The 72,089-nt window shown below is 38.2% G+C and overlaps 1 long non-coding RNA gene across 1 annotated transcript; it reads left to right on the plus strand.

Moving 5' to 3' along the window:
• Positions 1 to 12,407: 12,407 nt before the first annotated feature.
• LOC141602730 (uncharacterized) lies at positions 12,408 to 13,580 on the plus strand. The gene is made up of 3 exons (XR_012524642.1): positions 12,408 to 12,923; positions 13,009 to 13,063; positions 13,146 to 13,580. It is a non-coding gene; the product is annotated as an uncharacterized LOC141602730 (long non-coding RNA).
• The last annotated feature ends 58,509 nt before the right edge of the window (positions 13,581 to 72,089 follow it).

Consider the following 72,089-nt stretch of genomic DNA (forward strand, 5'->3'; position numbering starts at 1 on the left):
GGGTTGTATCCTGTGAAGGATTGCCTACGTATTCATTTAAAAAATGAAATCAAACCCTTGCGCATAGTTCAAGTAAATGTAAAAGAATAATTCTTCTAAGCAAGAGCTTGTAATGAACTTAGAAAATAAGCATGAGCTTTTATTTACTCCTAAAGCACAATTCAGTTTATTTGATGATATGAGGATGACGAAATGTCAAAATGCAAGAGCAAGGTGACGTAAGCTTTATTTCAGCTGGCCAGGGGCCGTTTTTTATTCCGTGCCACAGGAGCGACACGTGGTGTTACGCGAGGCGCGTTTTTGTTCCTATTCTAGCCATAGTAACGTTTCAGTTGGTCGAGGTTAGTTGGGTTGGCGAATTCATTCCTATCGAGGTCTGTGATTCTAACCGCACCCCCCCGGGAGTATGGACTTGACTAGAAATGGTCCGGCCCAGTTGGGTTTGAACTTTCCTCGTGGATCGACAGGTAAAAGAGCTCTAACTGATTTGAGAACTAAGTCTCCTTCTTTGATGTTTCTTGGGTTAAACCTTTTGTTGAAGGCTCGTTTGATACGTGCCTGATATGTTTGCACATTATGTAATGCGCGCAATCTTCGTTCATCCAGGAGGATGAGTTCTTCATATTTATCCCTCTTCCAATCGGCTTCTGGGATTTGACTTTCGAGTAGAATATGCAAGGATGGTATTTCGAGCTCGACTGGTTGTAGGGCTTCCATACCGTAGGTCAAATAGAAAGGAGTGGCCCCAGTGGGTGTCCTAACAGATGTGTGATATCCCCATAAGGCAAATGGTATCTTACTTGGCCAATCTCGATAATTGTCAATCATTTTCTTGAGGATTGTGACAACATTTTTGTTTGCTGCCTCTACTGCACCGTTAGTTTGTGGTCTATACGTCAAGGAATGGTGATGTTTGATTTTGTAGTTGGCTAGCAATTGTTCAGTCACAGCCTGGAAATGCGACCCATTGTCACTGATGATCTCATGTGGGCAACCCTATCGACAGATGATATTGGTTTGTATGAATTTTGCCACGTTCTTGGCTGTGAGACTAGTATAAGAAGTCGCTTCTACCCATTTGGTAAAATAGTCGATATTCACCAGAATGAAACAGTGACCTCCTATTCCGGCTGGCGTGATCTTTCCGATGATGTCGATTCCCCAAGCAGAAAATGGCCAAGGAGATGTCATGGTGTAGAGTAGTGAAAGAGGGACGTGTTGCACATTCCCGAAGATTTGGCAGTTATGACAATGCCTGACATATTTGATGCAATCGGATTCCATTGTGGTCCAATAATACCCCAAACACGTGATTTTCTTTGCCATCATTGGTCCACTCATGTGAGGGCCACATTCTCCATCATGGACTTCTTCCATTACTTTCCGTGCCTGTGAATGATCAAGGCAACACAGGACTACACCAAGAGGTGTTCTTTTATATAATTCTCCTTGCATGAGGACGTATTGGGAGGCTAGTAAGCATACAGCACGTTGTCCCCTTTTGTCCATGTCTGGTGGATAGGTGTCGTTGAGTTTGAAGTTCAGAATTGCTTGGAACCAAGGTTCCTCTGGGTTTTCTTCTTCATCTTTAATTTGGTGCACATAAGCTGGTTCTGACCGTCGTTCGATTCATAAAGGCATTTCTACCATATTATCCGGCATATTAATCAAATATGCGAGTTTTGAAAGAGCATCTGCAAATTGATTCTCTTCTCGAGGTAGGTGTAGGTATGTTACTTGATCGAAGAATTGAGCAACTTGGTCTATCCTGGCTTGATAGGGTGCTAGGCTTTCACTCCGAATTTTCCAAGATCCCGTAATTTGGTTGTTGATCAAAAATGAATCTTCATGTACCCGAAGATTCTTGATGCCTGAACCTACCACTGCTTGTAGCCCAATGAGGCAAGCCTCATATTCTGCCGCATTATTTGTCACCTCAAAGTCGAGTTTGACAGAGAGTGGTGTATGCTCGCCTTCAGGAGAAATGAGCAACACTTCTATTCCAAATCCTCTTAAGTTCGACGCTCCATCAAAATAAAGGTCCCAGGAGTCTACATCGGTTTGTAGTATGTCCTCATCTGGAAACGACCAGGTGTCTATTGCTTGTGCATCGTTGATGGGATTTTCCGCGAAGAACTCGGCAACGGCGCGTCCTTTTATAACTTTCAGAGGTACATACTTGAGATCGAACTCTGAGAGCATCAAAGTCTATCTCGCTAGGCATCCATTGAGAACATGTTTTTCGAAGAGGTATTTGACAGGATCCATTTTGGAGTATATTTTGACGGAGTAGCTAAGCATGTAATGGCGTAGCTTCTTCGTTGCCCACACAAGAGCGAGGCATGTCTTCTCGAGTGGTGTGTACTTGCACTCATACTCCAAGAACTTCTTACTAAGGTAGTAGATAACTCTTTCTTCTTTTCCCGCAGTTTGGGCCAGCATGGCACCCATGGCTGTTTCAGTTACTGTGAGATATAAACCAAGAGGTTGATCTCGTTGGGGTGGCATGAGCACTGGTGGTTTTGTTGGAAAATGTGTCCTCAACAATAGTGCGATCACATGATTTAATATCATAATTAAATCTCATATAAAGAATACGTAAGGGATGATTCAATTATATAGTCAACTGATCAACATTAATCGGTAAAGATTGGCTTGCTAGAGTTTGACATTACTGTCGTAGGACGGTGATGGTCAGTTGATCCCTTAAGGTTACACCTAAAAGATGATGCCCTTATCTGTAAAGTTGATTAATTGTATAACGATACAAGTTGATCAATTCCTTGAAATTGAACAATTCAATTGTGAGAGAGAATGTTTATATCTTATTGTAATGAGATTAAATAAGATTTATTTTAGTAATTGTAATACTTTATTACTAAAATTGTTTATTATTTGTGAAACAATAGAGATAAGAATGAATGATTAATTATAATTACAAGATGTTGTGAATTATTATTATATGACCCATTTTATTTATGTGATCAAGTATCACTAGTCAATTTGTTGTATATAATTTAATTAATTTATAAATTGATATTTATGTGATAAATATGCATTAAATTAATTAATAACATGTAACATTCTACATGTGACATATTGTGTGACAAATTGACAAAATAAAATGGTAGTCCATTTTATGTTAAATGGACCGAAAAATTGGATGGTGTAGGATATGAGTATGATGTTATTTTATTAAGTAAAATAGATGTCATCATAGCTAGTGCATACTAGCTTACACACCTATTGTGTTGTGAAGAGAAAAAGTGAAAAGTAAGATGCCAATTTTGGCTCTTTTCCCTTGTTCCCACCGGTTGCTCTACTCTCTAATAAGAGAGTTTTTGTTCTCTTATTACACACACTACATACTCATTCATTCTTCAGATGCAAAAGGCTTATGCATTATTCTCTCGACTCCTTAATATTTCTCTAAAATATGAGAATATTCAATCTAAATTGTTCTTAAAGATTACTAATATTATTAGTGTAATATATGAGTATTAGTAATCAATTTTAAGGTAGACTACTAAACAAATATCTAGCACATATTATTTAGTAGTGATAAGGGATAATCTTGGGTGCAATCAAGAGGAGTGGCTTCTATACTTGGAGTCTTTGGAGGATAATCCTAATACTCATCATAGCTCAAGAACAAGTGAAGGTAGGACCCCTTACTTGTGCCCACAAAACCGAAATTAACAAAGTAAGGGACATTGTTTTCTTATAAATCTCTTATTTTGTTATGCATGCACTAGATCTAAAGAACAAATAATTAAGAAGTTAATTAATTCATTATTAGAGGAGTATAATAATAGGTAAACAAACCTAATAAGTGGTATCAGAGCATAAGGATGTTGCATGCAAAATCGGTTATTATCTTTCCGAGTTAAAAGGTTAACATATAAAAATAAAAAATTGTGATTTATAAGTATAAGCCACGAAATCATCATGCATGTTATATATTCTGGTCCTAAAATGTTGTTAGGTCATTTTAATGATTTATGGAAATTTATTGCTCATTTTAATGATTTTTAGTGATTTTATTACATTTTTATGAGTAAAATGAACTTTTGTTCACTAAAATGAGTTAGCCTTACTACTGGCCGTGGTATTTTAGTATGACCTTACATGAATATTTTATGTATTGCATGTAAAATATCATATTAATGTGATTAATATTTCATGATTTATAAATTTTTATTGTAAAAATGGCATAAATAGAGGTTAAAATGACTAAAAATGGCTAAAATTACTCTCTTACCTTGAAAATTTTATATGTCCTCAAATGCATATTTTACAAGTTGTGCGTAAAATCTCGTATTAATTGGATTAATATTGCATGATTTATGATTTTTATGAGGTAAAAATGGATTAAAAGAGGTAAAATGGTTAAAAATAGTTAAATTTCGAATTAGGCCATGAAACATTAATATGTTGTCACATGAATGATTTACAGAGTGTATGTAAATTTTGAGATGAAATAATCTCATTTAGCATGATTTATGAATTTTTAGTGTAAAAATGGCATAAATAGTGACTATTTTAGCATAAATGGCTAAAACGAATTGCATGGCATGAGAAAATTATTTTAGGTTGTATAAATATCCCAATAATCATATCTAAAGTTGTAAAATTGATTGAATTAATTTTTGGATACTTTAGATATTTTATGAGATAAAACCGATAAATTGCAACTATATTTTCTCAAAATTAATTCAAAAATTTTAACCATGATTTTTGACATTATGAGTGTCATGGAATTAATTCAGAATGTTCAATAATTTAAAATTCAAATTTTGAAATTATTATAATTTAATTTGGATTTATTTCATAAATATTATGATTTTAAGGTAAAAAATGAGCATAAAACTTAAATCAGTTGAATTATTGTCAAAAATTGAGTGATGACTAATTTTTGAGTCCTAAGAGTGTTAGGATAATTAACTTGAGCTTAAATGCGATTTAAGTGTTAATTTGTGATTTTAAGAAGTTATTATCACGCATTTCCATAAAATCGGGTTATATATACGATATAAGTTAAATAGGGCGATTTGGCACATAATTTGGCATGATAGATACATATTATAATGCTGCATATTTCAATTGTTGAATGTCTTTTATTTATATAATTTTGAATTATGTAATTTTATCTTAGAATGGCCTTAGTTTTAATCGATATTACCCGTAATGAAAGGGAATATTGATTCGGTTGTAATTTAATGTGATCTCGTATCACTTTTATTTTTACTAGTTTTTACATTTTACAAATGTATAATAGGAATAGCTTTGTATTTTTATTATTATTTGTAATCATGGAGTATCTTCAAAGACAGTGCCATTCGGAAAGGTGATCTGACGAAGACGGAGTTCTTGGGAGGCGTGCCACTTGAAGATTCAAGGGACCAAAAGAGTTGGTTTCCGATTATGTAATAGATTATTTGATTTTCTATTTTTAGGAAGGCCATACTAGGAATTTTATTATTGCTTTGCATTTTTTTTAATATGTTACATGCATTGCCAAATCGCCATAACAACACAAGCATATCATATCGAGTCATCGACCGTGTCAATTACAATTATCGTAGTTCACGCTTTAGTTCACTTAAAACGTGATAGATAATAAATTGACAAGACCTCTCACATATAATAATTGAGAATTAGCCTTACCAAATAGTAGAAACCATGAATCCCGATTTCATAAGGAAGTAGATTCGGCTCACCGGGGTACTAAACTTATTACGTTGGGTAAGTGGGTAATAAAATGTTATTACATCGAAATTTGGATTGAGCTCAACGGAAGTATTCGTGACCGTAGTCGCATGTGTTCCGGGCTAAAGATGAAAATTAGAGTAATTTTTATCGACCGAGAGTTCTAGAAGTAGAATCGATTAAGAGGTTAATCCACCGAGTTATATTAATAAGGGATGACTCAGCTCACCGTACCCGTATTAATATGAATTTGGATCTCGGAATCATTTATAATAGTTGGGTAGAGGTCACTATATAAATGCAATACTTGTTTACAAGTAATTTTTAAAACGATAGATATTAATTATTTCCTTCATTTCCGTTTTTGTAGTTAATTATATGCAATTAATTCATCTAATACTCCTACACCAATCACCATTGATTCATGGCTCCAATCATTCGATGAAAAATGCTCCGAGTATGACAATGATACGATTAGAGAATTACGCGTTGGCATTGGTCAGGATGGAAATTTTTGCTTATTTACCACCTCCACACCACCCACTCCAATATTAATGCCCACCACTTTGGTAAGAAAATCCTGTGAAGAAAATCTCAGTAAACCAAGGGCATCCTTGTTTGAAGAAATAAGGAGAAATATTAAATTCAGTGGGAGTTCTAGCAAGAGTGTCCTTGCAAATGAAAGGAGTATTGACATTGTTAAAGGGAATGCAAAGATGGGTGAGAAACCCAAACCTGATAATGAATTGGAAATGGATAGTGGGACTACCAAAACCAAGACCAAGAAGGGTGCCCAATCCTATGAGGAATGTCATTATTGTAATGTCATGGGCCATTGGAAGCGAAATTGCCCCAAGTATTTGAGAGATATCAAAGTTGGACTTGTTACTCCAAGTGGGACTTGGAAATGTGAAAAAGCTAAACAAGAGTGATGTAAATCTCCGACAAGGAAATGGAGCTAGGGTAGCCGCCACTTCAAGAGGGAGTTGTGTACTTGTTTTAGCTAATAACTTTGAGTTGTAATCAAGATAATGGTGATTATGTACCCATTTTGTCTAAAACATAATTTCCATTTATATGTTAGACATGAAAGGATTTGTATTTGGTTGAAAACAGACATGGCTGTGAGCCATGTCACTTATCTTTATGATATACAAGTTTTAGACACTTCCAACTCGAGAAAAGATATCTTCATAATACAATCCAAAAGACTCAAACTATTAATCCAAATGATTTGTACATTTGGCTTTTTCGATTAGGTCACATAAATGAGAAACGTATTAAAGGCTAGTGTCGACTAGATTTAATGAACCATTTGATTTTCAATCATATGGAATATGCGAATCTTGTCTCCTTTGCAATATGATTTGTACTCCCTTTAGTGGTAAAGTGACACGAGCAAGTGATTTGTTGTTACTAATACATGCCGATGTATGTAATGAGCATCACCGCAAGGGAAATTTATGACTACTTCATCACTTTTACCAATGATTTAAGTAGATATGGGTATATTTACTTAATCAAATATAAAGTGAAGCATTTGAGAAATTTGAGAAATTTCTAAATGACGTAGAGAACCGATTGAATAAAGTACTAAAGCATTACGATCCGATCTAGTGGCAAAGATCTTAGTGATAAATTTGATTTATTAAAATATGGATTATGACCAAGTGTCACTATCCATAAGATCAAACTTATATGAGTCAGTTTGAGTTATTGAACTCAATTTTGGGAATTTGCAATCCAAAACGGACAAGTAATTCAAAACAGATGGTCAACCAGGAGATACCTAAAATAGAGAGTCTATTCAACAAATGACATGGATAAGACTCGCATATCACATGAATCAAGCTGCCATGATAGGGATGCCTTTTGAAAGCTAATGTATATTCTAAATAAACTTCTAATACTCCACCATATATATGTTTGTAACTCACAAAGCTATCTCTCAAGAAAATAGATGTATTTCTGAGAGATAGAGTGGGAGTAGATTGGATCGTTACAAACATGTATTATAGTTGAAGTGTTATATTGCGAAAGTAATGAAACTATAATCTATAAAGATAGAGTGGGAGTATAGCTCAGTGGGAGTTTAGCACACATGTCTTGTTGTTAATATATTGCTTTGCGAAAGTAATGGTATTATGACCTTATTCCAAATCGACCTTGTGACATACAAGCCATAGCATTACAATCTGAAACTTGTTACTCAAGAGTAGATTTACTTTAAGGCGAGGGTCTCCTTAAAGGTAAATAGAGCTTTAGAGTACCTAAATGCATAGATTGACATGAAAATGTGGATCAAGATTAATTATGTTAGGAATTGCCGCATTTCATTTTAATGAAGAATGGCAAATGATATTAAAAATACGCTTTTCTAAAATATGAATTTAGAGAAGGGAGTGTTTGGAAAAAAAAACCTTAGATGAAGATCTAAGAATCCTAACATATTATGCGTTGCTTTCTTAAGTGATCCTAGAATGGTCTTAAGCAAGCATTAAAGGATTATACTTTTCGTTCATGTGATAATAGTGAATGGTTTCATTCACATGATTGAAGAATCATGATTATACATGAAGTTAAGTTGTAGCTACAATTATTTCTCCATGTCTTATATGTTGAAAACATATTACTTATTGAGAATAATGTACCAATGCTCTCTTCTGTGAAAGAGTGATTGGAGACTTGGAAAAGGGTGAAAAGTATTCTAGATTTTTGAATCTATGGGAGAGAATACTGGCATAAAGTTGAGAATCTTATGAGGATAAGATCTTTCTTATCTGTTGTACATCAACAAGGTTAAATAGGCTATTCATGTTGATGAAAGTGGAATTACTATGATGGAGTCATAGTCGTTCACTGAACCTATTAAGTTGTTGATTACATGAAATCGATTTCTACTGTTTCCGCCATTGGAATGATCATGTATGCCAACAGACGCACATGCCATGATGTATCATATGCCTAGAGCATGATAAGTCAATAACAATATAATTCCCATGATATGGCTTATGAAGGCCTTAAAGAACATCCTTGATATTCTTGAGAAGAATTAAGGATTCGTTCATATGTTTGGATGATAAACTAAGTTAGGTGTTGAAGGGTTGCACAAACTTTAGTTTCCAAACCAAAAGGGATTTGTTGAAATCCTAGGATGTCTTATTGACTTAGGAGTAAGATACTAGAAAAGTGTTTTAGTTTCGCGCATTGCAAATTTTATAAAAGGAATCTAAGTAAATTGTGATAAAATGGTCAACGTAGGGATTAAGGGTGAATCCCTATACAAATGACTTTATCACAAGTTATGCGATAACACTGGGAGCATCTTTCAAGATAAAGAGCCCAAGTCTAGTAAGAAGTCTAGACATATATTTAGATAAATTCATGTCATTAGAGATGACATTGAATGGAAGGAAATAGCAATTAATACAGTTGGAATATATGGATACGGAGTATATCCACTTGCCGAGATTTTATTGCATTTCAACAAGTGTAAAAGGTACACTATAGATTATAATATATGAAGTAGTAATAGAGTATTGACTATTCATATATGATAATCGCATTTATCGCTAAGTTTCAAATCGATAATAGAGTGTGATATTCTGCCATTAGAGACGATTAACGAAGCTTGGTTGATTTCGAGGTAATTATCAACTCTTTGTTTTAAAATAAGTTAATGTTGTGAATAACTCATTTGAGTGGGAGTAGTAATATTGATAGAATGATAGAGATGATTGATAAATATGATAATTTGGCATGAATTAAATGATGAATTAGATTTAGTTTATGATAGGTGATTGTGATTTATTGATAACTTGGGAACTAATAAGTAGTTTGTTAGCTTAATTAATGGATGAAGAAATAGAAAAAAAATAGAGAAATAATGAAAAAGTTGCAGGCTTACAACATTGAAAAAGTTGTAAAAAATGAAGTAGAACGAGGGTAAGGGTGAGGATAGTTTAATTAATCAATATGAGAACCTCCTAAGACATTCTCAAAATTATGTCTTACATGATCAAAGATGTCTTAATCTATTGGTTAAAATGGATTATTATAGACAATAGGTCCCAAGTTCAAACCTTCTTCCCTTCTTTTCGCTACCCCACATTTAAAATTCTGGGTTCGCCCCTGGCTCCAGTATATTTTTTTAGTAGTAAGATTCTCAGTTTCATACTATGAGCTATGACCTACATAATATTTTATAGTTTTGACATTGTTAAACTGCATCCGCATTGAAACTTAGCGGTGTCATTTGTTCAAAAATGACTAAAACAGTAGACAAAAAACTTTTGATGTAGGCTTTACTCTTACTTTTTTTTCTTGGTTGGATTTTTCAAAAAAATACTCACTAAATTGTTTAGCACATATTTATGACTTCTAATAAACTTAGTAAAATTATTTATCTCTTACTTTTATTTTTATAAATTGTGTACTTGTGTACATCTATTCTCTCCATCCCAATCACTCTGTCCTCTGTAAGGAGTATTTTATTAAAGGTAAACAAACGATTTGGACAAAGGGAGTAGTGTTTTTTCTTTCTTAATTTTACTTATTTAACTCCTTTAGTTATGGATACGGATATACTGGAAAAAAGGGTTGAATGAATGCAATGCAATAATAAAACGGACGAGTTGTATATAAATGGAGTCAAAGAGTTTATTGATTTCGCGTTTACTAATGCATCTTCAAATCATGACACCAATGATGAGAATGAGGAGGTTACCGTCCCTTGTCCTTGTTATACATGCAACAACAAGCGGCATAAGAAAAGAGATGATATATTTGAAGATTTAATGGTAAATGATATTATTCGTGGATATATTCGTTGGGTTTATCATGGCGAATCTAAACCCTCTCTTAAAAGGCCTGGGACTGAATTAGGTGGAAATAATGATGATATAATCTCCATGATTCGTGAGTCTGATGATCCTATAATGTTGGTTGATGCACTAGATAAGGAATGCGAATATACAAATGATGATTGTCATGAAGAAGAGCCTCATAAAAAGCATGTCAATGAAGCGATTATAGATAAATTAATAAATGATGCACAACTTTCCTTGTATCCAGGCTGTGAAGAATTATCAAAATTGTGCTTTATTTTGAAACTATTCCAAATAAAATGCATAGATGGGATGACAAATAAGGCATTTTCTAGTATTCTTAAAATGTTTAAAAATACGTTGCCGAAAGGGGCTGATGTTCCGTCCTCATATTATGAAGCAAGAAAAATGATTACTGATTTAGGCTTCAATTATATAAAAATAGAGGGATGTGAAAATGACTGTATGCTCTTTTGGAAAGAACATGTTAATCTTGAAAAATGTAGAATATGTGAGAAAAAGCGTGATAGGAGCTCTCCAAAGGTGTTACATTATTTTCCAATAATATTCCTAGGCTACAAAGGTTATTCATGTCATCTAAAACGTCTGTTGACATGAGATGGCATTTAGAAAGGAGAAAGGATGATGGAGTCCTTAGACATCCCGCTGATAGTGAAGCATGGAAACATTTTGATAAGTTGTATCCATCATTTGCGGAAAAATCTTGAAATTTAAGGTTAGGCTTAGCAAGTGATGGGTTTAACCCATTTGACGGATTAAGAAGTGATAATAGCATCTGGCCAATAGTGATAGTTGTGTATAATCTACCGCTATGGATGTGTATGAAACAACCTTATTCCATTCTATCTTTATTAATTCCTGGAAAAAGTGCACCTGGAAATAATATTGATGTATATTTAGCACCTTTAATTGAGGAATTACAACAATTATGGGAAGTTGGATCTACAACTTTTGACGTTGTTACGGGCGAATATTTTAACATGCGAGCCGCTCTTATGTGGACTATTAATGATTTTCCTGCATATGCTAACTTATCCGGATGGTCTACTAAAGGTTATAAGGCATGTCTTTGTTGTATGAGTGACACTAACTCTATGCGTTTGCCTAATTGCTTAAAAATTTGCTTCATGGACCGTCGTTGTTTTTTGCCTATTGATCATACATGGCGATATAGTAAAACTTTTAACGGAAAGGAAGAGACAAGAGCATCTCCATCACAGTTATCAGGGCATGAGATTCTTTCACACGTTCATGAGTTTGATGGTATGAAGTATGGGAAAACTATTAGTCATCCAAAGAGAGATGATAACTGGAAAAAGAAAAGTATTTTTTTTCAATTGCCCTATTGGAGTAGCTTGTTGATACGTCACAACCTTGATGTTATGCACATCGAGAAAAATGTCTGTGACAATATTTTAGGCACTTTGTTGGACACCCCAGGAAAAACTAAAGATAGCATAAAAGCTAGACATGATTTGAAACTTCTGAAAATTAGAAAACATTTAGCTCCTAAACTTGTAAATGGGAAATGGCATATGCCACCAGCTCCTTATATATTGTCCAGGGATCAAAAAAGAAAAGGTTTGTAAATTTTTGGAAGGCATAAAGGTTCCTGATGGATACTCGTCTAACTTTTCCAAATGTATAAATTTAGACAAGCGTAAGATATGGGGACTCAAATCTCATTATTGTCATGTAATTTTGGAGCAACTACTGCCATTTGCTATCCGTGGAGTATCTCAGCCTAAGGTATATGAGGTAGTTTCTAAATTGAGCATATTTTTCAAGGAGCTATGTTGAAAGACATTGAAATTAGAAGTGTTAGATCGCATGCAAGAACACATCATTTTTACATTGTGCGAGATGGAGAAAATATTTCTACCTTCTTTTTTCGATATTATGGTGCACTTGTGTGTTCACCTAGCCGTGGAAGCAAAGATAGCGGGACCTGTGCAATATCGTTGGATGTACCCAATAGAAAGATATAAACTTTTGATAACTATTAAATACATTTTTTTCGTCACTTTAAAATAAACTAACGCTCTAAATATTATTTTTTAGGCTTTTGCGCAGGTTTAAGTGTTAAGTTCGCAATAAGAATAGACCAGAAGGTTCCATTGCAGAAGGATATATTATTGAAGAATGCATGCTTTTTTGTTCAAAGTACTTGTGTGAAATTAAGACAAAATATAACCAAACTGAAAGAAATGCGGATATCGAAATTGATGGTTATAAGGGGTTAGCGATATTCAAACCATCAGGCATCCCTTTAGGTAAAGCTAAAACACGACATCTTACGGATATAGAGTTAATGCAGGCTCAAGATTACATTCTTAAAAATTGCGAGGAAGCCGAATTGTATATAAGGTCTGAAAATATTTTTAATTAATGAAACACTTGAAATATTATATATGTAAGTTTTTTTTTGATAATGATGCTTTTTTTTTTCTAGTGAATACAACGAAGGTGTGTTTGATGGAGATTTATTTGAATGGTTTCGTGATAAGGTATAGTTATTTAAATTACTTAGTCTTATTATCATATTTTCCAATAATAAGCATATTAGTTAACAAACATTTTTCTAATTAGGTGTCAAGTCTATCCAATGACGGGGGTGACCAAGTGCTTACGGATCTACAAATATTGTCTTCAGGTCCTTTCAAGGGAGTTCAATGTTATAGTGGTTTCTTAGCAAATGGTTTCCGGTTTCATACAAAGGACGTTGAAAAAAAAAGGAGAAACCAGAATAGTGGCATTATGGTAAAGGGGTCTGGATGTGACTACTTTGGGATTCTAACAGAGATTATTTGTCTACAATATTTGGATGAAAAACGTGTTAATTTATTTCGTTGTGATTGGTGGGATGTTCATAATCAAGGTAGAGGTGTAAAGGTTAACAAATTTAGCTTTGTTAGTGTCAATGCTAAAAAGAGATTGCACACAAATGAGCCTTTTGTGCTGATGTCTCAAGCTGAACAAGTTTTTTATGTTAAAGATGGGATTGATCCAAATTGGCTCATAGTCATCAAGACTCATGCACGACATCATTACGATGTTCCAGAAACCGAATGTGTTTATGATGATGGAGATGCATTGCAACAAAGTCATCCAGAATCTACACTCGATGAGTTTTCATTTTCAATAGGGAAGGATGATATCCATAATATATCAGATCTTAGAGATGACATAGGAGACATAATAGTTGATTCAAATGATCAAAATCAACCTAAAGTGGCTAATGGCACTGAGACAGGATATGATGACGTCGATGATAACTGTAACGATGAAGATGATTATAGTGATTCGAATGGTGATGAAGAGAGTGACGAAGATACAGATATAGCATAATAGTTCTTTTTATAAGTATTTTGATATCGTATTGATATATTTTCATGTTAATTGGATTTTAAGTACTCTTTGCTTATGTTAAAAACTTTGTTTGATTAAGCCGGAATACTTAACGTTTGTTTCTTTTAAGTTTTCTGTTTTTTTTCTTGTTTTTTTATTATCTAACGTTTTTTTGTTGTGATAGCAGCAAAATGTCACAGGCTAGGAAAAGATCACAAGCGGATATGCCTACGGTTGTGTCAAATAAGTATGAACAACAAAGGCTTTTGAATATCCAAGCCAACAAAAGAAAATTAGAATCATTGAATATCAAAAACATTGGCGCTTCGTTGTCAAGCTTAGTTGATTCTACTATGTAGAAAAAGAGGTAAGGTAAACAAAGAACAATAATAGATGAAGATGAAGATTATGAACTTAATGTTGATGAGGATGATCAACTTTTAGGAAAAGAGTCTGAAAAAAACACAAAGCTTGATGCTGGAAGAAAAATATTAGTACTTTAATGTGTATTCTTAAGTATATGGCTTATCAATACCTAAACTGCTATTGTTAAATTCCATTATGTTGAACATGATAAATTTATTTGTTATATTTATTTCTAGAAAAAGCAAGCTGGAATGAAAGGAAGTAAGAGAGGTATCTACATTCAACCACAATTGCTTGCCAACCTTTTAAAAATGAACAACAGACAACAAAGGGAAGTGATTGGGGATGATGAACTAAGATCGGTTTCTACAGCTATGAAAGTCGTCAAAGAAGGTAAATTTGATATATGTTAACATCTCCTTTGACATATTTTTCATTTGAGTGACTCTATTTTGTTTGATACAGTCATTTGCAGTCAACAACAAATTAGTATTAGTGAAGACAGTGAAGACATTGATAACGATGATGGTATATAATACGTTATCATACACTACTGTCATTTGTACCACATATATTTGCAGTTATTCATATATTTATATTTTCTTTCTACATAATATAGATATCAACAATGAGGAATTTGAGCGTTTTATGGCGATGGAAAGAGGTACTTACAAATTTTTAATATGTTAATAATTATATACTATGTCAAGCATTAAATTTAGCTTTTTAAAATATTTTTTAGTATTAATGCAAATCTATCTTTAAACTGTAGAGAATAATGGCCACATTTACAATGGTGATGAAGAGCTAATCTAGGTGGAAGGTAGAATTTTTAGCCAAAAAGTATTTGTACCGTGATATTGTGCTAGAAATACATACACGATTTTTCTGGGTTGAAAAGTGATTTTTACAAGTTGTGAATTGGATGCATTTCCTTGAATAAGACGATTCTTTTGACTGAAAATTGTAGTGTAGTTTTTATGCGTTCACACGATTTCTGGAGCTGAAAATTGATATCTACAAGTTTTAAATTTGATGCTTTTATGCTGTAAGATTATTTTGTGGACTGAAAACTAATACTTTATTGCTTATTTTTTTTTTTATAATCTTATCATTTGAGTTGAACAGAGATCGAAAATACCTTACAAAATCTTGCTGGAAAGGGGCCAAGTGGAGATGATGGTTTTGGTAATGAATCTGAACGTTACGCAAATGGATTAGTTGCTTTTTTTTTTTTAAATCTTCTCATTTGATTTCAGCCGAGATTGAAAATACTTTACAAAATCTTGCTGGAAAGGGGTCAATTGGAGACGATGGTCTTGGTAATGAATCTGAATGTTACGCAAATAGAGACAAAGAAATGATTATTGTTGATAATGAGTTAATTAATCAAGGTATTTTCAATTTTTTTAAGTAATTTTTCGTAAGAATTATAAGATATGGTATATTGAATTGAAAAATCTTATGATACTTTTACTTCTTGCTGACGTGCTAATATTGCCTTGTATATTATCATATCGTACAAAACTTTAAAAGAAAAATAATCATGTTGTTTAGGTAAGGTGAAGAAAACCAAAGGCCCTGTATATTGTAAAAAGCTTACTGAATTAGCTCCCGGGGAAAAGGTTTTTATAGAGTTTAACGAAGATGGTATTGCCATCGGTGATTATAGGACAACATTTTCATATTTTATCGGGGAACAAGTTAGGAATCAGAGTGTTTGTCCAGTACAAGTCTCTGAGTGGGAAGACTACACATCTGAGACACTGGATCACTTGTGGAGATGCATTCTGGTAATTTGATTTGTATATATATATATATATATATATATATATATATATATATATATATATATATATATATATATATATATATATATATATAAGTAATTAAGTTTTTTTTTTCTTACTGTGTGTTTTTGTACCTTTAGGAGAAATGTGATTTTGACAACCCAGATTTAAGAAAAGAAGGGATAATGAAACATGCTAGGGAGTTGTTTAGAGGTAGTAGGCATAAATTGAGGCGCAAATATATTATTGAGCCAAACTTCACTATAAAGGAAGTTCAGTTGAAAAATAAGCCTAAAGAAATGTTTAAAGCGGATTGGAAATATTTGGTTGAACTTTGGCGCACACCAAAATTTCAGGTAATACAACATATTTTGGTGCTTTTAAATTGATAATTATCTTATTTTACACATTTCTTATTGATTGTCTTTACAAGAACTACATTAATTAATGTCTCTAAACAGGAAAAGAGTGAAAAAGCTAAACGAAGTAGGTCTTTTCAGAAAATGTCTCATTATACTGGTTCTAAAAGTCACGCACGGGTCAAAGAGGATTGTAAGTGTTTTTATATTTTATATACAACTAGTTTTAAAACCCGTGAAAATTCACGGGATTTGTGTTGGTTTCCTTTTTTTTTTGCTAATGCTGAATTCGTGAACACGAAATTTATTTGAAAAAATTACACTTGCATAATTGATAAACCGAGATGAAATATAACATTAATATAGATTGTTATAAGTTATAACTGTGAGCATTCAACATTTCATTAGATTTAAAATACATGATACTAAAAACCAGAATTTTAGTAGTATTTCGGCGCAAAACTACTAAAAAAATCGTATAGGGAGTAAAGAAAGTTTTAGTTGCCAAAAAATTAAGAAGATGTTTTTCCCCTTCATAAGTATTAAATACACATTTTCAAATCATAACACCCATTTGACCAAATAAAGGAGATAGTGGTATAGTAACTTGGCTAGTTGTTTCTAACGCATAATCAACTATCTAGTACTCCCCCGTTTCAGTGATATGTTTACACTTCCTTTATTTCCTCTTCACAAAATAAAAGAAGTGTAAATATATCACTGGAACAAAGGGAGTATATTCCAATATCATTGGAAATGAAGTGCGTGCTAGAAACATTAAGTCATCAGAGGAAATGGCAAAGAAGGGAATCAAAATAAAAATATTCTTTAGATGGACTCGTGTCAAACCCCGGTGAGATGGTTCCACAATCAAAAACTGGAGATAAGATTTATAAACAACTTCATTATCCAAATATATTAGTACAAAGTAGGAGGGCGTATTTGATTTGGTTATTCAAACTATATTAAGGCTCGAGTTAAGAGTTGTGAACCAAGTTTACCGAATTACCGCAAAGCTGCAAAATTACACCTTGACATTAATACTCATCAATATATAGCATGTTATAAATAGATGGATGTATTCTTTTAAGCTGTCATATGGTTTGTCATGTGATGCTTCATCAGCTTAAAGCCTTACAAGTTCCGCTCGCAAGCGCTCCGCCATCGTCAAACAAACTGAGTACACATTCTGCAAGTGAGAATCAACTGAAAGAAATTGTTAACATAATCACCTCCACCAATCCACCAACACAGTCCTCAGTTCTTGGGGCATGGGCAAATTTATAAGGGAGGTGACTTTCTGTTTTCTCTCAATTGAATGACAATAACTTATGGGATTCAACTATAATCGATGCCATCAATTGAGGGGAAGTAGTATAGATACCGAAAGCTTTTGAAATAGAGGAGAATAAGAAAATGTAGTTGAACTGTTGAAATAATGGTGTAGAGTTTTTTAATGGATACGCAAGAAATAAGGTGACGCCTCCTTTGAGTATAGTATGCATTAAATATGATGTTACGTGGACTTGGCTGTCATGCTTTTTAATTATATTTATAGATAGATATTTATCCTTATACAATTAATGATATTATTGTGTTGTAATTGTAGAAGAAGAAAAATGGAGGAAAATGTTCAAGAGTAGATATGTTGTTGGAAACTCGTCACAGGACATCAAATAAATCTGTCAATTCTACTAATTTAGCTTGTAACATGCATGCAATAGTAAGGAATCATAATATCACGTTATTTTATAATGTTTACAAAAATAAATTCACTATCTAAATTATTTTCATTATTGCAGGATGAAGTAAAAAGGCTAAAGAAAGAAAGAGAGGAAGGACTTAATCAAAAGACAGATGATGAAATTATTGCAGAAGTTCTTGGAAAAGACAGTCATGGATATTTGCGTTGTTATGGACGTGGTAGAAGTATCACCCAATATTTTGGAGTAAAATCTTCACGGTTGGATCTTGCTAATGAAGTTATGTTAGTTAAGAGAACCACGACGGATACCTTGGAAGAAGCTAAAAAAGAGCTAGAGGCTGCTAACAAAAATTCCGAAAAAGCTCGGAAAGATGCTGAAGCAGCCAAAAAAGAAGCTGAAGCAACAAGAAATGAAGTCGATGAAAAAATTGCAGCTAATAACAAAATTTGGGAGGAGAAGTTTACTCAATTGTTGAAAGGACATGGTATAGGATCGTCTCGCCAAAGTTTGTACAAACTTTACATTTTGTTGGCAAATATAATAAATAATCTCATAGATCATAAATAGGTGGAAAAGATAGAAAAAGCAGCCTCCGTCTTAGTACTAAAACGAAAATAGGGTCAGATATCATTCAATATGGTTTAGTAGGACAAATTTTACGTTTTGCGTTTTTCTATGAAATTTACTTGTGTCTTATTTATTCCATATGAGTATATTGGACTCGTCTTAAGCTTAAGCTTAAATGAGAATTTCTTTAGAAAGAGCGACGTAGAAATTCTTATTTGTAATTTTTTTTTAAAATTTACGAGTTATTTTTGCAGGTTAACATTTTACTCTCACAAAGCTGACGCGTTGCATCCACATGAAGCAGGCAACTATATTAGATTATTTCAAGCTACATTTTTTAGTTATTTACAAGAAAGAATATTTTTTTTATATAATTTGAGATGTAAATTTTGGTTTGATTAAAGACATATTTTTTATGTTTTACTAAATACTTTGGTAATATAAACATATTGTTTTGCACGTATTCCTCTCATTTGTTATTTGTGACAAGTAGTTTCATAATGTATTTGCCACGCCTTTATTTGTAATTAAAAATTGTTTAGCCATGTGATATAAATATTCTGTCATGGAAAAGCTACATCCTCTTAACAGCATTTAGCCACGCAAACAAAAATTCTGCCAACAAAAATTCTGCCACGGAAAAGCGACATCTCTTAACAACATTTAGCCACGGAAATAAATATTCTGCCACGGAAAAGCTACATCTCTTAACAATATTTAGCCACGAGACTTTTTTTTATTGCCACGGTAGTTTCATGTGGCTAACAATTGTTAGCCACGGGAATATTTATTTGCCACGAATTTATATGTTGTGGCTAAAAAGGTGTTTGCCACAGGAATAATAGCTTGCCACGAAATTTAGCCACGTCAAACTCCGTGGCAAAAAAGAAAAACATTAGCCACATATTAATTTTTCCCGTGGCTATTTGATAGCCACGACCACTAGGGCCACGGAAGATTTTCCGTGGCAAACAGCTTTAGCCACGGGAATTTGGCACTTGCGCTACGGATTTAAACGTGGCGCAAGTGGTCAATTGTTGTAGTGAAAATGAATCGAATCGAACGAGGTGAACTGAGCGAGTGAATCGAACTAAGTCGAATCAATCGAATGGAGCCGATGAATCGAATCGAATCAACGAAGCCGAGCTGAATCGAATCGAATCGAATAGAGCTGAACTGAAGTAAGCTGATTGGAGTTGAATTGAACTGAAATAATATTAAAATTAATACTAAATATAATAATAATAATAATAATAATAATAATAATAATAATAATAATAATAATAATTATTATTATTATTATTATTATTATTATTATTATTATTAATCATCATCATCATCATCATCATCTTCTTCTTCTTCTTCTTCTTCTTCTTCTTATTATTATTATTATTATTATTATTATTATTATTATTATTATTATTATTATTATTATTATTATTATTATTATTATTATTATTATTATAACAATAACAATAACAACAACAACAACAACAACAACAACAACAACAACAACAACAATAATAATAATACTAATAATACTAGTAATTATACTAATTTGATTGATTAACTAGGTAGCCACCATGAACCACGGTTCACCATCAATCTAATTAGGTGAAATAATGGAGCACCGATTTGCTAGATGGATGTTCAAATTCTAGCCGTTTATCATCCTAATTTGACTGATTATGTAGCCACCACGAAGCACCAACAATCCTAATTTAATTAATTAGATAAATAAAAATCGACAGACCCTAATTTCATCTTTAACAAATAAATAAAATTTGTTTGATTAATTAAAACTCAACAAATAATATTAATAATTGATAACAAGTAAATTAATTTATTATTTGATAAATTAGAATCCATCTTGTAAGTAAATTAAATTAAGTTTTAGGGAAAAATATTGATTTAAGAGTTCACTTGGTTCAGCTTTAGGTGAAAAGGGTACAAAATAGAACGTTATGAAAAACTGTATGTGAAAGAATAAAGTTCGTATATGAAAAATTAATTAGGTATTAATAATAGTAATATTAAAATTAACAATGTTATTAATATTATCATTATTAATTAATATTCATATTCATAATAATAATAATAATATTAGTAATAGTATTAATTATATTAATATGAATATTATTGATTTTAATAACCATAATATTCATATTAACAACAATAATAAGGATGATTAATTAATAATAATAATAATAATAATAATAATAATAATAATAATAATAATAATAATAATAATAATAATAATAATAATAATAATAATAATAATAATAATAATAATAATAATAATAATAATAATAATAATAATAATAATAATAATAATAATAATAATAATAATAATAATAATAATAATAATAATAATAATAATAATAATAATAATAATAATAATAATAATAATAATAATAATAATAATAATAAAAATAATAAAAACTATTAAGTTAAAATTCGCAAAATTGAAATTGCCTGAATTTAGTGGAGCTTAAATGAAGTGAGCTGAGCTAAACTGAATGGAGCTGAGCTGAACTGAACTGAATAGAGCCGATTTGAATCGAATGGATAGAAGTGAGTGATCTCGAATCGAATAGAGCTAACTCGAATCAAGTAAGTGAAAAATAAGCCGAAAAGAACAGGGCCTATATAAGCTACTTGTCAAACACATGTAAAAAAATCAACTATCTGAAATTTTGGTCTAATAAGTTACTTGAAATGTCATGCCAAACAAAGGCTAATATTACTTTATTTGTTCAATTTGTAAGTTTGATAAAACTATACCCTTATATATTGTAAATTATACGGACTATTAATCCGTACATGGATTGAAATTCTTTCAAGTGGCTATAGCCTAGGCGCATAACCGAGCCAATTAGAGTTTGAGTTCAGGTAGGCTTGGAATCGGCTCGAAAGTTTGAGCTTGAGCTCGGAATCAGTTCGGAATTTTCTGAGCTTAAAAAGTCAAAGATCGGTCGGCTCGAGCTCAAGTCGTGCTCTATTTAAGCATTATTATTATTATTTTTTTTTTTTCACTTTTGAAATCAAATTAATAATAAATTTGTTTTAAGATAAATAACAAATACTCCCTCCAAATTTTAATGTTCTTCCCATTTCATTAAAATATTACTCACATATAATAGAGAAATGGGAAGAACGTATATATTTGGAGGGAGTATAATTTTTTTTACGATTATAGTAAAAATATAACCATAAATGCTAAAATAACATTTGAATAAGAACAAAAAAAATTGCATAACTTATAAATTTATCATTAATATTTTTTTCTATAACATATCCTAAAATTACGATGAAATAAATTTTGCGACAAATTTACTACTCCCGTTATTAATATTTTACTCTTATTAATGAAACAATAGTAACAACATTTCACTACTTGCCCCTAATCATTGATAATTTCACTACTTCCGCCGTAATTATTGTTACTATCACTACTGTCGCATTAATATTGATAATTTCACTACTCCCGCCGTATTATTGTTACTTTCTCTATTGTCGCATTAATATTGATTATTTCACTACTCTCGTTGTTGTTTCTACCCTTCACTAATCTCGCTGATAATATTGTTACTTTTACTATTCAAATGAGTGATTACTATCATATAAATATATCCAATGTTACTACAATTTTTTTCTTTACTGATGAAATTACTTTTACTACGTAGGCATGCAATTTTAAGAGGATTATATATTTATAAAAATATATTACATATATGCATTAAATCAAATTGAACAAATTATGCAATATTATATATTATGGAATCTAACTTGAATTATTTATAACCTATTTATATTATACTTTTGTATGTTAAATAATTAACATCTCTATACATCTAATAAACTATAAAGTTTAATAAAATTGCATAAATTTTAAATTTAATATATAATTTCATGATGATAATAATTAATACCATAAGTGTGCATGTTTATACTAATTTATTATTTTATTTTAAGGAATTTGACCATCTTCTAGTATTCTATAAATATTTTGGAAAATTACCAAACATCTTCTTTCTTTTAGTCTCTTTGAAATTGACCATCTTAATTTATTAATTATTTTATTTTAAGGAAATTGACCATGTTTTAGTCTCTTACAAATGTTTAGGAAAATTACCAAGTTTCTATATAATTTAATTTTAACCCAAACTATATAATATTTGCATTGGTATCCCTTAATCGAGTCCATCACATGGTGCTAGTGATTTAAAACTATATAGTATAATTAATTTGTATAACTTTATTTAATTACATTGAAGTCCCTTGGTTTCTGGAATTAATATATAGTATTGATATATTTTCATTGTAAGGATGATCTTGACCTTTCCTTTTTTTTAATGTCTACCAAACAAGTACACAGTACACAACTACATCAAATTTTGCAGTCTATTTACATTGCTCGAAAGAGATATTTTTGTTAAACAAGAGTTCTTATTATGAAATCAAAAATAAGAACTTAAATTGTTATATGTCAGAATACGGAAATGGAGTGTGCAAGGCCATGTATATGCTCCTAATCTTCATCTAACAAGCTAAGGTCTACTCAAAACCATGCCCAAAAAATCGTACTTCTTGTCCTCGTCGGTCAAGTCACGAAAAACCGCAACATCGCTCTCCGTCATAATCGAGCACAAAGTTAGACTGTTGACTCTGGAAATACCTCGAACCTTGCCTAATTCTTCACGTAAACCGACCTTGTAAATCTTTGGTGCTTCTAACATAGTAGTGAGTTGAGCAATCCGAGCATTACTATTTTCAATCATGCTTCCCATTAGATTTTCAAAACTCTTTTGAACATTTTAGATCTTCTTGTTTGTACGAAACCTTTTCTTACTTGGTCGTTTCAAACTTTCATCTCCACTTCTTTTACTAGTTTCGGATCCTTTAGCGCGTTCGCCACTTTGAACCTCTTCTTGTGCACTTTTGCTTGTGTCATTAATTGCATTCCGATCATTAATTCCATCCTGATCATCTCTATCAAGAGGCATATTGCGGTTAGCACCCGTTGCTCTGTTTTTAGAATAGATCGTCTCCATTGCATCAAACAAAGGAAATGATTTCCGAAACATGCCTTTGGTATCTTTGTGACTCTAGTATAAAAATGAAAGGAAATAAAAAAATAAAAAAAAATGATAAAAATTGAGAACAAATACGAAATTCAAATCATAAGGTAAAACGCGAGATTGAGGCGCGGGCCATGGTGCATGCTCCAAAAGAAGCGTGGGGCCAAGTGCGAATTGAAGCCATGTGTTTTACATAATGAAAACAAGTTTTGTCTCGTTTTTATATGATTAGAGGTTGCATTATGCTTTATGTACAGTAATAATGATACATAACAAGAGAAAAATAAATAAAGGTGATAATTTCACCCTCACAACTTACATGTTATGATGTTTGCGAAATAAATGACTATTTGAGACGATTGCTCGTTTTGCGACTACACGTTATCAAAAGTAAGTTAAAAAGAGTTCCTTTTTCGAAAAAAAAGAGATGTTTCAAAAAACATGTTGATTAAAATGATGTTAATTGTGTTGAGTTAGTCAAATGGGTCGGTCAAATACAATGGCCACGGTACCAAATAAAATATGTAAGTTTTGTGAAATTAGATCAATAGGTCTAATTCATGTGTCGATTTTTGACTTAAGAAGTCGATCTGGACTCTGGAATAGATGATTAGGAGTTTCCAAAACATCTCGGCAAAAAACACACGTCATCTCATCCCAAGAAAGTGTCTTCCACTTCAAAATCCGATCTTTTGTATTTACTCGCTTCCACAAAATAGCCCATAGAATAATTTCATAACGCGGTGGGGCTAGATTTTTCCAAATTAGCGTAAACCACTGTTTCCGCTCCACATCTTCATATTTTAAGTTATAAAAAGCATCGACAAAAGATTTAGTTGTATACCCGTCTGCCTTGCCAAATTCCCAGTACACACGATCCACATCATTTGGAAGCGACGTAAAGTCCTCAATTAGTGACATCAAATGATCAACCAGGCCCAGTTCCCATTGGAATAAACGCCTCCTCCAAGTCAACTGCCATCGCCACACGCCATTCTGCCAACGACCCAGGTCCGCTATAAACTCGTTTTTCTGGTTGGAGACACTAAACAAACGCGGGAATCCATCCTTAAGAGATGAATCATCAATCCATTTATCATCCCAAAACCGGATTTTAGATCCTGCTACCACTCGGATTTTTGTACCTTGCGCCAAGACCTCAACAATAGTGGAGTCCCACGATTTCACATAACAGATTGACTTCCAGAGTCCAAACTTTGGTACCATTGCATCACTCCTAAACCCACTCTCCGGGTTAATTTCATGAACTGAGCAAACAACTCTCTTCCAAAGCGATTCATGCTCCTGAGAAAACCGCCACCACCACTTAAAAAGCAAACTGGCATTTTTTATCTGAAGATCACCCACGCCCAAGCCACCCAGGTCTTTTGGTCTTTGAATGATTTCCCAGCTGATTAAAGGTATTCCTTTCTTTTCATTTCTTTTTCCCCAGTAAAAACTTCTTTGAAGATTGATGATTTTATTCAAGACGCCTTTAGGAATTTTGAATAGAGACATAAAATAAAGGGGTAACGAGTTCAGGACCGTTTTGATAAGCACCACCCTACCCGCTTTCGACAATAACCCAACCTTCCAAGAAGCTAGTATGACCTTCACCCTTTGAATTACTGAGTCCCAAGACGAAATTTTGTTCGGATTGCACCCCAAAGGTATACCCAAGTATTTCACAGGTAACTGCAGCAATTGGCATCCTAATTTTTGAGCATTCCTCTCACCCCACTGTCGGTTCCTATCCATGACCAAAAGAGCCGACTTCTTGAAATTAATTATCAAGCCAGAAGCTCTCTAAAAGTTATCAAGTAGACGTCTAATATTTGTCAAGACCTGAGACGAAGCTGGGCAGAAAACAAGAGTATCGTCTGCGAATTGAAGATGACTTAATACCACTTTGTCCTTTCCTACCTCCAATCCCTGAATGGACCCGGCTTGGATACCACGGAGCATAATTTGGTTGAAAGCCTCTGTCACTAGCAAGAAGAGTAAGGGCGAGATGGGGTCACCTTGCCTTAGTCCTCGTTCCATTTTAAAGGGTGTGGTTGGAGACCCATTAATAAGGATGGAGACGGTTGCTGTAGACAGACACTGATAAATACATTTTCTCCAGGTAGAGCCGAACCCCATGATTTTAAGCATATAGATAACTGCTTCCCATCTAACCGAGTCATACGCTTTATGGAAATCCAGCTTGAGAAGAGCACCTGGTCTCCTACTTTTCTTAAGCCAAAACACTACCTCATTTGCAATTAAGGCCCCATCAAGAATTTGCCTATTTTTAACGAAAGCAGACTGAGTTTCCCCAATTAGACAAGGCAGAAGGCTACGAAGCCGCTCCGCCAAAATTTTCGAAATTACTTTGTACACGCAACCCACCATGCTAATGGGTCGAAAGTCAGTCAATTCAATAGCATTCTCCACCTTTGGAATGAGAGTTACCCAGGTAATATTAAGCTCGTCAATAGGTTGTTTGCCTTCAAAGAAACTCCGCACAACCTTTAAAAAATCCTCACCAATAATATTCCAAGATTTCTTAATAAAATTAAAATTGAAGCCATCATACCCAGGTGCCTTCCCGCCATCACAACTCTACACAGCCGCCTTAATCTCTTCATTCTCAGGTATGGTTTCAATCCTCACACTCTCTGCAATAGAAATTTTCGCAAATGGTAAATCCCCAAAAGGTTCGACGTATTCACTATCTTTTCTATACAGCCTTTTGAAATATTTGACCAACTCCTTCCTAATTCTCCTCTGGTCCGTAAATGTCCGATTCTCTACTTCCAGGGCCCCAATGAAATTCCTTTGTCTTCGTATGGTAGCCATTATGTGAAAATATTTAGAATTCCTATCCTTCAAAGTGAGGTTTTTCACCCTTGAAACTTGCATCCAGTACCTCTCTCTATAAAAATTGGTTTTTATAAGTCTGTAATCAACAATTTTCTCATTTGACAATTAAGATTATCTTTAAGGATCACATAAAGAGGATTTAAATATGATAGTTGAGTTTCAATCATTATCTTAAGGTTTTTTTCTTGAGATACTATTTCAGCACATCTATGAGAGAGCCTGTGCACTAACCACTCTTCAAATGCAATGGACATTCGAGTGAGGGTGCGTAATGGGATTTAAATATAATAATTAGGACTCAACCATCACCGTAAGGTTTTGGTTGAAATGATTTATCTATTATATTATCAGAGCCAGTGTGATTAATGCTCTGTTTGGAAAAACTAACTGAAAAGGTAGCTGAAAACTGAAAAGGTAACTGATAAGCTAGCTAAAAATTAGGAGCTGATAAGGTAACTGATTATATAAAATTGTGTTTGACAAACTAGCTGAAAAGGTAACTGATTTTGGTAAAATGACGTAAAAGGATATGAAAATTATTTAATATTATAGAATAAAGGGGTAAAAACTGGAAAATAATTCATTTCAGGTACCCGATTTCTCAAATGCTACCTGAGGTAGCATTTCATTTCAGGTACTTTATATGACCAAATAAGCTACTTACCAAACACTTGCAAGAAAATCAGGTAGCTGAAATTTTGGTAAAAAAAACTTTGGTCAAATAAGCTATCTGAAGTGTCGTGCCAAACGGAGCCAAAGGTCACGAGTTCAAATTCTGACTGCCTCAAATATCTCACGAATAATATAATAATTGGGTCTCAACAAATGATTTATCTAACACTAATCATTATTAATTAATTTTCTATCTTTCAGTTAAAAAATTTACGGTGTTAATTTCCTTAATCCTTATGATAACAACCATTGTTAAATGCTGACCGGGTCATCGTAAAGAAGCTCTTTGGCATCCTAAATTGCATCATCATTTTTATGTGACAAAATGATTGTGATAAAATGATTTAAATATAATACGGTTTCTGGGGTAGTAGTAATCGTGATGTCAATCACTTAGAAAATTGTTTAATCCCATCGTTTCTTTGACATAGCGTTGTAGTGTGTAAATAATATAGTCAATGAAAGTCGTAATAAATACACATGTCAAGACAACGATATTTTGCATTATTGGTATTAGTAAACTGAACGGGGTGGATAAGACTTCAGACTATGCCAATATATAAAAGAAATAAACCAATTAGTGAGTTTTTAATTAGCTTAATGTTAGTTGATACCAATTATCAAATTGTAGTAGGTGATGATGCAACAGTGTCGTTGTGGGCATTGGCGTTCTGGTGCATAAAATAAATGTTTGGTTAAGTTTTATCTTGAAAATGGTGGTGGTTGTTTATTTTAAAAGAAACTAGTATAGGTGTCCGAGCTACCTCTACTTATCATTAAATTTATTTTCAATAGATAAAATTACTTAAAATTGCATAACTTATAAATTTATCATTAATATTTTTTTCTATAACATATCCTAAAATTACGATGAAATAAATTTTGCGACAAATTTACTACTCCCGCTATTAATATTTTACTCTTATTAATGAAACAATAGTAACAACATTTCACTACTTGCCCCTAATCATTGATAATTTCACTACTTCCGCCGTAATTATTGTTACTATCACTACTATCGCATTAATATTGATAATTTCACTACTCCCGCCGTATTATTGTTACTTTCTCTATTGCCGCATTAATATTGATTATTTCACTACTCCCGTTGTTGTTTCTACCCTTCACTAATCTCGCTGATAATATTGTTACTTTTACTATTCAAATGAGTGATTACTATCATATAACTATATCCAATGTTACTACAATTTTTTTCTTTACTGATGAAATTACTTTTACTACGTAGGCATGCAATTTTAAGAGGATTATATATTTATACAAATATATTACATATATGCATTAAATCAAATTGAAGAAATTATGCAATATTATATATTATGGAATCTAACTTGAATTATTTATAACCTATTTATATTATACTTTTGTATGTTAAATAATTAACATCTCTATACATCTAATAAACTATAAAGTTTAATAAAATTGCATAAATTTTAAATTTAATATATAATTTCATGATGATAATAATTAATACCATAAGTGTGCATGTTTATACTAATTTATTATTTTATTTTAAGGAATTTGACCATCTTCTAGTATTCTATAAATATTTAGGAAAATTACCAAACATCTTCTTTTTTTTAGGCTCTTTGAAATTGACCATCTTAATTTATTAATTATTTTATTTTAAGGAAATTGACCATGTTTTAGTCTCTTACAAATGTTTAGGAAAATTACCAAGTTTCTATATAATTTAATTTTAACCCAACCTATATAATATTTGCATTGAGATCCCTTAATCGAGTCCATCACATGGTGCTAGTGATTTAAAACTATATAGTATAATTAATTTGTATAACTTTATTTAATTACATTGAAGTCCCTTGGTTTCTGGAATTAATATATAGTATTGATATATTTTCATTGTAAGGATGATCTTGACCTTTCCTTTTTTTTAATGTCTACCAAACAAGTACACAAAGACACAACTACATCAAATTTTGCGTCTATTTACATTGCTCGAAAGAGATATTTTTGTTAAACAAGAGTTCTTATTATGAAATCAAAAATAAGAACTTAAATTGTTATATGTCCGAATACGGAAATGGAGTGTGCAAGGCCATGTATATGCTCCTAATCTTCATCTAACAAGCTAAGGTCTACTCAAAACCATGCCCAAAAAATCGTACTTCTTGTCCTCGTCGGTCAAGTCACGAAAAACCGCAACATCGCTCTCCGTCATAATCGAGCACAAAGTTAGAACGTTGACTCAGGAAATACCTCGAACCTTGCCTAATTCTTCACGTAAACCGACCTTGTAAATCTTTGGTGCTTCTAACATAGTAGTGAGTTGAGCAATCCGAGCATTACTATTTTCAATCATGCTTCCCATTAGATTTTCGAAACTCTTTTGAACATTTTAGATCTTCTTGTTTGTACGAAACCTTTTCTTACTTGGTCGCTTCAAACTTTCATCTCCACTTCTTTTACTAGTTTCAGATCCTTTAGCGCGTTCGCCACTTTGAACCTCTTCTTGTGCACTTTTGCTTGTGTCATTAATTGCATTCCGATCATTAATTGCATCCTGATCATCTCTATCAAGAGGCATATTGCGCTTAGCATCCGTTGCACTGTTTTTAGAATAGATCGTCTCCATTGCATCAAACAAAGGAAATGGTTTCCGAAACATGCCTTTGGTATCTTTGTGACTCTAGTATAAAAATGAAAGGAAATAAAAAAAATAAAAAAAATGATAAAAATTGAGAACAAATACGAAATTCAAATCATAAGGTAAAACGCGAGATTGAGGCGCGGGCCATGGTGCATGCTCCAAAAGAAGCGTGGGGCCAAGTGCGAATTGAGGCCATGTGTTTTACATAATGAAAACAAGTTTTGTCTCGTTTTTATATGATTAGAGGTTGCATTATGCTTTATGTACAATAATAATTATACATAACAAGAGAAAAATAAATAGAGGTGATAATTACACCCACACAACTTACATGTTATGATGTTTGCGAAATAAATGACTATTTGAGACGATTGCTCGTTTTGCGACTACACGTTATCAAAAGTAAGTTAAAAGGAGTTCCTTTTTCGAAAAAAAGAGATGTTTCAAAAAACATGTTGATTAAAATGATGTTAATTGTGTTGAGTTAGTCAAATGGGTCGGTCAAATACAATGGCCACGGTACCAAATAAAATATGTAAGTCTTGTGAAATTAGATCAATAGGTCTAATTCATGTGTCGATTTTTGACTTAGGAAGTCGATCTGGACTTTGGAATAATGCAAAAGAAAAAAGAAGGGGCGGTATCTCACATGGTTATTATGTTGTGTTAAAGTCTCTATTTATACGGAATGGAATAAGTGGGAGTAAGGCAATGCACTGTAGGCTTTATCTGAGCACCTGAAGAAAGTGTGAAAGCTATAACAAGAGCTGATTAGTGTAAAACCCCCGCACACCAGGATGCCTTACCAAGGACCATCCCGGTGTATGAAGGTATTACCATCTCGGTCACCCGATGTAACACCCCCATATCCCGAGGAGCCTTAACTAGGCCTTCCTTAGCATATAAGGGCATTACCATCTCGGTTGCCCGAGGACAGTAAAAATCAAATGTCGATAAAAGAACGATTATGTTATATTACAAATGATTTAAAACCAACAGACGATATAAAAGATACAACTCAATGGCTACTCGCTATTACTATCAAATCTCGTGAAGACTCATCCCTGCCCGGACTCCAACTATCAACGACATCAACACCTGCTAAGACAGACTGCTCACCATAAGGGATCACGGCAGACACATAAAACAATAAAACAACCACACAAGGTCAGTACTGAGATAAGACATGACAATACTATCAACATTTATCAACACAACACGACACAATCAGTCACACACACAAGCACACCCACTCCAACCAATCTCCGTCACCGACTGTCCACTGGACCAACCCTGCCAGTGGGAGACCGCAGCCGTTCCCACCTAAGCCCCGCTCATCATACCGAGCGATAACCCTGTCCCATTAATGTGCACATCCCCTCCCGTGGCGGGTTCCACGGAGGGCAAAACTAGGGCGTGAAGCCACTCCCGCAAGTGACTCCACTCAGCCGAGAACGCATCTCGAGAACCAGAGACAAACAATCACAAACGCTGCAATGCAACAACAACCAACAACCGTATATACGCTGCCACACAAACACAACCACAATACAACAACAATGACACAACAATCGACACACTAGACTATCCACAGAAACTGAGTAGGCGAACCTCCCTTTAAGCAACTGCAACCAATCCATGCCAACATACGACATATCCAGCAATCAAGCAACACCTATAACCACAGCACAATCATCTATCACTACCAAGCAAACCCTAACTGCAAAGACAAGGATACGGACGATGATGACGACATACCTTTAAGGAGAAACTTGGAAAAAGACCGCCACCCGACTCAAGTTACGCTCTCCTAAGGCACAAGAACCTTCAAAGGCTTCCATGGAGGTTTTATGGTGAAGGGAAGGGAAAGAGGCGACTAAAGGATTGAAGAAAAGAGGCGGAAATGATTTGCGGATTTAACAAAACGCGATTAAAAACCCTCGCTGAAAACCCGTTACTCGATCGAGTGTCCCACACACTCGATCGAGTGACCCCCTACTCGATCGAGTAACCACGCTACTCGATCGAGTAGCCACTACTCTATCGAGTACCACTCACAACTCGCCACCCAAGGTAACTTTGACACGCACTTCTAAGGACGATTACCGCTCCCAAGGTCAGTCAATGCTGGTCAAAGGGTCTCCAAAAGGGCGGGTATTACAGTCTTCCCCCCTTAAAAAGAACTTCGTCCCCGAAGTTCAACTCACCTATCTCAAAGCACAAGACACGGGAACACAACAACATCACTACTCTTTCGACACAGGCACTACTCCCCGGAAATGCCATCCCCCATGTGTGGACAGCGGGCCGCCCACGGGGGCGCTTGGTGAAAACGAAGCAAGCGTTTGCATTTTGTATGGAGTCGCCACCAATTTTTATGGGAAATTGGAACCGTTCGAGTACCTCGCGTCATGTCAAGACACAAAGTAGAGACATGAACACTAAGCAATCGTTACCCTTAGCATTCTATGTCTAGAATGATTATCGTGGATGCCAATGAACACGGTGTTCACAGATATCTGGAGTAAGGGGTGAGGGTACGTAATAGGAAGCTCTTTTGATCGAACACCTAATCCCGCCCGCCTCGATAGCGTCCTCTACTAATGATTAGGGAAGTTATTCGTACTCGATATATCGTCGGCTATATGCATGCAATGCAACATCCAAGTTTTAATCCTAGCATGTGAGAATTAATACTAAGTCGGTTGACACGTAATTAGCATACAATTGGGTCGAGGTAGGATTTAACATTGATTACATGTGAAAACATACAAACAATAAAAGAAATACAATAATATAAATTACAATAATGAAGATTACAATAATTACAATGGAATAGGCGATTTATGTCGAAAATACCTTTAAAACGGATAATTTGAGAAAAAGAGATAAAGGAATAATTAACGAACAAAACAGAAGGTGATAATACGGTTAATAGTTAATTAATACGTAAACTAATTAAACTATGTCAAGGCAGAAACGGAGTTCAATGACAGAACTCAGCCAGGAACAGGCGCAGCAGAGCTGCATTCTTTGGAATAGGCGCAGCAGACGCTTCGTCTGTTCCTTGGCTCAGTTCTGGCTGTGAAGCCGTAATTGCAAGCCGTTAATGTTAATTGGTGATTTTAATGGTCAATTAAATTATTTAGTCGGATGAAAGTTATTAGCACGTTATTTACATATGATTGAGGGTCATGAGAACAATAAACATAGATGAGACGGATGCAAACGGATTAATTACATGATGGAATAATGATAGAAGTGAAAAATATTAATGAGTCCTACGGATTAAATCAATTAACTACGTTAGATACAATGGATTAATGACGAATATACAATGAACATGTCAAAAGACAAATGAAAGCTATATCAAAGACGAATTCCAGAAACCCAATATTGATGAATTGAATATCTACAACCCGGAATTGAATTTAATGACGAAAACCCGCAAATATGAGATTACTAGGGATTTAAGTCGGATCTATGACAAATTAAACATGCTAACGATGATGATTATAATACATGTGAATTATTATGATATTAAGACGAAGAATTAACAGACGAAGCAAGCAAAAGAAAGAATTTGAACACGAATTACAGAGGACAAACGAAGAAGAAAGGAAGCAGGAACTGCGGCAGCCTCACGAAGAGGCGCAGCAGGAACTGCGCTCCTTCGAAGAGGCGCAGCTGTTGCTGCGTCCTTTCTCGACGGTTATCTACTGGAAATCCGCAAAAACAGGTTTTAACAAAGGGTTTTAGAAATCGATTTTAATGGTATTTTCGACGTAAACCTTACAATTGATGATACAATAAATAAAATACAATAAATAAAAGGGGAATTACACCCTCAGACTTACATGTTGACGAAACGAGAAGGACTAAGATATCGATTAGTGATGCTCGACGCGAATGCAAAGAAAGTGCCCTCGTAAGAGGAAAACGATTAATTAATTAAGTTGATTATTGTGTAGTAGGTCAAATTGGTCGGTCATGCAACGGAGAGGCTGGTACCCGAAAAGGTCTGAGCTTACGTGGTCGAATGTTCAAGCACGTAGGCGCCAATAAGTAAGAACAAAGTCTAGAATGCAAAGGGAGAAGAGAAGGGCGGACACTCGCGTGAGAAATATGAGGAGCGAAGGCTCCTATTTATACTAATCACGTGAAGGAATTAGGGTTTCGGAGACTCTTTGGAAGTGAATCTCGGAAAGATATGAAAAAGATACGAAAAACACGCAGAAAGGGCCGGGAAGAGGCGCATCGCCCATGCGTCTCTTGGAAGAGGCGCAAAGACTGCTTGCGTCTATTCCCAGGAGGTTTCCTCCTGCTGAAGAAAGATTTCCGCGTTTGAGTTATGGTAGGACGGAAATAATTCGATCTTCCTTAATATTTTATATGAATATTACGGGATATTATTTGCCAAAAGATAAAGTTTATGAAAATATGGAATAGAAATATCCGGAACATTCCAGAACATTCTGACTCGGGATTTAACAGTTATCAGAAAATGGAGACGGTTTTAGGCCCGGACTCCGAATGTACTCTAATTACTGCCAAAACGACCGTATCGGAACGTAGATGACAACCATGAGGTAAACATTAATATTTGAGCAATCACTTGACGATAATCTTACGAATTGTCACAAATCGTTCCGCGTATCAAACATGCGGCCCAATCATCACCAGGTGGTTTGCGGGAGGTGCAGAAATGAGGTATCTACAGAGCCCCCACTTTGACTGAGGCTTGGACAAGGCGAAAGTCAAAGTATAGCCATCAGGTCAATCAAAGATTACAACCTGACGACTATGGCGACGCGAGGCGGCTCAAGGGGTCTGAACCAAGGACCTGTCGTCGGGAACATTTTAGAGTCTGTCGACTATCGGGGAGGGTCGTTTAAAGTCCATTAGACTACGTAAGGAGGCTCGCCAGCCATAAGAAGAGACCGTACCTGAGACTTCTTCTCGAGATGCTTCCGGAGTTGCGTAGGAGCTAAGGTTGAGCATGGGAGCTAAGGGTAAGACCTAAAGGACATATAAGGATTGTACTAGGGTATGGGACCCTAAAGGAAAGCATTGACGGGAAGGAGGCCTAAAGTAAGTTCAACTTAAAGGGTAAACCGAAGGTTGGGTATAGGAACTCTATTGGTTTGGGGAACTTGAAGGCTTATGAACCTATGGGATTGGGACCCTATAGTTGGAAAGTCCTAATTTCGGGTTTACGAACCTAAGAAACAAGGCTTTGGGTTTGGGAACTTCTGGAGAACGACACCCTCGTCGAACTCCGCGGGGAAACAAGAAATATTGAGAGCAGCAGGACACGGCTGGGAACTGCTGGAGGGAAAACTGTTTGGATAATCTTCGGGAAAATATTGCAAGTAGCAGGACACGGCTGGGAACTGCTGGAGGGAAAAACTATCTGGATAATCTTCGGGAAAATATTGCAAGTAGCAGGACACGGCTGGGAACTGCTGTAGGGAAAACTGTCTGGGCAGATGTTAATCCTCACGTCTTGAGAGAGACAGTACGTCCGCTTACTCTCGCTGGAGACATCATGGGGAATTATTCTTCTTGTCATGAGAGGGAAAGTATATCCGCTTACTCTCGCTTGAGACATAATGAATGTGTGTCGAATTCTTGTAAATAAGTAAATGCTCGTTGCGACAAGCAAAAACGGGTATTGGATAGGAATAAACAGTCTGCTGCTGTCTTGGAAATGCGAGCCGGAACGAAAGAAAATCGTCGAACGGACCAGAAGAGTAAAATAGCATCGGGGAAGAGGCACACCAAAGATGGGCCCACAAATAACGAACTTATAACGAATTTTTGAAAATCCTTATGGAGGGAACAAAAGGAAGAGGCGCAGCAAAAGCTGCGTCTCTTGGAAGAGGCGCAGCGCCTGCTGCGTCTATTCCCCAATTTGGCTTTCCTGCGTAAAAACGCGAAAATCAGAGGGATTGTATTCATTTGCATTCGAAACACAAATCACTCATTTCTCTCTCAAATCTTCACCATTTCCATCAAGGTTTGATTTAAAAGCTTGCTTTAAATATGACTAATCGAGGTATGTATCTCAATCTTGCATTAATCCTCTACATTTGTTGAATTTTGAGCCGCAAAATCTAGGGTTTTCGACCCTTTTGATCGAAAATTTGGGGCTTTTCCCCCAAATGGATTTGCCTTGTCAAATTGATGTTAGAAATGGATAGTAGGTAATGTTAGGAACATAACCATGTATTTGTTTCGAATTTTGTCGAGTTTTGAGCCTTTGAGTGAAATTTTGAGACGGTTTTACAGCTAAACCCTAAATTGCTTCGAAAATAGCCTTAGGATTGCCCATTTGCGATGAAATTTGATATTTGGGATCCCTGGGTGATGGGCGAACTTTATACCATCTCGGAATTTTGGTTTGTGACAGCTTTTTCAGGACACCTTTCTAGGGCATAATCGTTGTTATAGCGAAATGCTGCCGAAATTTCGACTTGAACCCAGAACTAGGCTTCGAATTGGACTTGACTTGACCCAATTTATCACATGAGTGATCGGGTTGATGGGAATATGGCCAAGTATGGCAAGGAAAGGGCGTTTTCAGGGCTTTGAAGGCTCGAAAACGCCTTAACAAAGGCTCGTCGTCATATGACGCGGCCTGAATTTGCTTTAATGTTGCAGGTGACGAGGCTTCTACCTCTGGGAGAGCTCCCATGGAGATAGACGCTGCTACTGTTGAGGAGGCTTTAGAGCAGGCCTTCACCGCTGCGGTGATGGCTGCTGAGTTTCACGAGGAGGAGGCCGTCGAGGAGGAGGAGATCCCGAGACGGGCCAACGTCGGGCGAGGAGGTCGTCACCGAGGGGAGCTCTGCGTGGGCCGAGAGACTGGGAGAGTAGGCACCTCGTGTGGGCTGCAGAAGGTCACCTGTCCTACAGGACGGTGAAGAGTTTGGTAAATAGGAATTCACTACTCACTACTCATCCCCTATTCATCCTTTTGTCCCAAATTTCTTTCAAATTTCATTCAAAACTAAAGATAGCTTTGTTTCAAATCATAATAGGAGGCTGGGAACATCAGGTTGTTCTCGGGTTACACGACAGCGATGGAGCACTACGAGCGGCTGTCGGCGGAGGAGAGGGCCATGATCGAGTGTGGAGCGTTCGGTCCTTTGGTACAGGTCTGGAGGGATATCGTGAAGAGGAAGTTGCGGGCTAACCTTAGCCTGGTCCGTGCTTTCTTGGACCGATTCTGGGATACGACTTCCACGTTTCACCTGCCTTTCGGTGAGGTGGGAGTTACTTTGGAGGATTACGGCATGATTTCTGGTCTGCCGTGCGGGACCGAGGAGGTGGTGTGGCCGGAGACTGTCATGAGGGTGGACTCGGCCGAGGCGAGGAGATTGATCGGCTGGAACTTGTCGCCGAAGGCTGTTGCAGTGCCGGGTTTGGTACCCAGTTCTTATGTCCGAGACTACTTTGCGGGGAAGACCCCGACGCTGGTGACGATTGACGGGAGGGAGACGGCTCCTCCTCCCCGTCATGTACCGAGCGGAGGGGCTCGCCTCGTGGCTTTGGTGGTTCCTGTCTTCGATTTATCTCGGAGACAAGGGCGAGAGGTTGTCGACGAAGCTTCTTCCCTTCCTTTTCGACCGAGTTCCCTAGGGCGCCGGGACCGGGTCATCGCTGGTTTTGCGGTCCTCATCCGCTTCATGAGGGCCATGGTTCGTCCGGAGTTGATGGAGAAGGGGACTTCTCCAGGTGCTGTCGGACCTGGACTACTGTTGGAGGTATGAACCTTCCTTTAGACCAATGTAAATTCCTTTCTTTATCAAATCACGAAAGATCGTCATTGATTATTCTGCTTTACAGGCGTGGGTGTACTCCTACTTCCCGAGTCTCGCGCCCAAGAGGACGGAGCCGCTGGAGAGGGCCTATCCTGTGGTTTGGGATTGGGTGATGTGCCGGACGAAGAGCAAACGTTCTTCTCACAACGTCTACCGGCGGGACGTGAACGCCCTTCAGCTGAGCAGCGTGAGTATCTCATTTATATTCACTTATACTTCTTGTACTTTGCCTTTAATTGATCATAGGAATGATCTTTGCCTTATCTTGTCATAGTGGGTGCCCCGACCTTGGGCGGAGTACGCTGGATCGCCTCCTTTCGTGACTGAGGTCCTTCGACCTAGGAGCTCGAGCGGCTGCTGTTGAAGACGCCGATGGGTCCTGTGTGGTACTTGGGCGAGCGTTTGCTCGTCAGTGCTCTCGGGACGCGTTGACGGTTCCCGTCGATCCTCCCAGGACGATGTTTAGGGAGCCTTCTGAGGCTGAGAGGGAGGCGGACTTGGCTGGTGCCAGTGGCGACGACCTTCTTCTTCTTGGCGAGGACTACTCAGCGTTCCTCTACGGGAGGTTGGCGTACTGGCCAGTAGTGGTGAGCATTTTTTCTTTTTCTTGATTTGATTTTGAGAATTACGACGAAAGATTATCGATTAATGAGAGCTATTTGTCTTTGCACGAGGTCAAGGCGGCGGGCATCGAGCCCCCAGTGTACCCCGAGACCCTCGAGTACACTGACGCGACCAGGAGGACGACGATCTCCGAGCTGCGTGACTTTGACGTAGCTGTGACGGATGCTGGCCTAGACGACTGGCAGCATCTGATTCGGAGGGTGAGCCTCTAGCTTGTATAACTTTCGTGTAAGAATACATTTGATTGAGTTTGTTCAATTTGCTGAGAATTTCTTTTGCAAATGCAGGTCGCGTCGTCCCGGTTTGTGGCGTTGTGGAGGGTGGCCAATCGGCTGTGAGCTACTGCCGTCGAGGCACTCGTCGGTGGTCGAGGTCGTCAGGTATGAACCTTACGCCTATTTCCATTTTTGATTTTTGATTTTCTAATTTTGCTTGAATTGATTGACATGAGCCAATTTTCTTGTTTACAGGGTGACCGCGAGCTGGAGCGAGAGTTGACCCAGTCTCGGGAGGAGATAGCTCGCGTGCTGAGGGAGCTCGATGTTCGGAATGCCGAGATCGCTGCTCTTGTGGCGAGAGTTGCAGAGTTGGAGGGCGCCCAGCAGTAGTTTTGTGTAGTTTTGTAGACTTGTACATTTGGACATTTGATTTTGAACACTTTTGGACTTTGTTTGGGGCGCAAGCCCCCAGTTTGCTTGTACATTTGCTTTGTTTGGCGTATATACGACGGCCTGAGTGCCTTTGCCGTTGGGTTGTGTTGCTTGTATCTGCAGGTTAGTTCTGAACAGGTTTGGTAGATAACGGTTTACGCCGTCATGCTGCCGAAATTTACATAGAAATCACGCAAAACATACATTTTTATATACATATGGCCCTAATTAGCGCAAAATGAGACTCAAAAGAATGCAAAAAATTTGCCGGAAATGACCGGACGGTAGGGAGGGTTACCCCCTAAAAAAAAAGAAAAAGATAAATCTATAAGTTAGAAAATGTAGAAGTGAAATGCTGAAATTCGTTAAAAATGAAAACAAATGAAAATTATGTCCTAAAGAAGAAAATGAATGAAAATTATTTCCTAAAAAGAAAATGAAAATTATTTCCTAAAAAAGAAAACTTCTCGTATTTACCAAAATAAAACCCCGTAGGAATAGGAAATCATGCGTTATAGAATTAGGAAAGATCCAACGCGGAAATCACAGAAGTGAGACTGGGGAAGAGGCGCAACATGACCTGCGTCCCTTTGAAGAGGCGCAGCAGGTGCTGCGCCTGTTCCCAAGCTGGTCCGTTCTGGCGGATTTTTGGAAACAGCAATTAGTATAAATAGAAGCGTCGACGGAGCTTTAATTCACATAAATCTTCCGTCTCTTCTTCGTCTATTCACATAAATCTCTCAAAATAAATCTTCAAAAGAAAATTGTCATTATGAATACTTTGGAGATCCGCATGAAGGAATGGACCAATGAATTTTCGAATATGGAGAAGCATGACATGGGTGCTTATAACCTTGGGTCTTTGTTGAGTTTGAAACTCATCAAGGTTGTAAAACCGTTCTTGGATGCTTGCCTTGACTATTGGGACCCGAATTATCATATTTTCGCGTTCTCAGGAGGTATAAGAGCAAATTTAGAGACTTGCTTGGACTGACAAGACTTGAGGTGGATCGTCTAGTTACCCCGAAAGGCGTGAGAATGTTGGATTTTGTAGACCGATTCATCAACAGGGCCGACCCTACTGTTTCTCATGTTGCTAGGAGAAGGGCATTTGGCTTTTGCTTGTTGCATGTGTACGTCTTCCAAGGACACGTTGATGAAGACTTGAGAGGAGATCCCCGTCTTTTGGGCCTTATTGAGCAAATGGAGCTGCGCAGGAGCCCAGCTTGCTTATGCTTAGGAGATATTATTTTGGGTTTGGATAACATGAAATCCAACCGCGATCTGCCGTTCTTGGGGAGTCCCGTCATTTTGCAGGTAAAAGACACTTTTGTTTTTTTGTTTTTTTTTTTTTATGTCTAATACCTGCTTTTGGTAGGTTTGGCTTATGGAACGGCTCCGATTGGTCGAGCGCCCAGTTCATGCACTTTCCTATCATTCTCGTTCGATTGCGATGAGGACGCGGTTGTACATGGTGGACTTTACCCGGGTCTGCGATTATTGGAAGAACAAGCTGAAGAATGATGATGGTCCGTTGATCAGGTGGGTTGTACCGTGGTGGCACCTCAAGTCTGTCACTGGAGTGTCTTCTTTGGATCCCACTAGGTCCGTGCGCATTCCTGGATTGGAGTTTATGGTGTGCATCTTCCCGGAAAGGCTGATGAGACAAGTTGGGCTGAAGCAGACGATCCCGAGGCTTGACACCGTCCCGCAGACTGCTATGGCGCTTACTACCGAGAGCCGAAGAGAGTGGGCTATCAAATGGGCCCAAAGAAACATGTGGTTCTTGAACTTCTCCGCCAATGCTTTGTGGGTGTCGGATTCTTATCTGAGGTGGAGAAAGGCTACTACTTCGGAAGAGCGCGAGAGACTGAGGAAACGCGAGCCTGTTGATTACAAGGTGCGCGAGGGAGAGAAAGAGAAGGAGAAGCATCTGACAGAGGGAGAAGAAGAAGCCGGGTTTCAAGTTGTTCATCCTTCGAAGAAATCAACGACTACTCCTGTCGCAGAAATGGTGGTTGGCAAGAATGGAAGAGCCAGGCCTCGAGAAAGACCGTTGGTGATTAGGTCTGAAGTAGTGCAAGAGCGTCCGGCTCGAGGTCGTGACATTATAACTTTCAGTGGTACATATTTAAGGTCGAATTCTGAGAGCATCAGAGTCCATCTTGCTAGACGTCCGTTGAGGACGGGTTTCTCGAAGAGGTATTTGACTGGATCCATTTTGGAGTATATCTTGACGGAATAGCTAAGCATGTAATGACGTAGATTCTTCGTTGCCCACACAAGAGCGAGGCATGTCTTTTCGAGTTGGGAGTATTTGCACTCGTATTCCAGAACTTCTTGCTAAGATAGTAGATAGCTCTTTCTTCACTTCCTACGGTTTGAGCTAGCATGGCACCCATGGCGGTTTCAGTTACTGTGAGATATAAACCAAGAGGTTGATCTCGTTGTGGCGGCATGAGCACTGGTGGTTTAGCCAATATTTCTTTAATTCGGTCAAACGCCTTTTGACAATCATCATCCCACATGGTGTGGTCTGTTTTCTTGAGTTTCTTGAAGATAGGCTCACAAATCATTGTAAGTTTTGATATGAATCGACTTATGTACTGTACTTTTCCCAGGAATCCTCTGACTTCTTTTTCTGTTTGAGGTTGTGGCATTTCGATCAGAGCTTTGATTTTGGAAGGATCTATTTCTATACCCCGTTGGCTAACAACGTATCCTAGGAGTTTGCCAGATGTTACCCCAAATGTGCATTTCTGAGGATTGAGTCTCATGTTGTACTTTCGTAGCCTTGCGAAGAACTTGCGAAGGTTCGCAATATGTCCCTCTCTTTCCTTGGATTTGACGATCATGTCATCTACGTATACCTCAACTTCTTTGTGCATCATGTCATGTGGGAGTGTAGTTGCGGTGCGTTGGTACGTAGCTCCGGCGTTGATCAATCCGAACGGCATTACTGTATAGGAGTAGGTTCCCCATTGGGTGACAAATGCGGTTTTATGCATATCTTCCATGGCCATCTTGATCTGGTTATAACCCGCATATCCATCCATGAAGGATAGTAATGCGTGGTCGGCAGTGTTGTCCACTAATATGTCAATGTGAGGTAGAGGAAAGTCATCTTTTGGACTTGCTTTGTTCAAGTCCCTAGAGTCGACGCAAACGCGGATTCTCCCATCCTTTTTGGGTACGGGTACTATGTTAGCTACCCAGTCAGAATACTCGGAAACTTTGATGAACCCGGCTTTAAATTGCTTGTCCACTTCTTCCTTAATCTTTAGAGCCCATTCTGTTCTCATTCGTCGAAGCTTCATTTTCACAGTTTGAAACCGGCTTAATCGAATCCTATGTTCAAAGCAATATCCCTGTCGATTCCTGGCATGTCTTTGTAGGACCAAGCGAAAACGTCTTTGAATTCATTTAGGAGGTCTATGAAATCGGCCCTTTCGGTAGAGCTCAAGGTAGTCCCTATCCTATGTTCTTTGGGTTCTAGTTCGGTTCCTACATTGATGGGTTCGGTGTCCTCTATTACTGGTCCCACTTCCTCTTCCTGTAATATTTCTTTGGCTACGTAGGGAGGTATTTCGATTGAGTCTGGGTCTTGGTCATCCTCGTATCATCGTAAATGCAGAATTGCACTCAAGATAACACAAAGAGTAAGCGTAACCCGATTTATTCATATTAAGATTTGAGTAAAGTTGAAACAAAGAAGCCAACTGATCCATGGTCAGCGGCGGTAAAGGGACAGTGGTTGGGGCATTTCCCGAACTACTGTGACTACTCGAGACTAAGCTAGGAGTAACGAAGGGAGTGGGGATGACGACAAGAGTGGACTCTCTAATGACTTCTCTAGACTCCGACTCTGACTCCGACTCCGACTCGAACTCATCGTCTTCTGGTTCTCCTTTGAACATCTCTCCTTCTCCAGTGGTGAGCTTGAAGAGTCTTCCTTGATTGTTGGTCCATTTGATTGATTTTCTCCATCCTTTCGCTTTGTCTTGCGTCGGTTTCTGTAATCAACGCGGTGGGGTTGAAGCGATCGTCTTGAAGTATCATAGTAATGATCTCATCCTGCGCGGCCCTAACGAATCGATCTTCCCCAAACAATAGGCTAACAGCTTGTTCGTCTAAGCAAGGTGCTTAACGGGTTTTGACGGTAGGAACCGTTTCTGGAGGGATGAAGTAGCAATCGTGAAAGATCTCGATTCCGGCTAACTTCCTCTCAAGATAATGCCAAGGTTCGGGAAATCCATGAAAGAGCTCTGAACTTCCTTCTTGAACAAAGTACCCATTTAAAGTAGGGAGGTACGGCCTCATTTGGATTCCTACGTGCTTGCGGTTTTGGACTTGGGCAAGCATTTCGAGAACTTCCTCTTTTGTAGGTTTGTATCCTAGTCCAAGTGGTATCCTCGTTGAGTTGCCTTCCTTGTAGGGCGAGAAGGTATTCTTCCGAATAGGGTTCAAAGGCATCCCAGGGAAGTATCCCTGGGATTTGAGTATGTGGTTGACCACCAAGTTGGAGTAGGGATTGTAGTATAAGGGTGTCAATTCGCTTTCTATGACACTTACACTTTGGAAGCCCCCAAGTTCGTATACAGGATCCGCAAGGACTTGATTGTTCGACTGTTTTTCGATTATTGCCTTGATGGGTGACGAAGTGATCGTCACTACTTTGCCATTTAGTGGGATCTTGATCTTTTGGTGAAGGGTGGATGTTACTGCTTTGGAAGCATGAATCCAAGGCCTACCCAGAAGTATGTTGAATGAAGCTTCAATGTCCACTATTTGGAAGTTAACCTTTCGCTCGATTGGTCCCGTGGCAATGGTTAGGTTAGCAAGTCCTACTACTTTTCGTCGCGTACCGTCATATGCACGCACACCTTGATTGGTAGGAGTCCAATCCGACTCTTTCATGCCTAGCTTGTATGCCGTTTTGAGGGGTATGACGTTGACCGCGGAGCCATCATCCACCAAGGTCATTGGCACATTCTTCTTTAGACAAATGACAGTGATGTACAGAGCAAGGTTGTGACTAGCGCCGAAAGGTGGCAAGTCTTCGTCTGAGAAAGTAATAGGATTACTTAGCTTAGGTGATTCTTGGAAGACCAAGTTGACTACATCTTCAGGAGTGGAGTTATGTGCTACGTTTAGCTTGGCCAAAGCTTGCAGTAAAGCTTGGCGATGTGGGAATGAGCTTGCTACTAGTTGCCAGACTGAAAGATCAGCCTTTGTTTTCTGTAATTGCTTGAGCAAATGATCAGTTGGGTCATCTTCGTTGTCATTTGGTGTGATGACGTTGGTTGGACTGTTTTGAGTAGTGCTTTGATATGGGCGACTCGAACGAGTTAGGTGGTCCACATCTTGGTCTTCACCCTTTTGGACTATTTCTTTGACTAAAGAGTTTTCAATGAGATATTCGTCCTCATCATCATCGGTCCAAACCCCATTGACTGCAGCTAGTTCCCTCATTTTCATGATATCACCTTCTAGTCGTATGATTTGGTCAACTAGTTTATCAACCACGGTGACTACTTCTTGCATAGTGGCATTTTGAGAGAAGGCTAGTGGCACGCGTTCTTCGGGTATTGCGTTGGGATTTCGTAAAGTTGTTACCATGTTTTCTAATTCCCAAACTTGCCTATCTACACTTCTTGCCCATGTGATGAAGTCGGAAATGGTAGGGGAGATAGTAGAGTAGAGCCCTTCATTCTCGATTGCATGAATTTCATTTTTGGTGGGAGAAATGAGGTGTGAGCAATCTAAGGTAGATTCATCACTTGTAATCACTAGAACTCCAAGAGGATTCTGAGTGTTGTTGGGCTTACCTCCTGGTGGTATCGGAAGTCGACCATCTTCAATCATATCTTGAAGCACGTGTTTAAACTTGTAGCATTTTTCTGTGTCGTGCCCTTTGCCCCTATGGTATTCACAGTAGGAATTTTCATCCCAAAACTTGGACTTCCTCTCGGGTTCGGGAGTAGGTCCAATGGGTTGGAGTTTACCATGCTTCATTAGCCTTTTTAGAGCGTTGGAGTAAGTGTCCCCAAGGTTTGTGAATTTCCTTGGTGGGGTAGTTTTCTTGGATGGCTCGAGAAGGTTAACTTCATCGGTCTTGCTAGTAGAGCCGTATGAACGACTTGTGGCCCCTTGATATCCTCGACCTACCGTTTTGGACAAGAGTCCTTTACGGATGTCATCTTCAATTCGTGTCCCTAATACGGTTAAGTCCTTGAAAGTCTTGATGTTTTGATATCTCAAATGATTGGCATAGATGGGTTTGAGATTATCCACAAACTTTTCCACAAGAGTAGCCTCATCCGGGCGTTCAACTAGTTGAGTGCTAGTCTTCCTCCACCTACTTAGGAAGTCGGTGAATCCTTATTTGTCATTTTGGGTAAGAACCTCTAGAGTACGCATGTTGACTTGGATCTCGGCATTATCCGCATATTGTTTAGGGAACTCGATTGCGGCATCTTCCCAAGTGGCGACCTTCTTGTGATCTAAAGTGTAGAACCATTGCTTCGGGATGATGTCAAGAGATGAAGGAAAGATCCTTAAGAACATCCCGGGTTTGATGCCTTTGATAGACATGTAATCCTTGAAGGCACGAATGTGGTTTAACGGGTTCTCGTGTCCCTTGAACTTAGGGATATCCGTCATGTTAAAGTTAGTTGGCAATTTGGAATTGACGGCTTCATACTTGCGAATGTTCTCCCTATAAATGTCATCCCCCTTAAGGTACATCAATTGCTCCTCTAGGTATTGGAGTCTTTTCTCAGCCGCAGTCGTCCCCATGAGAGGATTCTCATCCCTAGATTCATCATCGGAGTTACGTAGCACTTCACTTTCAAGAGGAGGCAACCTTCCCTCTACGGCATAGATACGGCCTTCGATGAGCTCAAGGCGGTCATAGGTTTGTTCCTGAGTAGATTGCATTTGGGCTAGCGCGGCTAGGATTCGATCATTACTATTCTGGAGTTGGTTGAAGTTTGCTTCATCACTTGATCCGGGCATCTTGGAAACTGGATAAGAGATCGGCGACGAATCAAAACACGATCGACCATTCTATCACACTTGCTAAAAGAGGAAAAGTTTTGACTCGTGAAGTGGGTGTGTGCCACTTGTGTTGAGTGAGCTTTGGAGAAACACAAGGTCTTTGAAAATGTGTGTCCTAGTCAACTGTAGTGTAGTTGTAGGAGTGGACTCGAAGTGAGGTTTTGAAATGGGCTTGTGGCCCGAATTTTGACGCGACAAACGGACAGAGTTTTGACCGGGTTTTGCGCTAATTAAGAGCCTATTTCGAAATTCTTGTTTTGAAAAGGGTTTTGATTTTTTGAAAAATCGTCATGGTTTTGTTTAGAAATGGTGATCACGTAAATTTTACACATTTATACAAGCATTATAACGGGATGCTGAGTGCATTTAGAAAGGTTTTGGTCTAAAGGGTGGGTTGCCATACCGAACCATCAAACCCGAAGTCTGTGGAGAGGCTCGTGCCAAACAAGAGTAAGGCCGATTCCTAGTCCATTTCCTCAAGTAGTGAAGGCCCTTGATACAAACAAGAGTAAGCATCATGGTATGGATGTCGTCAATCGCTATCCATCCTTAGGCCCAAATAAGAATTAGGACCGTTTAGACGGGACGATCGGTCGAATGGGTTGGGTTGGGCCTAGGAAGGCCGAATTAAACGGTCTAGGAAGACCGAGTTATGAAAACCGACAATTGTCTTGTACAAACTATTCCCTAACCTTGTTCAAGTTTCACCCTTGGCTACACGTAAGTGTATTATCCCCAGCGGAGTCGCCAAACTGTGGACAGCGGGCCGCCCACGGGGGCGCTTGGTGAAAACGAAGCAAGCGTTTGCATTTTGTATGGAGTCGCCACCAATTTTTATGGGAAATTGGAACCGTTCGAGTACCTCGCGTCATGTCAAGACACAAAGTAGAGACATGAACACTAAGCAATCGTTACCCTTAGCATTCTATGTCTAGAATGACTCTCGTGGATGCCAATGAACACGGGTGTTCACAGATATCTGGAGTAAGGGGTGAGGGTACGTATTAGGAAGCTCTTTTGATCGAACACCTAATCCCGCCCGCCTCGATATCAGCCTCTACTAATGATTAGGGAAGTTATTCGTACTCGATATATCGTCGGCTATATGCATGCAATGCAACATCCAAGTTTTAATCCTAGCATGTGAGAATTAATACTAAGTTGGTTGACACAGAATTAGCATACAATTGGGTCGAGGTAGGATTTAACATTGATTACATGTGAAAACATACAAACAATAAAAGAAATACAATAATATAAATTACAATAATGAAGATTACAATAATTACAATGGAATAGGCGATTTATGTCGAAAATACCTTTAAAACGGATAATTTGAGAAAAAGAGATAAAGTAATAATTAACGAACAAAACAGAAGGTGATAATACGGTTAATATTTAATTAATACGTAAACTAATTAAACTATGTCAAGGCAGAAACGGAGTTCAGGGACAGAACTCAGCCAGGAACAGGCGCAGCAGAGCTGCGTTCTTTGGAATAGGCGCAGCAGACGCTGCGTCAGTTCCTTGGCTCAGTTCTGGCTGTGAAGCCTTAATTGCAAGCCGTTAATGTTAATTGGTGATTTTAATGGTCAATTAAATTATTTACTCGGATGAAAGTTATTAGCACGTTATTTACATATGATTGAGGGTCATGAGAACAATAAACATAGATGAGACGGATGCAAACAGATTAATTACATGATGGAATAATGATAGAAGTGAAAAATATTAATGAGTCCTACAGATTAAATCAATTAACTACGTTAGATACAATGGATTAATGACGAATATAAAATGAACATGTCAAAAGACAAATGAAAGCTATATCAAAGACGAATTCCAGAAACCCAATATTGATGAATTGAATATCTACAACCCGGAATTGAATTTAATGACGAAAACCCGCAAATATGAGATTACTAGGGATTTAAGTCGGATCTATGACAAATTAAACATGCTAACGATGATGATTATAATACATGTGAATTATTATGAAATTAACAGACGAAGCAAGCAAAAGAAAGAATTTGAACACGAATTACAGAGGACAAACGAAGAAGAAAGGAAGCAGGAACTGCGGCAGCCTCACGAAGAGGCGCAGCAGGAACTGCGCTCCTTCGAAGAGGCGCAGCTGTTGCTGCGTCCTTTCTCGACGGTTATCTACTGGAAATCCGCAAAAACAGGTTTTAACAAAGGGTTTTAGAAATCGATTTTAATGGTATTTTCGACGTAAACCTTACAATTGATGATACAATAAATAAAATACAATAAATAAAAGGGGAATTACACCCTCAGACTTACATGTTGACGAAACGAGAAGGACTAAGATATCGATTAGTGATGCTCGACGCGAATGCAAAGAAAGTGCCCTCGTAAGAGGAAAACAATTAATTAATTAAGTTGATTATTGTGTAGTTGGTCAAATTGGTCGGTCATGCAACGGAGAGGCTGGTACCCGGAAAGATCCGAGCTTACGTGGTCGAATGTTCAAGCACGTAGGCGCCAATAAGTAAGAATAAAGTCTAGAATGCAAAGGGAGAAGAGAAGGGCGGACACTCGCGTGAGAAATATGAGGAGCGAAGGCTCCTATTTATACTAATCACGTGAAGGAATTAGGGTTTCAGAGACTCTTTGGAAGTGAATCTCGGAAAGATATGAAAAAGATACGAAAAACACACAGAAAAGGGCCTGGGAAGAGGCGCAGCAGCCACTACGTCTCTTGGAAGAGGCGCAGCACCTGCTGCGTCTATTCCCAGGAGGTTTCCTCCTGCTGAAGAAAGATTTCCGCGTTTGAGTTATGGTAGGACGAAAATAATTCGATCTTCCTTAATATTTTATATGAATATTACGGGATATTATTTGCCAAAAGATAAAGTTTATGAAAATATGGAATAGAAATATCCGGAACATTCCAGAACATTCTGACTCGGGATTTAACAGTTATCAGAAAATGGAGACGGTTTTAGGCCCGGACTCCGAATGTACTCTAATTACTGCCAAAACGACCGTATTGGGACGTAGATGACAACCATGAGGTAAACATTAATATTTGAGCAATCACTTGACGATAATCTTACGAATTGTCACAAATCGTTCCGCGTATCAAACATGCGGCCCAATCATCACCGGGTGGTTTGCGGGAGGTGCAGAAATGAGGTATCCACACCATGTCATCATCATCACTGTCTAACACTATATATATATATATATCGACTCTTACAACTATCATATAAAACACCAACCTCGCAATACGAACCAGCACAATCAACGATTACCCATCATTTTACGAGATTACCCCATTCACTAGTAACAACCATCAACACGAAACGTATCTCATATCAACATGCCGCATGACTATACCACCATGTTACTCAACAACGCGATTCTATTACGACACATGGCACCACAACTATCTCTTTATAACCGTCTTTTAAAACATACTATCAACTTTCGCTTCGACGCATGAATTACTCAACGAACTAAAGTAACCACTTACAACTTCATACAAGCAATGTGACCAAAGTAATCGAAAACTTTGTAAATAAACAACAAAGCATTATAAACGAACAACAACATAATTTCAAAATCAGCCTTTTATTTTGCGACATTACTCTTCCCCTCTAAAAAGGAACTTCGTCCCCGAAGTTCACCACCAAATTACTACATATGTTACTTATTACTTGTATCGCGACATAAATCCAAACCATATTATTCATTATTGATATTGCTCATTTTACTCGTACACCCAGTAAACCATAAAGACATATGCGACCACATTCGAATAACTAGTCACCGTCAAGCAGGCATGTGTATGTCATTTACATTTGTATTTATATAGAATTCGGTGTTATTCAACTTGTAGACCAAACGGATGTAAAATGAATGCAATAAGGGTAATTACAACTTCACTATTCGTTGCAATTACGCCTTTAAAACCAAGCACGACCTCCAACATATGAAGTGAACGTTTCAAACATGTTATTACTCATTACTAACCATGTTAAACATCAAACATGTAATTATATGACCATTAAACAATTTTAATTTTCGAAACGTTCCTGTAACAGTGCTACTCGATCGAGTATGTAGTGGTACTCGATCGAGTGCCCGCTACTCGATCGAGTGTCTCGGCTACTCGATCGAGTAGCCCTGAGATCAGAATGCCTCATTTCTGCCACACCTGTAGCTACTCAACCGAGTATGAGGTACTCTGTCGAGTACCTACAAGTCAAATTCATGGAAAATCCTATCATAACCCACACATGTATATATAGTCGGCATACAACGTGAGTCGGGATGACTCCCCGACTCCCAAAATCCTGCAATAAAGTCAAGCTAGCAAATTCGACCTTATGGCCAACCATACAAATCCGAAAATAAAAGTTCTAACAACCAACGACTACCATAATCTAACGACGACTACCATAAACCAAACACAAAGGTAAAGAATAGGAGTATCACTTCTGCTGCTGCTGCTGCTCCTCCATCACCTCATCCCCGCCACCATCGCCTCCCGATGTGCCCTCTCCCGATGCCCCAATACCCGCATCAACCCCCGCTCCAGCTCCAGGACTCACGTACCATGGGGTCAAGCCGCCAAAAGCAAAGGACTGAGGTGTCCCCCAAGCTGACTGATCCACCCCGTAAGAGTGGAAAACCCCACTATAGTCCTCGACTCCACTCCACCACACTGGATGTGGTCCCTCGGTCCCTATCCCCTGAGTGTACGCCATCTCATGCATATTCCTGAGTGTCAAAGTGGATGACACTCTCTCTGCCAAATAGCTCGAACGCGTCTCCGGGGTGTCGAGGTAGGGGTAGCACGGAAAAGGGTGCTGCTGCGATGGTGCTACCGGCCGTGGTCTAGTCTCAGCGGTCCTCTCCCTCACTCGACGGGGTCCTCTCCCTAACCTAGGCCTCTCCTCCACTACGGCTGCATTCTCTCTCTTCTTCGGCTCGGGCATCACCTGGAGGATCGTGTCATCAATGAGGTACGTCCGCAACTGTCGAGGTCCACCATCACCCTCCTCCTCCTCATCGGAGTCTACAGCTATAACCACCGGGTCTAACGGCTCTGTCGGTGGAAGGTGCTCAGGAGCCGGAATCTTCATCCAGCTCATGCCCCATACCCTCCAAGCTAGGCTGCCATCAGCTAAAGTTCTCAACCATTCCAGGTCGAGGTAGTAGTCACGGTCCATAATAGGCACCGGTGTAGCCAGAGGAACATACTCGGAAGAAGCCTCAAAGGAGGTTAGCTTTTCAGCTAGCCGAGTGGCGATAGCGCCACAACTCAAGTACCGGGAAGTGGCCGTAGCCATCAAAGCAAGGCTAGCGCAAACTATGGCAGGAGCATTAAAGACCACCCTCTCGGTCCGCTCCGGGTTGAGGTAAGACATCAGAAGCAACACCTCATGATTGTTCAGTTTACTGATATCCGGTCTATCATAAAGGAGGTTCGAAAGAGAACGAAGAAAGATCCTCAAGGTAACATGCTGAACATCATTAATCAACATGTTGCTTGAGCTTGGAGCTCGCTTTCCGGTAAGACAAGGCATTAGGCGGCAGACACCGCACTCAGCAGGAATATCACTGATGGAATCCTTGCGAGGCTTGGCCAACCCAAGGTGAGAAGCGAAAAGGTCCATGGTCAACAAGAAACTTGTGTTCATCAAACGAAACTCAACGGTTTGGGCAGTTGGGTCGTAACTAAACGAACTCATAAACTCCAAGGTAAGAAATGGGTAGGAATGTTTCCTCAGCCGATACAACCCCGTAAATCCCAAAGTCTCAAATATGTGACGGACATCCGTTTCAATTCCCAAGTTAGTCAGAAGTGTGGTATCCACACACCGAGTTGGCCTCATTTTGCGTTTTTGTAAAACCACAAAACGCTTCCTTTGTTTAAAGTCCACAAACACAACCGTAGGGTACTCCGGTACCGCGGGTACTACAAGTCCACTACCCTCCCCAGGCTCGGGCTGTGAAGCCCTCCCCCTCTTGCTCTGTCGGGTCCCTATGTTCAGTCTCGGCATCTGTTTCAGCATATAACTTAAACCAACTTGCATAAACATATAAGGCACATAATTCACGCAATCGAACTTTACATACTCAGCTAGGTACACACATTCACCAACAAGTTCCCAATTCAATATATAATTTCAGTAATTCAGACAATCTCTATAGTTGTGAAAAGCTTAGCATGATAAACATGGTTTACTCAACCAATTCTGACATCCTAGCATGATTCAATTGCTACTTTATATTCATACTTAATGTCATGTGAGATATTCGTACATACTCATGGAAAGGTAAGTTAAAACATATCATCATCAACCTTCAATATTAGAAACAATCAACTCAACTAGACTTGTCAGACGGTCTCTACAGCTGTGACTATTTGGACATATTCACCATCAATTAACATCACCATTATCATATTGAAGTTTAACCCTTACTTAAACCATCATATCCAACACTTTTCAATTTGGGGCACTTTTCAGACGGAGTTTTAAGGCACTTTTAAGGTGAAAATCACTAAAATTCAACTTTCAACATGGTATATACAACATGTAGTGCTCAATTTCATCATCCGACATGTAGAAAACAATCAAACAAAATTTGGATTTTTGTAACCCTAGAAAATTTCGGCCCTCAAATCGGCAATTTCTAGCCTATTTTACAGCAATTAATCATCAACATTCATGAAAGGGAAGCATGTGAATCATATTGCAACAATTAAAAGCAACAATTCGCCCATATGAATCGAAAATTTCAGATTATACCATCATCCCAACAAATTTAAAGGCATAAAAACATGTAAATAGGGAAGAAATCATACCTTGATTAGCTAGGGTAAGTAAAAGAACAAAATTAACAAGCAATTAACCCAAATAATCACCAACAACACAAGAAGAGAGGAGAGTTTTGTGAGAGATTTGAGGCTTATGGTTCGAAATAAGAAGAAAGAATGAGGAGAGAAAGATGAAACAAGGGTTTTATGAAACCCGCAGAATCACTGTACAGTAAACTACTCGATCAAGTGTTTAGGGTACTCGATCGAGTGCCCTCTACTCGATCGAGTAGGCGCTATTTCGTCGAGTGTCTGCAGAAAATTTCCACATCCCGACGTCATAGCTTCCTAACTAGATCGAGTGAGGTCTACTCGGTCTAGTAAGCACTCGCACTCGGTGAAGTATAGTTTGGTACTCGGTCAGAAATACGAAGTAAATTGAAGATTCCTGCAAAACAATATCGCGTGTCGATTCCAAACTAAGCTCGGAATTCGCCACTAGTCATCACACTTACTCATTTATTAACATTACTACTCAATCGTGTCATACCGTCTCAACAAATAAGGTTTATGTCATAATACGCTACAACAAATTACCCAACTCGGTTTACCTGCTACCGAGTTATTCATAGGCATAATCACGTCTTCATACCATACTTAAGCTTATCTTACCACATTACTACCAAACTCATGTTCACATCAACATGAAACATATAATTAACGACAAATCATTCTTTCATATGTCATATAAATGCATACTCTACATAGCAAATTAAGGCCTATCATGTTCCAATTTCAATATAAACAAAATTATTCTACACCAATTAATCATTACACAGCGGAAAGTTTCAATCATCGAGCATTTTATACACGCATCATTAATTACTAATTCTCGTACTATATCTCAATACTTCCTTAATTATCATCATCATAGCTACGGTAGAAATTATAAACTCATATAGGATCACCGTTATTAACAACTTGAAGCAAATACCAACACGATTACTATTCACACTACAGCATACACTTCCACACTTTTCACGCATTTCTATATCATAAAACCTTTAACGTTTTTCTTTAACATCACGTAAGCTCACTAATTCTACCAAAACTTCACTGCACACAATTCAAATGCAACCATTACACTCATACCGACTTTAATAAAGGCTCAACCTCGGATACTTCCGACGCAATCTATATACACATCAATTACATATACACGGACTCCACATTGCCATACCCTGTGACTGGCTTAAGTACCATGGGGCCAAGATTTTGAAATGAGGGCGCCTACTCATCCAAAATCTAGCATCAGCTGGGCTCCCATTATACATACACCAGGTTCATTGTATTAGACTCGCTACGTTCATTATTTTCATTGGTTACAGGTTCCAAAATCGTCGCTCTGATACCACTTTGTAACACCCCCATATCCCGAGGAGCCTTAACTAGGCCTTCCTTAGCATATAAGGGCATTACCATCTCGGTTGCCCGAGGACAGTAATAATCAAATGTCGATAAAAGAACGATTATGTTATATTACAAATGATTTAAAACCAACAGACGATATGAAAGATACAACTCAATGGCTACTCGCTATTACTATCAAATCTCGTGAAGACTCATCCCTGCCCGGACTCCAGCTATCAACGACATCAACACCTGCTAAGACATACGGCTCACCATAAGGGATCACGGCAGACACATAAAATAACAAAACAACCACACAAGGTCAGTACTGAGATAAGACATGACAATACTATCAACATCTATCAACACAACATGACACAATCAGTCACACACACAAGCACACCCACTCCAACCAATCTCCGTCACCGATTGTCCACTGGACCAGCCCTGCCAGTGGGGGACCACAGCCGTTCCCACCTAAGCCCCACTCATCATACCGAGCGATAACCCTGTCCCATTAATGTGCACATCCCCTCCCGTGGCGGGTTCCACGGAGGGCGAAACTAGGGCGTGAAGCCACTCCCGCAAGTGACTCCACTCGGCCGAGAACGCATCTCGAGAACCAGAGACAAACAATCACAAACGCTGCAATGCAACAACAACTAACAACCGTATATACGCTGCCACACAAACACAACCACAATACAACAACAACGACACAACAATTGACACACTAGACTATCCACAGAAACTAAGTAGGCGAACCTACCTTTAAGCAACTGCAACCAATCCATGCCAACATACGACATATCCAGCAATCAAGCAACACCTATAACCACAACACAATCATCTATCACTACCAAGCAAACCCTAACTGCAAAGACAAGGATACGGACGATGATGACGACATACCTATAAGGAGAAACTTGGCAAAAGACCGCTACCCGACTCAAGTTACGCTCTCCTAAGGCACAAGAACCTTCAAAGGCTTCCATGGAGGCTTTATGGTGAAAGGAAGGGAAAGAGGCGACTAAAGGATTGAATAAAAGAGGCGGAAATGATTTGCGGATTTAACAAAACGCGATTAAAAACCCTCGCTGAAAACCCGTTACTCGATCGAGAGTCCCACACACTCGATCGAGTGACCCCTACTCGATCGAGAAACCACGCTACTCGATCGAGTAGCCTCTACTCTATCGAGTGCCACTCACAACTCGCCACCCAAGGTAACTTTGGCACGCACTTCTAAGGACTATTACCGCTACCAAGGTCAGTCAATGCTGGTCAAAGGGTCTCCAAAAGGACGGGTATTACACCCGAGGTAGTAGATCAAATGAACAATGAAAGAACATTTATATTATAATAATTTAAGTCTTTACAACCAAAACTACATAACGTGATACAAAGCGATAGCTAAGACCACAACAAAACTCATACGTCAAGACATCTATTCCGGTAGCGTGGTAACTCGAATCCCTTCCAAGCCCGTCAGCAAACAGACCAACTGTACCTGCTAAACAACCTGCTCACCATCCCCGAATGGATCACCACAGTTTTGAAAACACAACACGGGGTCAGTTACTATTTAATCAAGATAAGATAAATATAAGAGAAATCAACAGTTGGTTAACATCCACCTCATGTCTCCCATTCTAACACAGTAACCGACTACACACCGAAGTGAATAATCCTGCCAGATTACCCATCGCAACAAGTAATCCTCGCCGCCAGTGGGGGGCCGCATGCAATCCCCACCTAAGCCCCGCGCATCAACGAGCGATAACCCTGTCCATTAATGTGAACATCCCCTCATGTGGCGGGTTCCACAGAGGGCGAAACTAGGGCGTGAAGCCACTCCCGCAAGTGACTCCACTCACCCGAGGACGCACCTCACGAACATCATCAACAATCACCACAACTCCAAGACCCAACTCCAACTCTTGGATCAATAGATAATCACAATAACAATTACCACAATCGCAATACAATCTTAAATCAATTAAACAGGAACTGAGTAGGGAAACCCTACCTTATCGCCAAACCATGAAAATGCATCCACAATTAGCCAGGCAAGACTCCGAGATGCATCCTACAGATGGCAACCATATCCTATTACAAGACTACCCAAAAGCCTAATGGACAAGGACAACAAAACAGCGACTTACCTAGTGACGCGGACCAACGGTGACAACGACGAAATCCTCACGCGCATCCTTCATATGAAATCCTGTCCCCTTACATGGTTAAGGTCTAGGCTATATGAGAGTGTAAGGAGAAGTGGGTGATAGGTGAGAGAGAGATAAATTATGGTTAGAGTGAAATGAAACCGTCGAAATGAAATGAGACTTGCGAACTTGCATTTTATAAAAACGCGTCAACAGCAGCTACACTCGGTCGAGTACTCTTATACTCGGCCGAGTAAGCCATACTCGGTCGAGTATTCACATTACTCGACCGAGTGTTCTTTACTAGGTCGAGCAAGCACTCTCGTAAGGCACTTATCTTCACTTAGACTCTCACCTATCCCTTCCTAGGGTCTTCCATGGTCAAAGGGTCGGTCAAACGGGTCCTTAAACATCGTGGGTATTACAGTCTTCCCCTTTAAAAGGAACTTCGTCCTCGTATTTCGACCCATACGTCCCGACCGCGAGGATAACCATCTAAGCGAAGCTCGATACGACACAACTGAAGCACAAGATTCCGACCACTACGAAACACACCAGATGCACCACCACCAAAACACAATATGCACAAGACTCCGACCACTACAAGATTCGCGACGACATTGCTCAGATATAGCGTTCAACTCCAATTCTAACGTCGGTTACCACCATTAATTTCATGACAAATAGAAGAAAAGATGGACATAAAAAAAGGCTACGCACAAAGGAACTTTGATTCAACTTTGGTTTATATGAACTTTTGTATCGCGATATGTTATCTACCCCTTAAAAAAGGAACTTCGTCCCCGAAGTTGGTTCCACCCAATAACTATGGTCACCCGAGAGCCGAACAACCATTATAAAACATATACTTTGGTACACATCAAACACACACCTCTACACGTAAGTAACCAACCACTTTATGAATACTAAGCTAGGAAATGATACACACAACCCATTTAATGAACTACTAAAGCATTAAAACGTCATGGTGTTACTACTAGTGCGAATACTATCACGTCATGTATTACCTTTACCGTCATACCTGGAACTCTTCCATAGATCATTTTATATGTACAAGGTACCCTATACTAAAGTTCGGAGACACCAGGAAAATATTAAAGCACACACAAACCAAAGAATTACCCATATGAAGTTATAACAATTTCAGTAATATAAGGTGCGATACCTTGGTACTCGGCCGAGTATAAGAGTATACTCGACCGTGTAAGCTCTACTCGGTCGAGTATAACGTATACTCGGTCGAGTTTTCGTGGGCAGAGAGCAATTCGACATTAAGCACAAGCTTGCCCATACTCTTACCTACATAAAGTCATATATGTCATTCCCAGCTGAAAGTCTATGTCTACCAAATCTCAAACAGTATGTGAAAACAAGTAGCGGCCTTTTGGCCAATTACAGTCATCCAAGCGAAAAGAGTACGACAAGAAACGATAAATATCCATCAACAAACTGAAAACAAGTTTAGAAATACAAGAAAATCACACATCTGGACCCTCCTCCATCTCATCACCACCACCTACTCCGGATGTACCAGCTCTTGATGTACCTGCTCCCTCAGAACCTCCAGCTGAGTAACCACCTTCGCCAAGCTGACTGTCGTATTTGACTCCCCACGGACCCGCGAGGCAGCCAAACTCGGTCTCCTCTGGTGGCTTCCAAAAGCCGGGCTCGACCCAAAGCTGTGGAAAACACATGTGTCCACTCCTGGTCCCCTCCACCAGATGAGATGTGCCAACTCGGTCCCTATACCCTGGTTATAGGTCATCTCATACATGTTGCGGAGCACCAAGGTGGTGGAGATCTGCTCAGTCATGTCACTCACCTGCATCCTGGGATCATGCACTGTGGGGTAGGGCGAGTACTGCTATGGGTAGAAGCTCGGGGTGGAGTAAGAGGGCTCAGTCTCAACCTCATCCACCCTGGTCTGTCTCACTCTACGGCGCTCATGAGGTGGGGGGGGGGGGGAGCCTGTTGTCCCTCAGATGCCGTGGAAGGCTCGGGTAGATCTAAGAGGATGGTGGGGTCGATCAAGTAATACTGAGGCCCGGGTCTAAGTATACCACCCACGAGCTCCCACTCAGCTAAATGGTCAACTACGGGAAGGCGTGCGGGGTCAGGTTGCACCATCCACAAGGATCCCCTCACTCTCCAAGCATAAGACCCATCATCCATCTTTCTCAGCCATCTGTTGTGACACCAATACTTGGCATTCATGGTAGGTACGGTCTCAAATAGCTCGTCCCCCGAGGGAGGTAGAGCCTCAAAGTCAGTCAAGCGCTGGGCTAGACGGATCACTATGGCCACGCAAGAGATATGACGGTTCGGGGACCGTGCCATGTGATCAAGGCTAGAGCATACCACCCCTGGTGCACTATAGTAAAAAGGCTTTCTCCGATGCAGGTTCAAGTAAGACATCAACAACATGACCTCATGGGAATTCAGCTTACTTACATCATCTCTCGCACAAAAAAGGCAGGTGATCATCCTAAGAAACATGCGGAGGGATACATGCTGAACATCGTTAATCAGCATGGCACTAGCACTAGGAGCTGGTCGGCCAGTCAGATAAGGTAGATAAAGGGTTGCGCCACTATTCTTGGCTACGTCACTAAGGTATCCCTCCCCCTCTAGGGCCAGGTCGCCAGCAAACTCATCCAGGGTCAACTCATGGTCCCCATTCATGAGGCGGAAAGAAACAGTCTTCTCTTTCACGGCATACATAAATGAGCTCAAGAATTCCAAAGTCAGGTGAGGGTAGGACTTCTTTCGCAAGTGGTATAGCCCCTTAATTCCCAAGGTCTCAAAGATATGGACTATGTCTTCCTTAACCCCCAAAGTCTCCAAAATCTCGGGGTTCACACACCGAGTTGGTCTGAAGGGACGACTCATCAAAGCTATAAAGGCCTTACGTTGCTTGAAGTCGGAAAAGATTACCGATGGATGTTCTTCCACCGGAGGAACAACATGTCCATGGCTCGATTGACCCGTCTCCAATTGAACATTGGCATGAGTCCGCTTATTGGCTGGGGCTCTTGTTTTCGGCATGCTGCAAAAAGGGTAAGTTTTAACAAGGATATATCCAACAGAAACTTATCATGGGGCGGACTGTTTTTGAATTGTATACCTTTAAGACGAAGTTTTAAGACAAAATTTTCTCTCAAAACTCAAAGCATATTCTCCAAGTAAGGCATTAACATCCCCAAGAATCCTTAAAAGAGTATCTTAAAACAATAAAAAAGAATCTAAAATTCAACTTAGGGCAAAATCCTAGAAAAGTTTTGTAACACACATGAAGCGGTTTAAATCATGAAATCATGTTTGTGACGGCATAGATGATGTTTATGAGCAACTAAACTCAAAATATCAAAACAAAAGCACCAATTTCAGATTACCCAAGTTAGGGATTCGAAATTTGGGCAAGTTCATACCCTAAATTGATAACAAATTGAAGAATTTGGTTAAAACTTTACCTTGATTGAGGTTTTGAGCAAGCAAGAAGGGAAATCAACAAGCAATTAGCAACAAATCACCCAAGAGTTTTGAGAGAGAAAAAGGTTTTGAGGTTTTTAGAAGTGAAGGAAGGAGATGGGAGGCGGAAATAAGAAAGGAGAAGAGGTTATAGGGTTTTTAGAGTAACCCGACTGAGTCACGATAAAACCGTACTCGGTCGAGTATCGGGTTTACTCGGCTGAGTATTGACTACTCGGTCGGGTATACGGATTGCTCGGTCGAGTATCCTGAGATCAGTAGTGGCTCCAAACTGACTTCCTGGGTACTCGGTCGAGTGCTACTATACTCGGCCGAGTGTGGACTACTCGGTCGAGTATAAGCTGTGCTCGGCCGAATTTAGCAGGACAGCAGGGAAATTTCAAATTTATTGCACCTGCAAAACAAGTACCGGCGTTCAAAGTTCCATATAATCGAGCTCGTCACCATTAGAACTTAATTCTACCACATCAAGGCGTACTACACACAAAATAACCATTGCTAAGTCAGTCGACGAACAACACATGTTCCCCACATCAATTACAGCAAATAATTACGTCACAATTAACACACACGACTAAGCTTAGCTACACAACCTGAAAAGATCAAACTATATTGCTACATCATCGCACCTACTGATGCATTCCTACACACATACCACGGAAGTCTTAAACAATACATGTCATGCACGAAATTGATCATGTTCAACTATAAGGAAAAATCTATGGTCATCCACCATCTTTCTCAAATCATGTTGCTCTTTATCATGCACCCAACAATTCATAGATTCAACTATTCACAAGCATTAGGCTCACATTATTACACGAGTTACGGCTAACCAATACACATGACAAACACTCTTCACGCAACTACTCCTATTTTCTACCCTTTACCTGTGGCTGGCTTAAGCATGATGGGGCCATGATTTTGAAATAAGGGTGCCTACTCACCCAAAAATCTAGCATCAGCTGGGGCTCCCAACACACATATACCAGGTTCATTTTATTAGACTCTCTACGTTCATTAGGCTCATTTGTTACAGGTTCCAAAATCGTCGCTCTGATACCACTTTGTAACACCCCCGCACACCAGGATGCCTTACCAACGACCATCCCGGTGTATGAAGGTGTTACCATCTCGGTCACCCGAGGTAGTAGATTAAATGGACAATGAAAGAACATTTATATTATAATACTTTAAGTCTTTACAACCAAAACTACATAACGTGATACAAAGCGATAGCTAAGACCACTACAAAACTCATGCGTCAGGACATCTATTCCGGTAGCGTGGTAACTCGAATCCCCTCCAAGCACGTCAGCAAATAAATCAACTGTATTTGCTAAACCAACTGCTCACCATCCCCGAATGGATTACCACAGTTTTGAAAACACAACACGGGGTTAGTTACTGTTTAATCAAGATAAGACAAATACAAGAGAAATCAACAGTTGGTTAACATCCACCTCACGCCTCCCATTCTCACACAGTAACCGACTACGCACCAAAGTGAATAGTCCTGCCAGATTACCCATCGCAACAAGTAATCCTGGCCGCCAGTGGGGGACCGCAGCTAATCCCCACCTAAGCCCCACTCATCAACGAGCGATAACCCTGTCCGTTAATGTGCACACCCCCTCCTGTGGCGGGTTCCACAGAGGGCGAAACTAGGGCGTGAAGCCACTCCCGCAAGTGACTCCACTCAGCCGAGGACGCACCTCGCGAACATCATCAGATCAACAATCATAACAACTCCAACTCCAGGATCAACAGATAATCACAATAATAATTACCACAATCGCAATACAATCTTAAATCAATTAAACAGGAACTGAGTAGGGAAACCCTACCTTTTCACCAAACCATGAAAATGCATCCACAATTAGCCAGGCAAGACTCCGAGACGCATCCTACAGACGTAAACCATATCCTATTACAAGACTACCCAAAGCCTACTGGAAAAGGACAACAAAACAGCGACTTACCTAGTGACGCGGACCAACGGTGACAACGACGACATCCTCACGCGCATCCTTCATGTGGAATCCCGTCCCCTTCCATGGTTAAGGTCTAGGCTATATGAGAATGTAAGGAGAAGTGGGTGATAGGTGAGAGAGAGATAAATTAGGGTTATAGTGAAATAAAACCGTCGAAATGAAATGAGACTTGCGAACTTGCATTTTATAAAAACGCGTCAACAGCAGCTACACTCGGTCGAGTACTCTCATACTCGGCCGAGTAAGCCCTACTCGGTCGAGTTTTCACACTACTCAACCGAGTGTTCTTTACTAGGTCGAGCAAGCACTCTCGTAAGGCACTTATCTTCACTTAGACTCTCACCTATCCCTTCCTAGGGTCTTCCATGGTCAAAGGGTCGGTCAAAAGGGTCCTTAAACATCGTGGGTATTACAATTAGGGCGCAGGAAGGGGTGCGAGCCCTACAACGGCGTGGGCAATTGGTTTAAACATTCTCGTGTGGAGGTTAAGCAACCTCTCTAACTTTGATATTTTCATTTATATGAGATTTTTCACCTACTGTCGATACTCTGACAAAATCAGAGGATATTTTGAGTGCCGACTGGACTCGGTTTTTTACTCGGTTATCGGCTCGGAGTCGGTTTTAACTCTAAATCGTGTTATTTTAATGCAAATGACGTGATAATACCATTTTTGACATTATTTATTTGTACTCGAGTATTGCACTAAACCGTCTCAGAACTCTCAGTATAGCCAATCGAAGCACGCTTATCAAGATATGTTACAATCAGATCACCATCTGCTGGTTTTTGATAGGTGCAGATACTGGGCATCTAAATTTTTTTTTTGATAAGGTAAAGAAACTATGTTGATTGAAAATCAACCTATACCATCCTTGCAAATAAGAACGGTAAAAGAAAATCTAAGATTTCCAAAATACCAGGAAACAATCCTAAAAGAAAGAAAATTAATAGGACACTCTTATTAGACAAGAATATCACTTTAAATCCCAAAAAAAGAAAAAAAGAAAAATATAAAATATAAAATATAAGAAAGAGTCTTCTTAAAATTGAACGGATTAACTGTTCAAAATTCTAACTGGAAACAAAAAAAAAACAGAAAATATGATAAAGTTGCAGATCTATAATTTTTTCCATTAGAAAGATCAAACTACCCTCAATGTTTCCACAAAGTAAATTAATGATATGCAACCAGAGCATAAAGATGCTTAAGCAAAGGACGAGAGGAAAAAAACAGCTTAAAAGCCGCACACTTGGTAAATCAAAATTAATCCGGGTATTTGGAGATGTGGATTAAATCGGGTATACCGTATACCATCCCCCATACCGCTTTCTCCATTTTCACCTTAAAAGCAAATTATTTACAGATTTCAATAGAAATCCAAAATGATATAAGGTCCAAACACATTATCATAAACTTACCGTCTAAAACAATAACGATCTGGTACAATCAATCAATTTGAAGATAAATTCTTGAAATATTTCTTTTTAATTCCTGACTTAAACCTTTTTAATTAAGGCAAGTGACTAAAAAGAACCCTCCTAGGCTAAAATAGAGAGTAAATTAAAGTCGAGTCTTTGAGAAAGTTAAATTCGAGAAAGAAAACTGATTTTTTTTTCAATTAAAGCACTAAAAAAAGACAAAAATCTACATAATCAATAGTCATGGAGATGAGAAAAGATGATTATGCAGAAATGGGTTGAAGAAGAAAGAGGGAATGCTAGGAAAGAAGATGAAGGAAATTTGTTTTCCAGATCTCATTCAAATTCTGGAAAAAAAAAGAGAGAGTTCCTCTCTCTTCTTTATGGTTATCTATGGATCCGTTCTCCTATCTTTTAGGTTGACATTGTTTAAAATTCTATCAACTTTAAGTTCTCAAAATAGTTATGTTATAACCCTCGATCCGACCCGCCACGTCGTAACACAACCTGAATAAGAAATATGTACATTTGGGCCTATTATCTGTCCTCATTTAAGCCCAAAAGTACAAGGCCTTGTTACTAAGTGGTGGGTGAAAGCCCTTATAAACATATCATAAGCCTCTCAATTTTCCAATGTGGAACAACTATCTCACAATCTCTTGGGGTGTTACATATGTAACCAAGAAAATACCATAAGTTAACTTTAATGAAAAATTAGTTAGGATAACTTCTCAAATATATCATTCTTAAGGATATTATGTTCAAAGCTCAAACCCATAGTTTACATAACTAAAAATATGAGAAGCCGCGTTGCGGAAAAAAGTTTCAATGCAGCAGTGCATCACATTTTTGTGCAAGTTATTTTAGTACTCGTACGCACGGGCACAAAAACTAGTTAAAATTGTATTTATAGCATTCCTTTGAAAACTTGTTGAGACCTCTTTGGTATTTGTAGCATTCTCTTAGAATATCCGCAACAATGTAGTTCCCCATATTTTATCTTTCTTTTTCTTATTCGTCCATCTCATTTCCACTAATTTTTCCATCAACCCTCCCCAATCTATAACCACATTTATGCAACAATGGGGTTCCCCATTTACATATAAAAATTTGGAAACCTCCCCAAAAAGAACATAATTTACCCTTACTTTTTTTTGGAAATCTTCTCTAATAAAGGTGGAGCCTCAAATTATGGGGAGGTTGGTGCATTAGTGAGGTTTCCCATATCCACCTCTTATATAAAAGTGGGTAAGACATGTTACTATTCCTTATGAATAGTAGGACGAATAGTTGAGATTTGTTGTGATGGGTCGGTGTGGCTGCTCTATTGTCGGGTGGGTTGAAGTATATTAATTGTTGTTTTGCTGGGCTATTAATCCTTCTAAGCTTTGTTGTTTTGCTGGGCCACAGTTTTCTCTTCTTTGAGCCCAATGGTGACACAATTTCCGTGTAACTCTTTTGCGGTTATTCTCAGCCACACAATTTCCCTCTTTCCCTCTCCTCCACTCCATTTCCTCTTTACCTTTTCTCAATTATCTTAGAAATCGAAAAGAAATAGATCATTAGGTAACAGAAGAGTTGAAGAAAACACCATGGCAATGCTTGAATCTTTTTGTTCTTATGATTCTTCACGTATTCATGATGATCGTATGTTTTACTGATTTTCTTACTTGTAATTATTGTTTTTAATTGATATGTTTATTTTTGGAGTAATTAGTTTATGAATTTGATGTAAATTTTGGGGGAAATGTTCTAGGTTTGGCGTTTCTGGAGGTTGTTTATTCTTCGGCTATCGTTTCGGAAATCGGTCTCCTCCAACTAAGTAATAGTTTATTTTAGTGTGTTTCTTAGTGATGAATTATGGGACAAAGAGTAGTGATGAATTTCTTAGTGAAAGAGAGGTAGAGACACTAAAGCTACATTTTAAACTGAGGAGGCTTGTTAATGGTAAGTTGATTTAGCACCGTCATTTATTCCATCTTTTCTCTATTTAATTCATACGTATTCTGGAATTTTTATGGTGTTATGCTAAAGAATTGTTAGAATATTGTTGAATTTGCTGCTGCTGATTATTAAGACCCTTGCGGTCCGGTGTTTGCTGAGTCTTTGTCGGGTTTTGATGGGGTTGTTGTGCTATCTGCTGCCTTTAATAACTGTTTCGTTGGTCGATTATTGTTGCTTAGCGAATCTGTTAGTTCTGAACTTTGTCGGAGATAGGGAGGGGTGTCTTCATTGGAATTCTCTTGTCACGTTAGAAATGAGTCGTAGTAATAGGTACAATCTATTAACAGTAACATCTTTAGTTTTCAATTTCCCCCGTTTTATCATCAAATCAAGTCTTTTGTTTCTTTGTGGGTTTATCACCTTCTATTCTTTGTCTTTTGCAGCTCTAAAATTATAGCGAGATCTATTCTGTGTCTTTTGCAGCTCTAAAATTATAGCGAGCTCCAAAATCACTTTCTTTCGTAATTTTTTCTTTTTCTTACTCCATAACTGATAATGGATATGTTTTTCCCTCATTTCATAATTTGATCAAAATGTACCCTTTAATCTAGGGTTTCAATCACCCACTTTTTTTTTCCTTTTTTTTTTTGCAGATTATTAGCATTCTTGCTCAATCAGATCCGAGAATTACCAAAAAGTCACATGGGTATAATTCTAAATTCCATTTTCTTTCATGTTAATGTTAATTCATTTGCGTTTCTTTGATTTTGTGAATGTGTAATTTATTTAAATAACGTTATGTTGTGATGTTTGCTAACATCAGTCTTTAATTCTAAACATCTATATGAAAGTCAAAAGTGTATTCTTTGGATTTGATATGTTTGCTTGATGGTGTTATTTTTCATTTTTAATGAAGGGCATTTGACTATATAATGAAATCAGAGAATTACCAAATTGTATAAGAATAAATATTTGTATCTCTATTGTGATTTTCGTATACAGATTTTGTCCTCATTTACTTGATCGACTTCGACCAATGCAGGACAACGGCTTGCAAAACCCCAATTTTATTTGATGATTATTACATTTAAAATTGTGCCTTGAATTTCGGTTTGACATATCTTTGTTCTCTGCCATTTAGGATTACTGTATTGATCTTCGTATTCTGTTTTTTCTGCTAATGTATTTTCCTTATCGCAACCGCTTGGTTATGTTCATTTGTCTGATTATTTCTATTATAGTTTATCCTCCTTAATGTTTATTATTTCGTTCTTTGATTTCAGGTTTTGGACCCGAGCAACTGGCCAGGCTAAGGATCGTCTCGATTGCCGCCTTCAAGGTAAGCACCATTTTCAAGAACACTATATGTTGTATTGTTTACTTCATTTTTGATGATTAGTCGATTTGAGATCTGGGCTCTCTTTGTTTTTGGTGTTTTTGCCCTTTAATTGTCAACAGGCCAGGCTAAGGATCTTCTCAACTGCCGCCTTCAAGGCAAATTCAGCTAATTGTATACTTTCTCAAGCTTTTAACACTAACATCTCATTCTTTTTTTATTCGGTTGAATGAATAGGATGGAACAAATTTAAACATTCGTTACTCAAAGAATATGTGGCAGCGGTAAGGCTCTAACTTTTATTTTTTTAGCATGAAAGATAGCTGTAGTGATCGCCGACAAACAAGTCATCACTTTAGACATCCATCGCGATGAAGCTGTAAGTTTATTCCGTTTTAGCACTCCCTAATTGCATACTATTAATTTTCAACCAATTTGTCATTTTCAAGTATATTTATCATTGATCTATGATATTTATCCAAGTTAGCAATCTACAGGTCGAAAATGTCAAGGCTTTGCTCGAAGTCGAGGTGAACAATTTAAGTGATTGCTATTTTTTTGGGGGGTTCTTCAATTTTACGGATTTGCCCAATTGCTATTTTAATAGGATTTTGAGGAATTTGATGTTGTTTAGCATTGTAATTAGCTTAAATAATGCTCTTTTATAGTTAAGTTTAGCTTTATTATTGCGAAATTGTGAGGTGTGCAGAGCGGTATAGTATTGCACCACCAACAATTGTAGTATAATGGGAAGGAGATGGGGAATCATGGGAAGCTTAGTTCTATAGGCGTTGATGGCGATTTGATAGTATGTTTTCGAGTTCTATCTAACTATCTAGGTGATTATTGCCCTTGATATAGAGATTATTGTAACGTCATCTATTTTTTTTTTTCTTTTTTGGCAAATTTAACAAAAATAACTCAACGTTTGTCAAGCATTCTGAAAATAATCCAACCTTTTGATTTTAACAATAATAATCCAACATTTGCTTTTATGTTACAAAATATCCAAACATCTTACTTATATATATTTCCTAAATGATAATTTACTCATGGCAAATGTTACAAACAACCCTGGGGGCGTTGGTTAAGATAAAAAAAATAAAAATAAAATGATTAAAACATTAATAAAGATTAATAAATGAGATTTATTCCTCCTGAATATACGGCAACCATAATTATTCATCCTCAACCTCCAAACTTTAGTAAACGACTTCAAGGTTATCACCAAATTGAGTATATAGCCCAACCACCAATTTCTTTTTCAATCTCCACCAATATTTTAAGGTCATCCTTACGACAACCGCCCTCCCTAACTACCACCACAACCCTCTTTTAACCCATTCCCGGAAACGGGTTCACCATCCCTCCTAGGTGTTTATTGATTCGGTATCCGACGGCGAAGCCGACGGAGTCATCTGGAAAAGTGATTAGGTTTGCTTTTCGGTACCGCTCTGAATCGAACCTAAACTTTTTTAGGAAAATTATCGAATATGGAAGTAGGGAACTCGATTTTACTGGTGGTTTGATAATTATTGATCGGTGATTTGTGGTCTATGCGGCGACTAAGGGTAGCTTTCCGAGCTGCTTTGGGTGCTCAAGGACGAGTGGTGGCGCAGAGGAAAGAGATATTGGTGGTCGTCGGAAAGCGGCGATAAAGGCGGTGAGATTTTGGTGGTGATAGGTGATGATTGAGACAGAGGGTGGTGGTGGTTGGGGTGGTTAGAGTCGTTTGGCAGTAGCATTTGTCATGGGTTGGTTCATTCATATCAGGCCTCATTAGGAGGGAAGAGAATCAATATTATTACAGTTCATTTTTGTCGTTTTGATGTAGTAATACCCACTATCAACAGCCCCGGGGGCGTTGATTATCAGGATCCTTTACTCATATATTAATTAATTCATTAACTTATTGACCATATATTAAGTAATTATATAAAATTATGAAAAAAAAAATCGCAAATGGAAAAAAAATTGAAAAATATTTCTAATTAGCAATCTACAGGTCGAAAATGTCAAGGCTTTGCTCGAAGTCGAGGTGAACAATTTAAGTGATTGCTATTTTTTGGGTGGGGTTCTTCAATTTTACGGATTTGCCCATTTGCCATTATATAGGGGTTTGAGGAATATGATGCTGTTTAGCATTGTAATTAGCTTAAAGAATGCTCTTTTATAGTTAAGTTTAGCTTAATTATTGCGAAATTGTGAGGTGTGCAGAGCGGTATAGTATTGCACCACCAACAATTGTAGTATAAAGGGAAGGAGATGAGGAATCATGGGAAGCTTAGTTCTTTAGACGTTGATGGCGATTTGATAGTGTGTTTTAGAGTTTTACCCTGCTATCTAGGTGATTATTGCCCTTGATATAGAGATTATTGTAGAAATTTAGCGCGTATATATTATAATATATTGGTATGCAAGGAGTTATTTATTGAAATGTGGGGTTTTGGTTGTTGCAGTTCGTCACGAAATGATGACTTGAGAGTAGACACTGTAACGTGGAACATTATGATTTACAAAGTTGATTATAGAGTGAATAGATATTGGTAGCCAGTTTGCTCCATATATCTATTTATAGAGACCTGAAAGTGGTGTGGCCTAGCTTGTGGCTAGGTTTTTATGTTGATAAAAGGTGACAATTATTTTAACGCAAATTGGTTGAACTTAAATATTTTTAAAGCCAGTCCGAACTCTGCAAATGAACTCCGCGCTGCAATGTATCCGGTTGTTTTTCATGGTTTGTAGAACACTCAAGTTAAATATTACTGAGGAAGAAAATATGGTGTTTTTTTCATGCTTCTTATTGTTGGACTTTCTATTAAGGTTTTGATGATTTTTAAAGGCCTTGTTTCATTGATTTGATGAAATAGGGTTAGAAGAAGTTGATTCGGCGGAAGATGGTATTCCCTGTTTCAAATTGGCAGGTTCGTTCCGTTCAGCGGCATACTAGCATTCTAGCATGGTTAGTTTGCATTCTTTTATAGTTTCAGTTGAATTAGGTAGTGTTGATATTTAGGTTGGGGAATGCGGTAATGAGAATCGGTTATGCAACTGCCGATTTTTTAAGTCTTTTTTTTGGAGAGGGGGGGAGGGGGTGGGCTATGCAAATAGTAGGTTGGCGAGGTCATGACTTGTTTTTACTTTACTGGCATTTGGTTCACTGAAAATGCTTGGCTCAATGCAAAGAGAAGGCAGGCAATTGAGAAACGACAGAGACTGTCAAACTATATTTTACTATTTTTTAAGATATAAGCTTAGATAAAGTCAGGCAGGGGATGACTTAGGTGCAAGGGTTTATGGGAGAGAGCGAGAGACAATATCTATAGAAGCTAGAGATAGTCAGAAAGGGAGAGAGTATGCAAATGAAACATAAAGCATGGATATGAATTGAATGCTACCTGCTGGTCCTGATAAGAGTATTCTAGGGTAGGCAGTGGGAAGGTCAGGCGCATATTGCCGGAAGTAGAGATCTTGTATCTTGAAATTGATAGTAATTTTTTTACCTTGTGTGATCATCTCTATGCAGGGACTTCATGCCCTCTTTACTGGAGAGGATCCTACTTGGGAGGCATGGCTGAATGTTGATGCTTCTGGCTTATATGGCATCGCTAATTTAGGAGGAAATGGTATTAAGCTTAGGCGAGGATATGCTGCATTTCCGTCTCCAAAGCCAACACAAGTTCATTCCTCTTAACTCTATAGTGTGCTTTGATGGACGTCGAACCGATCATCACTTAATGAACATCATGCCAACATCCCTCAAAAATATTTGTCATCGTTCTCATAAATACTCCCTGTGTATTAACCAATTTGTGGACAACGGGGGCCCATGGGGGTCGCTTGGGAAACAAGCGTTTGCATTTGTAGAGTCGCCACCAATTGTTATGGGAAATAGGAACCGTTCGAATACCTCGTGTCATGTCAAGACACAAAGTAATGACACAGACACTAAGAACTCGTTACCCTTAGCATTCTATGTCTAGAATGACTCTCGTGGATGCCAATGAACACGGATGTTCACAGAGATCTGGAGTAAGGGGTGAGGGTACGTATTAGGAAGTCCTTTTACTGAACACCTAATCCCGCCCGCCTCGATAGCGGCCTCTACTAATGATTAGGGAAATCGTCTATATTTGATATGCTGTCGATTATATACATGCAATGCAACAAATAACGTTTTAAACCTAACATGTGAGAATTAACTAAGTCAGTGCACAAATAATTAGGCATACAATTATGTTGAATTAGGGTTTAGATTAATTACATGTGAGAACAAGTAAATAAATCATCCATGATAAATAAATACGATAAATAAATAATTACAATAAATGAAATTACAATGAGTTAATTGATTTACGTCAAAAATACATTTAAGACGGATAATTTGAGAAAAATAGGGGAAAATAAACTAGGTTAGAAAATAAACAGATTACGAGCGATAATACAAATAATAGTCGATTAATACGTAAACTGAACGAATTAGGCCAAAGCAATAACGGAAGTTCAGAGACAGAACTCAACCCGGAACAGGCGCAGCAATGCTGTGTCTCTTGGAAGAGGCGCAGTGGTCATTGCGTCTGTTCCTGAGGTGAGTTCTGGCTGTGAAGCCGGAACTGCGAATTGTTAATGTTAATTGGTAATTATAATGATTGATCATGGATATTTGACTCTAGTGAAAGTGATTTAACAGGTTATTTACATGTGAACTTGGTCATAAAAACGATAGAGACGAATTAAAACAGATTAAGACAGATTAAAACCAATTACGAATTAATTAGGATTAATTGATTACAAATTGATTAAGGTTATTTAACGAATTAGACAATCGCGATAAACTGATAGAAACATATACAAAAGTCGAATTCCAAAGACTTGATATGAACAAATCGAATCTCTAAAAATCCGGGTTTGATTTAATTGGCGAAAACCCGTAAATATTGATTATAAGGGATTTAAGTCGGATTTAACTCGATAAGTTATTAGGAATTATGAATTAAAATTGTTATACGGATGAAATAAGAAGAAAAGACGAAAAGACGGGACAAAAGAGATGAATTAACAAAGGACAAAGGAAGAAGAAGAAAGGCAGGAACTGCGGCAGCCTCAGGAAGAGTATGGACGCAGGCCCACGGGGGGTCGCTCGGGAGAAAAACGAGCAAGCTTTTGCATTTGTGGAGTCGCCACCAATTTATTGTGGAAAATTGGAAACCGTTCGAATACCTCATGCCATGTCAAGACACAAAGTAGTAACATGAACACCAAGAACTCGTTACCCTTAGCATTCTATGTCTAGAATGACTCTCGTGGATGCCAATGAACACGGATGTTCACAGAGATCTGGAGTAAGGGGTGAGGGTACGTATTAGGAAGCTCTTTTGATCGAACACCTAATCCCGCCCGCCTCGATAGCGGCCTCT

The sequence above is a fragment of the Silene latifolia genome, chromosome 9 (genome assembly GCF_048544455.1).
Source record: "Silene latifolia isolate original U9 population chromosome 9, ASM4854445v1, whole genome shotgun sequence".
NCBI classification, from domain to species: Eukaryota; Viridiplantae; Streptophyta; class Magnoliopsida; order Caryophyllales; family Caryophyllaceae; genus Silene; species Silene latifolia.